General features: G+C 48.4%; 2 protein-coding genes and 1 pseudogene across 2 annotated transcripts; 1 reads left to right on the forward strand and 2 right to left on the reverse strand.

Moving 5' to 3' along the window:
- Positions 1–19,864: 19,864 nt before the first annotated feature.
- LOC148594890 (olfactory receptor 6T1-like) lies at positions 19,865–20,797 on the reverse strand. Its single transcript, XM_088523495.1, has one exon. It carries the CDS (start codon positions 20,795–20,797, stop codon positions 19,865–19,867), a length of 933 nt encoding a protein of 310 aa, XP_088379621.1.
- Positions 20,798–26,487: 5,690 nt separating this feature from the next.
- Positions 26,488–28,363, reverse strand: LOC148594891 (olfactory receptor 14A16-like; annotated as a pseudogene).
- A 25,453-nt stretch (positions 28,364–53,816) lies between these two features.
- LOC148594892 (olfactory receptor 6M1-like) lies at positions 53,817–54,767 on the forward strand. The gene has a single exon (XM_088523497.1). It carries the CDS (start codon positions 53,817–53,819, stop codon positions 54,765–54,767), a length of 951 nt encoding a protein of 316 aa, XP_088379623.1.
- Positions 54,768–71,169: the final 16,402 nt, after the last annotated feature.

A 71,169-nucleotide genomic window follows, 5' to 3' on the forward strand; every position in this document is an offset into this window, starting at 1 on the left:
TCAGCCTGTCGACTGACCCAGGAGTTACGATGGTTTCTTCCCCCCCTCATTCCTTAGTCTCCTCAGGCAGCGTCCTGACCTGAGGGGAGGGAATGGGGATCAGCGTGTCAACTGACCCAGGAGTTACGATGGTTTCTTCCCCCGCTTCTTTCATCTTTAGTTCACCTTTTATACTTTTCTTTACATTCAGGTGGAGCTTGAGTGACTAGAGTCATACTTATATTATTAATTGATTGGTGAAAAAGTGTCTCGCTTTCATTTAAAGGTACAGTCACACGAAAATCTAGAATGCATGCTCAGTGAGGGGTGGTCGTACCTCGGAGGCGGGTAACTTTTGGGATGGAGGTGTGGTTTTCACATTATAATGACCAAAGTTCAAGCAAAGTTCATCTGAAAGGAGTGATTTGCCACCTTTGCTGGCTCAGCACCGGACATGTTATCGTATATCTCCCATTAGACAGCCACTGTGCAGCTTATCAGCAGCCCAGTACAGGGATTGCAACAGCGTTTGGCCACGGTGTCTTCACTCTGCTCCAACCTCTGTTACTCCCCTTTGCAGCTGCTAGGAGGGCAGATTGTGTTGCTTAGGGGACTATGGAGGAGCAGAGTCCGTGTGCACCAGCCATCCTGGAAGTGACAACTGTGTATCACCCCAAGAAAACTTCTGTAATGCCAAAACTTCAGTTAGGCCCTAGGTTTCCTCTCAGTTCCAGCTTTCAAACAATTCTTCCACAAACAATTCTTCCACATTATCCACCCCGTGACTATAGTCACTCAAGCTTCACATAAACTTGTTTAGGTGTTAATAGTACATGCCCTAAACATGATGCAGTTAAGTGAGTGATTGCACATTGGTACATTAGACGGGAAGTTACAGAAAAGACAGGGAGTCTAGTTCTACAAGAATATATATACAGAAAATATTGCAGTTACAATAGTAAGTAATGATTATAACAAACTTTGTATCCACCCCGTGACTCCAGTTACCATTGTATATTGAAATTTAGTCTCAAATTAGAGTCTTAGTACTTGGGACATCAATTGGGTCATCCACCTGTAAAGGGGTATAAGCGGTGAACTGAATCATCTTTATGTTAATAGCTTTCATTATAGTAGCTTTTACACAAGATATTGCTATACTTAGGATAATTATCATCACAGTGAACATCACCACATATTCTATTAAATTTTGGATCCAACCAGTGACACCAAATCCAAACCAACTAAACACCTTCGCCAGCCATCTAGTGTTCATTGATTCCTGGAGTTCATGGGTGTCTTTCGCCACCTGTCGTATCTTCTCTAATTGGATATCGAGGTCCTGTGTAACATTAGGGATATAAATGCAGCAGTCAGTATTGGAGAGGTTTAGGTAGCCACAAAGTCCATTTTGGTGTAACACCATCAAGTCCAGTGCCATCTGGTTCTGAAGAGTCAGTTTTGATGTGGCTTGTGATTGATGATTGAGCGACTGTATACTAGTATTGGTGGCATTAGCTGTTTTTTCTACTTGATAGGCTAGCTTACTTACTTAACCATAATCGCATTTGCAAGACCAAATCCAAAAAAAAAAAAATAAGTCCTTCCATCTAAGACGGATCCTGGGAAAAGCCTCAAAACTAAGCTGTGGTTTCTTCTTTCTTATGTTCCACAGAGTCTTTTTTTTTTTTTCCCTCAAACTCAAACCTTGTTCTTTTCTCTTTGATCCCAATACATCTCCCCCCAAACATCTTTTAACATGCACATACCTTCTCCAACATTCTGTAACACATCTAACCATACCTGTGCTAAATATTTAGCCCTCATTTATTATTTACTGTGTGCAAACTGGAGCTCCCAGGATCCCAGTCATGATGGGAAGACCCTGGTTTCTTCTCAGTCCTGACAGTTCTATTTTTGCCCGTTTTGCTCGAGCCATCCAGTGGGGTCAGAGGAGTCCTCCTCCACCTGGGGCACAATGTTGGAAGGCCCAAGGTACACTGGTGTTCAGGTAATCCAGCCCATGAGGAGGTATACCTATTGCCGGCACTGCAGGCACAGGTCAAACCAGCCAGAGCATCACCAGAAGCTATACGGCAATCATTACGAGGCACAAAGCCTTCACTTAATGATTTATATTTTATGCTGCGATTATGGCACAGAAAGCCTATTTTTAGGGAAATGTAAACTGGCCAATAGTGTCTGACCCAATTGTGTTGTTCCTAATTAGAGCAATTTATCACATTTTAGCAATACCACAACACTGGCTTGTTTGATATTGAACCGAAAGAAAATCCTGGTCCAAATGGTGTAAAACCTGTGAAGTCCTGAAATTCCCCAAACCAAGAGCAATTTAAGCTATGATTATTTTGAAGGGGGACAATCCTACTCTCTATTCTTCTGATGGGAGTAAGGAAATAGGCATATTTTATTTAAAAGTAGTGGTGTTAAAGCAGTGCAGAAGATAAGAATGGAGAGCTACTAAACAGAGTATGTTAATAAGAAGAGATAATATGCTGGAACAGGCTGTTATTTTTGAACTACGATTTGAGCCAACACACTAAAATTACTACGAGAAATGCAATCACAATAATAACAAAAGCACATGCTAGAGAGACTTCAGCACAGCAGCTCAGACACAGCGTTTTTGTTTGCCATCTCGAGGATCACTGTAAGAGAAAACAAGAGAAACAATGCATGTGACCCTGTGCCCCGTGTTCTGGGTGTCACTGCTCAGCAGGGGGGTTGTACTAGATGATCTCTAGAGGTCCCATCCAACCTCACCGTTCTGTGATTCTGTGCTCTGTAAGAGGCAAGGAACCATCAGAAATGCAGCTTGTGGTCTATAAGGAAGACACAGTCTTCTTAAAGTCCCACTTGGAGGCCCACACTATCCATCTCTGCCCATTTTTCCTCCCATTGTAACACCCTTTTAACAGACTTATCTCTGCCCACATAGAGTTGAAGGGGAAGGTCAGCGACACCATCTGAACAGGCCATGATGCCTCCATTCATAGCAACTCTCTGGCTTCCGCTCTGCTCTGCAGTGGCTGAGTGGACGCTGAGGAGCCAGGGGCTCTACCCATAGGCTGCAGAGCGCTTAGTCCTGCTGTACAGTGGTGGGAAGGAGGGAATAGACTAGCTCTCACATACAGAATTTCTGTCAGGTGAAATGAACTGCTCATTCAGAAGGCCTTTTCAGCATCTTCATCTCCAGTTTAATGAGATTTTGAGGAACAGAGTAAAAGCTTTAGGGATTTATATATATGAGTACATAGTTACATATTTATATATATGTGTGTGTGTGTATATATATGTTCATACATACACACACAAAGACATTTATATGCATCTTTTTTTCTTGTGGATATAAATGTACTTGCTGAGAGGAAAGGATTCCAGGACCCTTGGTGCAGGGTGAGGACAGCTAGTCTGTCTGTTAGCTTTGGACAAAGCAAACTACAAGAAAGAGAGAGGCCAAGGGAGCATCCCAAAATGTGCTTAGAGGCTTCTGGGGTGCCCTGAGACGTGCTTGGAGGCATCTTTGGACACAAACTGGTGCAACCTGATTGGCCAGCAGCAGGCAGGTAGGCGGGTGGGCATCGTGATGTCATTGAGGGCAGCAGAAAGGCCCAGTGGAGAGGAGAGCTCCTGGAGAGGGGAGAGGCAGAGGCAGGTAAGGTGGCCTGGCTGGGAGATGGTTGCTGAGGTCACCTCCTTTGCAGCCGTCTGATTGGGCAGCAGGCAGGCAGGCACTGTGAGGTCATGAAGTGGATCAGAAAAGCTTCCCCATGGAGAGGAGAGCTCAAGGGGAGGGGAGAGGTGGGCTACAGCGACATGTTGGGGATGTAGATTGTGAGGTGAGTTCCTTCCATCAGCCAGATGGGCCCTTAGCAGCTGGGAGCATTGTGAATTGATCAAGAGCATCAGGCTCTGAACGGATTACAGAGGACTTCAGGCCAGCTGGATTGTCAGAGTTCACTGAAACATCTTTTGACAGAGACTGCCATCATCAGCTGGACAGCAACCAATTGCCCTAAGTAAAAGATGCCAAATAAAAAGTTCCCAAAAAAGTCCAGATTTTAAAATGACACTCTGTGCCTGAACAGCTGTGAAGCAAGTGGATTCTTTGAACCACCCCCTTCCGCTTATAGAGCCAGCAACTCCTGTTATTAACTCTGTTTGGAGCTTCAGAGCAGGCACATTGTTTCCCTCTGCCAAGAACAGACATGTGGCTCCAGAGGGGGAGGTCTGGTCTTGGGCCTGGCAAACGCCTGGAGATCCCAAACATCTGTCTGCATTTTGTCACTCTTTGCCCATGTATGGCCTGTGTCCATGTGTGTGAGCGTGATCAAAGCCCAGCAAAGGGAAGAGCCCTGTCATGGGAGCCATATTTCTGCAGGCTCTGGCCGTGGAATGGGAAGGCTGCTCTGGGGTGGATGGTGCCAGCACAAAGGTGCCTCCTGAAAAGCCCTGTGGCCACAGTCTCTGGCCTGCCCACGTGAGTGTGGTCTCCTCCTGAGCAGACCATCCTCTGACAGGGGGCTCATGCTGGCTGCTTCCCTGCTGCTGGGCTCTGACCCATGCTGCGCTGATGGAGAAGAGTAAAGTGCCTGTCATGTGCCCCCTCCCTGCCAGCTCTGCTTCCTGCATGTCTTGTGTTTTTCCCTTCCCTCCTTTTCCTAGCATCACATGACAGCAAGTTTCTCCTTGGGGAGATGTGGCATTCTTCATTCCTAAGATAATGTGGAAGCTTTGGGAAGAGTTGAGGAAAGCTATGGCAAATGGAGGCAGTCCAGGAGGGATACTGGGAGAGATTTAGCAAACATGCAGTTCTGTCTATGAGAGGAGCGGGTCCAGGGAGCCTGAGAGGCAGTGGTTGAACCAGAGAGTGCAGATAGCTTGTCTGCAGGTTGTGGGGAATCTGCACAAGGCAGCTCTGCACTGGGATGAGGGGCAAAGCCAAGCGTTTGCGAGGAACTGTGAGGAACAGGGACAAACTCACAGATGTTCATTTCCAAGCAAATGAGTTCCATATTTGCAATAGGAGCTTCTCAGGTGCACTCCCTCCATGACTGGAGAGGAAAATGGGCAGCAGCAGAGGCTGAAGGACTCCCTGGTTATTAATGAGAGGAACTTGCAGGTTTCTGTCATGAAAGAGCTATTGCAATGTCTTTCCCATCCTGGGAGGACCTGTCGGAGAACAGAGCCCCACAGGGCTGCCAACAGAGGCTCAGCACGGGGGACAAGGGAACCTGCAATGGATCCAGATGTCCATAACCCTGTGATAGCATTCCACTGCAAATCTCTTTCCTTAAAAAAGACCACACACAAAATCTCCTCCAAAGACCACCAACAACAAAAGAAATAAACATAATTAAGGAGGGCTATAAAAGCAAAGAATGGTCAAGAGTGAAGAGGGTTGACTAACCACCTCCTTCTTGACATCCTTTTCAAAGTTTATTTCTTATTTCATTTTGATTGACATTTTTTCATATTCAGGTCCACACCATTACAAAAGATATACTTGTATGTCTTGTACAGAGTTAAGTGGCCCAAAGCCCCTGGGACAGCAATTGCTCGCTCAATTTTCAGAGCCATTCCTGCTAGGAGATGCTGAGCTCTCTTGCCTGCTCTCTCTTGCCCCGCTCAGTTCCCATCCACCCCAGACACCAGGATGCTGCAGTGATGAGGTCCAAAAGGCGTCTGCAGGATGGCCATGGAGGAACAGAGGTTCCTGCAGGTTTTGTGGCTGAGGAACTCTCAAGGGAAGGAGCTGTTGGTTGCCACAGCGAGAAGAGCGTTGTGGTGGCTACCAAGAAGCAGCTGGATGATTTGGTGGGCTCAGTGGTTAGCGCTCCCTCCCGCGCTGGCAGAAGCCACCTGCACTGTGTGGCTATGGGGTGAGTGTAGCGTGATTCTCGTTGCCCTCCCTGGCAGCCGTGGCCATGTGAGCGCAGTCGCAGTGCCCAGCGAGAACAAGACCCAAGGGGGTTAATCCCTGTGGCACAATCTGCATGGGGCAGCCCCTGAGTGCCCCATGCAGCCCTTGCCAACTGCAGGGCCAGCCCTGGCATGGCCCGTGGTGAGGAGGGTCAGACCCCTCTGTGACACGGGCTGTGCTCACAGGGGACATCCCGTGTCACAGGCACAGCAGTCAGAGCGCACGCTGCGACCTTTCCTCACACGTCGCGACGAGCCTGGGAGAGCCCACGCGCTGGGACTGCTCTCGGCTCTGCTCTGCTACAAAGAGCCCACGACCCTGAGCGGGAACCAGCGAGGGGCAGCCAGAGTAGCACAGGGCTGAGGTGACGTGTACAGGAGGAGCAGGAGAGGAGCTGTTTCCTCATCACCTCCTGTTTGCTCTTTATCCAGAGCAAATGAGCAAAGAGACTAGGATGGAGCTCTGGGACCCTGGCCTTGGCAGGTCTCATGGGCAGCGATTGCTAGTGCTGCCAGCACAGGGTAAGGCCTCTGGGAGCTCTATCTCGGGAAATCTCACAGAGATTATGAACTGTGAACATGGCTGTGGATAGCCTGGGGCTGGAGGAGCGTGGCTGGGGCTGGGACTGCTGCCAGAGCCCAGGCTCATGGTCCCCTCTGCCTCAGTTGGCAGTGTGGCTGCCAGGACTCCTGGCTCCCAACCCTCATGCTATCCCCACTGTCCCGGGACACCCTACTCAAAAGTCCGTGCCACAGGGGTCTACCTGTGAGAAGGAGAAGGCCTACCTGAGCTGCCAGGGCTCCCCATTAATGTCATCTCAATCTCAGCTGCTGAGACCCTCTCAGGGTTGGGCTCAGTTTGCTCATTGAGTACGACTGCAGGCGTCACCTCCTTTGTTAACCATGTGCTGCACGTTTGTGAGCGGGGCCACACAGAGCCTGATGTGTCTTCCACTTCTTTTCCAGAGACCCTTACTATCTGGGAAGGAGTCTCCAACTACATTCTAGAGCAGCTGATGCTGAATAAGGTGGGTCTGCCATCCTGCATCTCCCCCAGAAGCCCTTCTCCTGCACTGGAGGTATTTGAGGGATGAGTTCTCTAGGTTTCTTTGCATTTTTTGAGAGCATGAAGAAGAGGGGGAATGAAAACACCTCAAGTGCTCTTCTAAAGGCATTCTCCAAGGGTTCTCCAAGGCTTTCCCCACTCCTCCATTCATCCCCTGTGCACAGTAGGATTGAGCAGGACACCAGGCTCCATCTTCATGCAGCTGACCAGTTAGAGGCCTCTTCACCTAGCACTCGAATAATGCTTTTCTTCCTTCCTCTTTGCAGGGAGTCAGAGTTGTTCGGCTTGGCACCTTTGGTGTGGTGACTGAGCAAGTTGCTGTTAGGAAATACGGCCTTGTGACTGTTCACAGACCCGTGTTCCATCTTTCAAAGAGTATTGCGGAGATTCACGGCCTCACCTATGATAAGGCCTATGCTCCTGGTAAGAAGACATGCTAAAACTTTGGCCTCCACTTTGCTGGGACATCTTTGGGTTGGGCATTAGCCCTGTCTAGCAGTAACTGTTAAAGCTCCAGACTTCTGTCACCACGTTATAAAAACAATTTCAATTTGTAGATCTCAGGACCTCATCATGGCAATTACCATTGTATTCCCTCTCTCCCTGTATTGATTTCACAGCAGGCTACAGCTGCAATTCTGTAAAGGCAAATATTGGCATTCATGATGGCTTTTCCCTACTCCTTGCACCTTGAAGTTGGTCACAGTCAGCTGTAAGAGCCCTGAAATGGAGACTGGGATCCTAGTGCATGTGAAAACCCATCAGAGGCAGGTTTTGCTGTGATTGCTAGTGATCCTTGTGAACACTACAGCTGTCTCGTGCACTTCAGAGGGTGCTGGATGGATTGGAGGATTAAGAGGAGTGCAGTGCATTCTTTTTTTTTTTTTCTTTCTTTCCCTTCTTTCTTTCATTTATGTAACATGGCTCTGTGAAATCTTTCCCAGTGTGGAATGGGCTGAGCTTGGCCCAAGTTCTTTGACCTGGCACCCATGAAAGAAACTCATCATTTCCTCCTCTCCTTGTCCTGCTGTCGAGCCTCACATTCGTAGAAGATGGTTGTGGCCTTTTCTTTCAGACACTGTAGGGAAGAAAGCATTGCACATCTGCTTGCAGTGCTTTGAACATCTTCCCACATGATTTGTCCCAGAAGGTCAAGAAAGGGAGTTCTGTAAGAGCTGCTTGCTTGAAGACCACAAAGCTGTTGATGCTGTGTTTTTGTGTGTTCTACTAGTGCCTTTTTCCTCTTGGTCTGCTTCCTAGGTCATAAGCTTTGTGAGCCCCTGAAATGTGCTCACATAGCCGAGGACATCTCTCTTCCCCGCAAAACAGTGGAGGCTGGCATAGAGAAGACCCTGCGTCTTTTCCGACGCTGCCTCGAGAGCGGCAGAAATGTTGTCTTTGTGTTGAAGAACATTGGCATGCTTATAATTGAAGGGGCAGGTGTGAAAATGAGATTTTACAAAGAATTCCTGAAAAGACTTAATGGGACCGAGCAGATGCTCATGGCTCTTCTTGCGGTAAGTTCTCCAATTCTCTGCTGCTCCCTGTCATCTTTTTGAATTCCCAAGGGAATGCAATTCTACTAGCCTGCCATGACCTGTTGAAGGACATGGACAGTCCTGCCTGAGAGGAATGCCAGCTACCTGGACAGTTTGTCTTGGGCATTCAGAGGACTTGGCAATGAAGTTGAACCTGTGCAGAAGTGTACTGGGTCCACTCAAAGATTCATACAACCCAGGAGACAGTTTCCACATTCTCAGCAAAGAAGGCCAAGACAAGAGGAGGCCTTGTGTGTTTTTTTCCCCACTAGACTTCCCTCCTTGCAAAAAGCCATGCTTTCATGCCCCTTTTTGTGAGCATGGCCTCAGAAGCCATGTTTCCCCTAGAACATGTCTGGCATGGTAAGGCAGCAAGTTCAGCCCTTTCCCTTAAGGTTCTGAAAATTATTTTTATGAGTCCCTTTGGAAGCTCAGCCTGATCTCCTTATGGATACAATTGCCTAGGCCAGTGGGAATGTCACACAACTCTGTCAACTGTCTATTGACCTCATTTCTCTCTCTTTGAAGCATTAGGTCCAGACAGCAGGGAAAACAGTGCGGTCCAGCTGGTGAAATGCCTTCTCATGTGCTTGCCTCCCTTGATTTCTGCATTAGAAGAGACCTGAGCTAACCGCGTCTCTGAATCCTGAGCCTTGTAAAAGGCATGACCATGTTCCTCCCCTTTCTCCTTTATTTCTCTCCAGTTGTTATGGTGCATAACTGGAGGGACTGCTGATGGGAATAGAATAATTGAATGTTTCAGAGGCAGCTCTTTCTCTAAGCAGTAGAAGAGTTTTTTCCCCTGGGAACACTTAGATAATTCTCTTGGCATCATGTCCCATGTGTTTCTCTCCTTTGCAGATGCCGGAGATGAGGAATTTGGTGCTCTCAGGCACCGAAACTGCTCTTTCCCAGACTCACTCTCGTCATGTCATTGTCTTTCCCGAGTGAGTATGTTTCCTTCTTGGAAAGGAACCTGGCCAAGCAAGTAACTGCTCATCGCATGTTTTGCAACCTTGTGTTGCCAGTCCTTGTGAACATTGCTCAGAAAGCCATTTATGAGCAACCCTTTGAAATGCACATCAAAATACAGGTCCCTCTTAGTTGCTGCTTTGGGACATTTTTATTTCTTTTGAGAGATCTGTAGGAATGAAATGCATCCTGATCATATTGTCTTGGGCCTTTTTTTTTTTTCTTTTAATGTGGAGACCTATGTAGGCCAAAGTGAACACTGTGGCTAGTGGGATTTTGGAGAGCTTTCTCCTGGCTCCCATGGTGCTCAGTGTTTGGTTCTATTATGTGTGTGGGAGATGCAGGTTCGTCAGAAAGGACGATGAAAGGATTCTGGAAACCTTAAGGGGACTAAAGTGTTCTGCCTGAACATGATCAGGAACAGGAGATGGGTGATGATCCCAAAAGCACACAGGGGATTTGGGTTGAAATTGGTTTGGCAGTTTCACAGGAAGCACAGGGAAGAGTCAGAGGAGAAAGGTCATGTCCCTCCAGGCACTGGAGGTCTTCATGATGCCTCTCACCTTGCTGAGACACTCCTCCAGCATCTGGCCTCTTCTGCCTATTGCGCTTTGAAAAAAGAGGGACTCCCCAGCACCTCCCAAATGCCCCTGTGTCTCTAATATTGACAGAGGTTGCAAAAGTGCTCCCGCTTTAGACTGCCTCCTTTTCTGCTTTCCAGGTACAAGGTGGAGAGTAGAGATCAAAAACTACCTAGGCCACCTGTAAAGCCCAAGCAGGAGGAGGAGAGGAGAGGAGAGGCCAGCACTGCCCAGGAAGGTAATGGAGCTGCTGCTTCTTGGTGGAGGCTTGTGCCTTCTCCTTCTGTGCTCCTGGGTAGGCCATCGGAACCCAAGTGACAGTGTGATGGCTCAGGTAGCATGAGGCGCTAGATGTGATGCTGCTCCCCCAATAGGGCAAATCTCAAGTGAATCCTGAGGGAACAAGACCTCAGCGCAGTGCAACACTCCCACCTGTACTAATATCTCCAAGTTCAACTTTCCTCCATTTCCATGTCCTGGTCTCCTAAACACGCCTCATAAACACCCTGAAAACAACTCATTGGTTTTGATTGTGTCAAAAGAGGACCTCTAGGCATGTGAGATCAGTAGGCAGATCCAAGGATCTGCTCTCTTGCCTTAAATTACTGCCCTCAGACAGACTCTGTTAGGCCAACCATACATCCCAGCGAGTCTCCTCTTTCCTTTTTACACTTCTCCTTTCTCTGAATAGGATAGAGAGTGAGAAAAGCACTACCTCAAGAAAGGATGTTGTAAATTACGAACAATAAGTGAAAGAAAAGGCAGTGTCCAGAATGGCCAAAGCCCACCCAGGAAATGAGGCTTCAAAGGAATCAGTCTGACACCCCTCAGTTTGACCTCAGGCTGACAAGAGCTGCATAACCTTCCCTTTCAAGAGCCCTCTGCAATGCTGTCCTGGATGGTTTTCTTGTCTTCTGCCTACAGGAAATCTTCCTGCTAATCGTCTCCTCTCCAGAAAAAGCATCCCAGAGCCCACACTTGCTGCTCAGAATATACAGAAAGAGCAGAGGAAGAAATCTGAAAGAAAAGAAACTCATGGCAGGTGAGACACTTGCCACCCTCTCCCCAGGAACAGTCATTTTCCATTTCCTAACAAACAGTAGTTGGGACTATCAGGCAGTATTCCATATATTTGCCACGTCTCTTGGAGGCTGCCTTTGTAAAGAACCGTGCTTTGCTCATGTTGCATCAAGAGAGAGCTGGTACTCGGGCATAAGGATCATTCCTGTGGGCACTCCTTGCTGCTCTGGGCATAAAAGCTGGGGGTGAACTTGCTCTCTCTTCATGTGAAAACAGTCAGTTGAGCCCACATCATTCATGGCAACAGCCAAGAGAACTGCCTTGGGCTGCAGAACTTTCTAAGGGCAGGACAGGCACCAAAATTCCCCTGTGCTCACAGCACCTCTCCATAATATCTCTTTTCAGGAAACTTCCAGCCATCCACAAGAGATCCTCACGGAAGGTGAAGAAATCCAGGAGGAAGGGCAGTGTACCCATGCCCCCAGTGGAGAAACTGGTGAGAAGAATAGTGAGGTGGCCAGGAGAGGTATGTGCTACTGCCTGAGAATCTCCTTATGCGGTATGGATTCATGGGAAAGCACAGGTCTGTGAACAGGGAGTGAGAGAGATCTCCTCCTGAGATCATTTGGCCATTGACTGCCATTGTCATGGATTTGCTTGAAAAACTCATGCTCTGATTTTGCAATGCATTTGTCACTACTGCATTCCCAGGAAAGACATGAGAAGGTCCTCCTTGGTTCGAGTGGAATGGTACCTGCTAGGCCTCTCAGGAATAGGGGATGCACAATTTTGGTTTAGCTCAGCTCATCAATTAGATCAAAAAGACAATCTGCAGATGTGCTGACCTATTAGGATTAGCTTAGGGGCATAAGAGAACTGTCAAGAAGGCTCAAGTGAAGGGTCAGAATAGAGGGTGGGAAATGATTTCCAGGCCCTGGAGAAGAACAGATGTTAATCATAATCTTTGTTGTTTCTTTTCTGTGGCCCCACAGGTGGAATATCACTTCAAAATAATGGGAGAAGGACCACTTATCTTTCCTCCAATATAAACGCCTGGGATGATTTCCCTTTCCTTTTTATTTTGCTGAAGAGACCAGGAAGTCAACTGGGAGAGACCAAGAGAGAAGAGCGCTTTTGGGAAACTCATTGGAATAAACACCAGTATTTCCTGAGACATGTTTTCCAGAAGCACCTGTAAGAGGTTAGGAACCAGGAGGAATGGGGCTTGTGGCCCATGTGAAGTCCTGGTATTTTTAAAGGCCCGTGATTTGCCTGTCTGGTCCTGGGGAAGCTCAAATGAGGCCAAGAAGCCTGATGCTGAGAGGAAAAGCTCAAGGGGAGTGCTTTGGGTCATTTGGTCTGATGTGCCAAACCCCCAAACCTCCCAGGAGGGTTTCATTGCACACAGGCTTGTCTTGATCCCGCCCTGTTTTCTTACCAAAACCTCTCACCCATCAGGCTGCTGTGGCCAGCCCAGCTGCAGAAACTTGCAGGCCCCATTCCTGCACAGAGGGAGAAACCCTGCTCCTGCAGCCCCACAAGCCCCTTTGGTCCTCTGGGCAGCTCCTGCTGAACCCCTCTCTCCCATCAGGGGCTCTGCTATGGCTGCAAGCCAGGAATTTCTGCTCTCAGGCTCCCTGCAGCCAACAAGAATAGCCCAAGGATCTTCAGTCCAAGGACAAAGCACAGACACGACAGAGAGGACTGTGCTCTGCTCCAGTGTTGTGGGCACATGAAGGACTCACCCTGGCACAGGGGTCTCTGGCAGAACTGTCTGCACATGAGGCACATGTTTGAACTGATCCCATATCCCCACAGCCACTGCAGTGGAGACTCAGAGGCCCTCCTGCATTGCCCCATAGGTCTATACGTTCCCTTCTCTCCATTCAGTAATGAGAGGAACAGACACAACGACCGGGCAGTGACACACACTATTGCAGCTTCTGTGCTTCCCAGTAGCAAAGGGAATGGAACAACTCAGCTCAGCTCAGTTCAGGTTCAACAGGAAACCTGCATCTTCCGTGCTACTCTCCAGCTTTTCTGGCCATACCACATGCTCCAGAAAGGGTGTCCCATAGCAGCATATATGTCCCAGCCACCAGCAGATGTGCTGTCTCAGAGACAGCTCCCCAGGGATGGACCTCCAGAGAAGTCTGGCTTTTGTTGTGACTGAGCTGAGTGAGAGGAGTGGGCAGAGAAAGGGGCTGCTCACCTAAGGAAGGTGATTTTCTTGCCACCTTTGAGGTGGCAAGCTTGAAAAAGCTTGACTGTAGGAACAGGGACTGCAAGGCTAGAACTGCTCCAAAACAGCCCTTCCAGGTTGGTCTTGAGCTGGTAACAGGAGCATCTTTGATGAGGATGGGGTTCGGGCCCAGAAGCAGAAGTCATTAGCAGTGCATTGTTGTAGCCTCTTGCCAGCCTCGTTGCCAAGCTGCTGTTGTCAGGTGGAATTTTCAGATTTGCACTGAGGCAATCAAGCTATGGGAGGTGCTTCTGGCCTCCTGGTTTTGCTTTCGAACATCCGGGCTGACCTGCAGGGAGATGTCTGACACTGGTGTGTCCTGTGTTCTTGTAGGCAGCACAAAATTAAGCTGCCCTGCATGCTTGCCTCTGGTGTGGGGACAAAAATTTTCCCCTTTCCCTCTCATTTCCCGTTTCAATTGCTGGGAGTTAAAAAGAGCCTTCCCTGTGATCAGGGGAGATGCAGGGATGTTCCCAGAACATCAAGGGTGTGCAGAAAATCTCGCTGTCAAGAACTGAATGTCCAAAAAGGAGACAGAGGAGTCCTAAAACTTTATTCGAATAAAGGGAGAGTCCACCCGGCATATCCCTGTGGGGTCTCTCCAATTGCTGGGGGACGCAGCCCCCCTTTTATCCTAATTTCCAGACCGAGGGACGCCCTCTCCCTTTCCCCATTGGCCAAGGTACTCAGAAGTTACAGCCTTCCCGGCCTGCCTACACCAAACTCCTGCCTCCTGCCATCTGTTCTCACCTGAGCTCGCCAACTCCTTTGTCCCCCTTGCTGAAGAATGTGGGGGAATTGCCCTATTTCCCTCTTTTGTAAAGGCCCCCATCTCCTTTCAGATGGCTCTTTTTGTCCCACTCACTCATGGCTCCGCTCAGTCTCCCCTCCCTTTGTCCTGCTCTTCAGCCAAACTGTGGGGAAATCTCCTTGTTGATGAATACATAAACCTGAACATTCCACTCAATCCCTCCTCTTTTTTTTTTTTTTTTCCTCCCCTCCTTTGGACAATACTTGTTTTTACAAACCAGGTTATTTGCTAACAACCTGCATTCAGTATGTCTAGTACCCAAGGATAGTCTTCATATCCTCCTGGACTCCCACAGACCCAGCAACCCAGCATTTATTTTCCAGACCCACTCCCAGTCAGCGGTACAGATCTACGGAGAGTTAGTCGGGGCTTTCCATCCTCTTCCTTCAACTGACAAGCCCAGATTTCTGGAGTCTTGGAAATCTTAACTCTGGTATGATGAGTCCATCCATGCTCAGCTGTCTTGATTGATGTTTACCAAGACCCAATCCCCTGGCTGGATATCATGGACTGCAAAATCCAAGGGGAGGGTCTGTGCGAGCTGGGCTTCCTGTCGGAGAGACTCCACTAAAGAATGTATTGCTTTAAATATATATCACCTATCTCCACCTCCTTGCCAGGTTGGGTGTTAGTAGGATAGGGAATCCCAAACATTATTTCAAAGGGGGGACAGCTGAATGTCTCCTCTTTGTTTTTCTCTTATTCTTGCTAAAGGTAATGGTAGAAGTCGTGTCCACGGCGTCTTAGTTTCTAACACCAATTTCAAAAGATGCTTTTTAATGTTCCCATCCATCCTTTCCACTCTACCAGAACTCTGAGGATGCCAAGGGGTATGCAAGTCCCATTGAATCCCTAGGGCAGTCATGACACTTTGAAGGACCTTTCCTGTAAAATGAGTGCCTCTGAATCTTTTGCCTCTGCCAACCCATATCTTGGAATTATTTGTTCTAAGAACTCCTTAATTACAGATCCAGTTTTTGCTGAGGCAGTTGGAAATGCCTCGGGCCATCCCGTCAACTGACATAGTATTACCATAGAATCGTAGAATGCTGAAGGTTGGAGGGGACCTCTAGAGGTCATCTAGTCCAAACCCCCTGCACACGCAGTGTCACCTAGAGCACGTGGCATAGAACTGCGTCCAAGCGGGTTTGGAAGATCTCCAGAGAAGGAGACTTCACAACTTCCCTGGGCAGCCTGTTCCAGCGCTCTGTCACCCTCACTGTTAAAAAATTTTCCTTAGGTTCCTGTGGAACTTTTGGTGCTTCAGTTTGTGGCCATTACCTCTAGTTCTGTCATTGGCCACCACTGAAAGAGACCAGCACCATCCTCTGCACTCTCTCCCTTGAGGTACTTATAGACACTGATTAGATCCCCTCTCAGCCTTCTCTTCTCCAAGCTGAACAAGCCCAGTTCCCTCAGCCTCTCCTCATAGGGTAGATGTTCCAGGCCCCTGATCATCCTTGTAGCCCTGCGCTGGACTCTCTCCAGCAGCTCCACATCCCTCTTGTACTGTGGAGCCCAGAACTGGACACAATACTCCAGATGTGGCCTCATCAGGGCTGAGTAGAGGGGCAGGATCACCTCCCTCGACCTGCTGGAGACGCTCTTCTTAATGCACCCAAGGATCCCATTGGCCTTCTTGGCCACAAGGGCACACTGCTGCCTCATGGTCAACTTGTTGTCCACCATGACACCCAGGTCTTTCTCTGAAGAGCTGCTCTCCAGAAGGACAGACCCCAGCCTGTACTGGTGTCTGGGGTTATTCCTCCCCAGCTGCAGAACCTTGCACTTGGCCTTGTTGAATTTCATGAGGTTTTTCACCGCCCAGTTGTCCAATCTGTCCAGGTCCCTCTGGATGGCAGCACGGCCCTCTGGGGTATCGGCTACTCCTCCCAGTTTTGTATCATCAGCAAACTTGCTGAGGGAGCACTCTGTGCCTTCATCCAGGTCATTGATGAATAAATTCAACAGGACTGGACCAAGGACTGACCGCTTGGGGACACCACTAGCTACAGGCCTCCAACTAGACTCGGCACCACTGATCAGCACCCTCTGAGCTCTGCCATCCAGCCAGTTCCTAATCCACCTCACTGTCCACTCATCTATCCCACACCTCTGGAGCTTGCCCAGGAAGATGTTGTGACTGTGTCAAAAGCCTTGGTGAAGCCAGGTAGATGACATCCACCGCTCTCCCCTCATCTATCCAGCTGGTCATTCCATCATAGAAGGCTATCAGGTTAGTCAAGCAAGATTTCCCCTTGGTGAATCCATGCTGACTACTCTTGAGCACCTTCTTGTCCTCCATGTGCCTGGACTCAACGGCCAGTATGAGCTGTTCCATCACTTTTCCGGGGACAGAGGTGAGGCTGACTGGCCTGTAGTTGCCTGGGTCCTCCTTCTTGCCTTTTTTGAAGACTGGTGTGACATTGGCCTTCTTCCAGTCTTCCGGCACCTCCCCTGTTCTCCAGGATCTTTCAAAGATGATGGAGAGCGGCTTAGCTATGACCTCTGCAAGCTCACGCAGCACTCTGGGGTGCATCCCATCAGGGTCCATGGATTTGTGGGTATTGAGTTTCCTTAGGTGCTCTCTGACCCAATTCTCCTCTACCCAGGGCAAGTCTTCCTCTCTCCAGGCTTCTTCTCTTGTCCCTAGGGCCTAGGACTCTAAAGGGAAAGACCTCGTACGCATGTGCCAAAAATGGAAGAGCTGCCATCCATCAGCGGTACTATTCGAGGGCAGAGTCTCTTATCCCTTTCATTTGTCTTCCTGCAAGTGGTGTCTGGTGATCTACTCAGTGCCTAGGATGAGACATAGATTTCCTGCAGCAGCTCCATCTTTAAAAGCCCTCAGCAAGCCCTATTAAACCTCCAAGAAACTTTATTCCTGGATTTCCTTTCACACTGTGTCACTTTCTCCCTGGAGTTTGTAAAATTGTGGCAATCATAATACACTTGTCACTGCCTCCAATCCACAGGGCTGGCTAGTAGGAAAATGAAAAGTTTTATTAAGAACAATGAGCACATGTAATCTGCTTTCATTGGCTTCTCTTGTTTAAGCCTAACAAAGTTACACTAACATGTTTCAAATGAACTTCACAAATGTACACTTTGAGTATACTTTGAGTTACGACCAAACATCCTGACAAAGCCTGGCAAAGGGGTTTGTCTTTTATACTCTTCTAATCAAGATGCTTTGATTGCCACTGATGACAGCATCCCCAACATTTTTTTTGGTCTTCCATATCATGACAGAAAATGTGCCTCTATACATGTATGCATGCATCTGTCTGAATGTGTGTCTTCTGTCCAAGAAAGATGGTCAAGTGATTTGTATGAAGAAGACGTATTAAGATAGACCCCAAAATTGAGCAGATGGTATTCACCTGATCTGAGAAAAAATAAACTGTGTGTCAAAATCTTCCGGTTCTAATGTAGTTTGGACTGAATATTCTGTTTAGGACAGCTGGTAAAGAGATACATGAATGATACTCACAATTACAGCCAAAAAAAAACCTGTCAGATGTCTAATAATGTTTATGGAACTAAAAATATAGTTCTTATAGCATGAAGCGGTAGTTTTGAAAATTTTAATTCCATCTTGCCCTCTCCACATTTGTCCCTACATGATCATTCCCTTGCAAACACCTCACTCTTAAACCTGAGTTCGAAATACACAGCCCAGTTAATGCCTTCCAGGGAGCAGAAAGGAAATCACGGACCAGTGCTTTTAAAAACTGCACCTTATTTGTTTGTTTCATTTTCAATTTTCCTACTAAAACAAATCCATCATTCATCCATATCAGGTGTCAGGCAGGCGGATAGCTATTTAGGGGACCCTTAAACATAGAAGGAAGTAAGTGTGTTATTTACCGTATAGATCCATTACTGGAAGCTCACCCTGGTCCTCAGGCCACACTGGTCATCTTGCTTAACTTCTGGGCCTGCTGGGTGTCTGCTGACCTCCCTTCAGGCCAGAGACACAAGGTACATTAAATCAAGCAAGAGCTGCTGATAACAATTGGCAAAATGAGTATTTTGTTTTGTTCTGCAATGTGACAGCGAAGATACATGCTACATGCCTCATGGCAAGGAGGTCAGTTTGCTTTCTGCCTAGAGTAGAGAAGCAACACCCACCATGGTCTTCTTCATGCTTCTTGTAAGGAGCAGCTGTTGGAATGACCTGTTCCTTCAGGGGAAGAAGAAAATTTCTGAATGAGCCATCCCCACAACTGCACCTGGGCTTTTCCATGGTGTAAATAAACGGAATAGTCTTAGTGCTACAGTGACTTTGAGGAGGATTTTTCACAATAAGGTGTCTAAGGTAGCTAAGCTGTGATTCCAAAGTCTCTCCAGTGAAGATGTGTTGGTGGGATTCTTCGCCAGCTTAAAAGGAATCGGAGTCATCTAACTAACTTCAAAATTTCAGTGATAGGTATTTAAGACTAAATTCCCCTATCCTGGTTTTCTGTACTGTAAGGAGGGAGTAATTTAAATAGTAAAAAAGCTTCTCAGACAGGATGGCAATCTCATATTTTTATTGAAAATGAATAAACAAATCCTGAATTTTGATTCTCATTCCAATACAATATATTTTTCTCGCAAATCACAAGTGAAAATTAATCCATAGAAACTAGAAAAACGCAACACCAAGACAAGAATAAAAAAGGAGGATGGGTTGTTTGGTTTTGAGGATTTTGTAGAGACCTTAGTTCTAGATCTAATTCTTGGGACTGCAATAATGATGGGCCTCATTGAGCTAGAGCCCCTAACCTGTGCAATTTATGAGATATTGCCCAGCATGTGAGTCACTGCACTCAGTATTTCCTGTTTAAAAACGGAGCTTCAAATTCTCTGCTTAGCATTTGTCCTCTGAAGGGCTATAGTCAACTATCATAAGAGAAGATATAGTCCTCTGGACTGTTGATTCTCCCCCACTGGCTACTAAAGGAGGGCAGGCAATGAACTCGGCTTTGGACATTTAAGTTACAAGCGTCTATATGTGGACAAACTAATCCCACTGCATGAATATGTTCTATGAACTGAGGCATGGGCTCTGACAGTACTGTGTCATAAAGACTGGGCATTTATTTGATTAAGCTTGATCTGGGGACAACTACCTTTTTTTTTTTTTTTCCTAGCAATCAAATTAGTAACCAATATCCTGGATTTTGTTGAAGCTTAAAAGAGAGGTGATGTTAGATGGATAATTTAGACTTTAATTTGGCTAACTCCTTGTCCTAACCAGAAGGCTAATGTGGAGAAGCGATGTTTGGTAGAGAAATAAAGCCATTGTTCTCTTTTTGTGTGTGTATTTCACTTGTTTTCTGTCTCTTTCTGAGAACAAAGAGGTTCAGTAATAAAGTCCTGCCACTGAAATAAGCAGGGAAAACAGGTTTTGTGACAACAAGAATTATCCAAAGCTGAGGAAGGTGATCTGTCTTGGGAATTTGGTGTGCTAAAAGTAAGAGGAACTTTTAGTTTTTACACATAGAAAGCACCATCATTAGGGTATTCACTATGGTTTGTGAAGTGCTCTTAGACCATTTGAAAGGCTCCCCTACCTAAGAATTTGCCTTTATCATGGTGTTTATAGGAGAGAAACTGGCACAATTTCATGAAGCTTCACTACTAAGAAAGGTGTAGTTTCAACAAATGAACTGTAATCATCTGTTCCCTCTCCCTCCTTTTTCTCTCCACTTACAAAATTTCTCCTCAGAAAGAAAAGCATTTCCTGGAAATTGTCACACTTCTCTTCAAACCTACCTTAAGAGCATCTTTCATCTGCTGGTTCCTCAGGCTGAAAATGAAGGGGCTCATCAGAGGAGTTACCAATGTGTTGATTAGGGCCACTGCTTTGTTGTAGGAAACATGTTGAATCGAAGGCCGCACATAGAGGAAGATGCAGCTACCATAGCCCAAAATGACAAGGGTGAAGTGAGAGGAGCATGTAGAGAATGCCTTGTTCCGTGATGAAGTAGAGGGCAACCTAAGTATGGTGTTAATGATGTATAGGTAGGATATTGCTGTCATGATCAGCGAGCCAAAGAGGATGATGAAAGAGGTCATAAAAGATACCAGCTCCACAGTCTGTGTTTCTGCACAGGACAACTTGATCAAGAGCATACAATCACAGAAGAAGTGGTCTATACGATTGGCATTGCAGAAGGGCAGCCTGATAAGTAGGACAGTGGGGACAATGGTGAACAGGAAGCCCGCACACCATGACCCCAAGAGGAGCTGAAGGCAAAGGCGACTGTTCATGAGCATGGGGTACTGAAGAGGGTAGCATATGGCTGCGTAACGGTCATAGGACATGACAGCTAGAAGGGCAAACTCGATGCTGCCCAAGAGGTAGTAGAAGTAGCACTGAGTCATGCAAGCTTGGTAGGAGATGGCTTTGCTGCTCATCAACAAGCTTCCTACTGCTTTGGGTATGATGGCTGTAGTGATGAAGATCTCCAAAGAGGAGAGGTTACAGAGGAAAAAGTACATGGGTCTGTGGAGGTCTCGGTCTGAAAAGATGAGAACAATGATCAGCAGGTTTCCAACTAAGATGGCCATGTAGGAAGCCAGGAAAGTGATTGCTATCAGGTACGCCTGATGGTGCAGGGAGGGAAAGCCCAAGAGAAGAAACGTCGTGACCATTGTATGGTTTGACATATGTGCAAAGGAGCTGCAGAGAGTAAGATAAGGTGGTTAGTGGAGGAAATGATTCTTCAGGGCATTGGAAGAAGCGGAGACAGGTAGAGAAATGTAGAAGTATAATAAAAGAGATACATAGGGAGGTACACAAAAAATCTAGAAGGAAAAGAGAAGACAGGAAAGGCATGGAGAAACAACACAGAGCAAGGAGACACCATGCTGAACAGTAATAACAAACTAAGGTTAGAATAGGAGTTCACTATTAATAACATGGAAGCTTGTGCATCTCTTCAAAATGATGTTAAACTTTTGATTACATAAGGAGTGGAGAGAAGGCAGAAGGAGGATGGTGACCATGGAGGAGGTGTATGGGACATAAAGTGAATGAGAGAGTTAGATAAGAATAAAGTTTTATTCCCTGATAATGGTTTTTTTTCAGGTTAAAACAAAGTACAAAAGAGTTAGGACAAACATCCTAAGATAAAAAAACAGTTATTCTTGCATCCAAGAACAAGCTTTTCCATGTAGGACAAAAATCTTTATAAACAGATTTTTTTTCTTCAGTTACAGCAATCCTTCTTGCTGAGAAATAGTTTTGATAAATCATTCTAGCCATTGGAAGGCAAAATAGAAAAGAATGAAAGAAGTAATACAAAAGATAGAGAAGAAAACAAAGAAAATCGAGGAACATAGAAAGATAAGTAAAGAAATTCCTTCAGGTGGGGATAAAAGAAAGTCTTGTCCTATAAAAAGAGCTAACACATAAATTAACTGAAAATTCAAAGATGTGGTGTTTTTCTTTTTCTTTTTTTTTTTTTTTCTGTGAATACTGGGAAAATAAACCTTGATCACAATCAGTTGGTTCTGAATTCATTGTCTGAGATCTTGAATATGTTGAATTCTCAATGCAGTCCTCTCAGCACAGCCTAACTCTGTGCAGACTCTCTCCTTTCCATTCTGCTGCTTTTGCTCACAAAACTTGGATAAGTCTAAAAGAGAGAATGATGCTGCTCTGTGCAGCTCAGCTGGATCCAGCCAACAAGTTAAAGCAGAGGAAGGGGTAGAGACCCAGGAACATAGACACTGATCAGCAAGATCTCATTTGCAGAGAAATATTACACACAAGGTAGGACAATCACTGCAGACTGGAAGGCAATCTAGCAAAGAAGATATCTAGGAACACAACTATAACAGTGAGTGAAAAATTAGGTGAAATTCAACAAAGTACTTAGATACATTAATCTACGTGCAAGAAACACTGTCAAGGGGAAAGAGAAGACCGGCAAAATTTCTGCAAAATATCCTCTCCTTCCTGCTCTTCCACAACATTTGGAGGCAACCTAGTGGGTCTCATTTCAAGGCTATGGTAGAGCCTTTTTGAGCTGACTGCTAACACCATTTGTTCCAACGCGCTGTGACACCTGACAGAAGTAATCTGATTTTTTTCCCTTCAAATATAATCATACAAAGTCCTTTGAGGTTCCCTGAAGAATAATGGTCTTTTGTGCTTTCCTGAGATGTTCCTCAGCAGAGGAGGTCTGAGAGGGTGATAGGACATTAATTAGCATGACAGCTAAATACCCAGGTGACCAAACCCTTGCAGAAATGTAGATCCATTTTGTGGAGCAGTCTAAGAGAGAGAAACACAAAATTTTAAAAGGTACAATCAAGACCTATAATCTGTGAAAGCAGGTTGCATGGAGCTACTGTCATACTCCCTGTCTTGACTTTCTAATGTTGGACATAAATGATAGATTTTAAATCTTAAGGTAGTTGCCTTAGGTTCCCTTAGGTCAGTGGAGTTTAAGATATCATTCAACTTTTCACAAAATGGATTTATGAAGTATGTGAGAGGAAGTGATTCCTCCTCTCTAATCGTAGAGGGAGGCTTGAGATGTCAGACATCTAGGCATCTTCACTGCAGATCTCTGGGAACTTTTCTTGGGTCGTATATTAGCGTCTACGAGGCACCTCACTATATTCTATGCCTCCAAAACAAAGAATACACTTGAGGCTTTCAGTGTTGTAACTGCCAGCATAATGCAGACCTCTCTTACCATTTTAATGAATCTAAATAGGACTAGGCATCTCTGTTTTGACCTCTGAACTGCTCCCCTGCAGTTCAGGGACAGGAATTTCATCTTTGAGGGCACTGAACAAGGCTTTCCCTTCACCTTAGTTCAGGTATGCTCTTAGTCCACCTCCTAGTTCAATTTCTTTGTACTCAGTGTGGACAGCTCCAGCCCTTGTCTAAACTGGGCTCTAGATTACTTGTCATTTCTTTGTTTTCAGGTACATACAAGGAGTGCAAAGTAGTTAGAATCATAGAATCATAGAATCTTTAAGGTTGGAAGGGACCTCTAGAGGTCATCCAGTCCAACCCCGCTGCACACGCAGGATCACCTAGAGCATGTGGCACAGGACTGCGTCCAAGCGGGTTTGGAAGATCTCCAGAGAAGGAGACTCCACAGCCTCTCTGGGCAGTCTGTTCCAGTGCTCTGTCACCCTCACTGTTAAAAAATTTTTCCTTATGTTCCTGTGGAACTTTTGGTGCTTCAGTTTCTGGCTGTTTCCTCTAATTTTGTCAGTGGCCACCACTGAAAAGAGACCAGCACCATCCTCCTCACTGCCTCCCTTGAGGTACTTATAGACACTGATTAGATCCCCTCTCAGCCTTCTCTTCTCCAGGCTGAACAGGCCCAGCTCCCTCAGCCTCTCCTCATAGGGCAGATGTTCCAGGCCCCTGATCATCCTTGCAGCCCTGTGCTGGACTCTCTCCAGCAGCTCCACATCCCTCTTGTACTGTGGAGCCCACAACTGGACACAGTACTCCAGATGCGGCCTCACCAGGGCTGAGTAGAGGGGCACGATCACCTCCCTCGACCTTCTGGAGACGCTCTTCTTAACACACCCCAGGATCCCATTGGCCTTCTTGGCCACAGGGCACACCACTGCTGCCTCATGGTCAACTTGTCATCCACCATGAGACCCAGGTCTTCTCTGCAGAGCATCTCTCCAGAATGTCAGTCCCAAGTCTGTACTGTCGTCTGGGGTTATTCCTCCCCAGGTGCAAGACCTTGCACTTGTTGAATTTCATAAGGTTTCTTACCACCCAATTGTCCATCTGGAGAAAACCACATGATCATAGACATTCCCAGGCCAGAAATGGTTCAGGTTAGCCTCCGACACTTCATGCAAGCACAAGTAGATTTAGGGAAAGCTCAAGGCTCTTGGGAAGGCAATGCACCCCCACAAGCTTCAGACAGCCTCGGCTATTGCCTCGTGCAGACATCATGGGGCACATGCAGGGTCTTTCACTGTGCCAGTCTGGCATCACAAAGGACCAGCAGACTGATACGAGACCCTGGTGCTCTCCCACACCCTGTGCTCTGCAGGGCAGCTGAAGATCTCAGCTCCCCATGGAGCTGCTTCTGGACTAACACAGGGATAAGCAGCAGCGGTGGGGCTGGAAAGGGTCCCCTCTTCTACTTCCAAGCAGGCTCATCTCTCTCCCCAGTGTCTAACGACTCACAGCTTGGGAGGTGGTGGGTCTGTTCTCCCTCAGATGGTTGCAGAATCTTTTCTGTCCCATCTGCATGGCCCTCCTTACCCCACGGCACTGAGCCCACATCATCTGCAGCTCCTTGCTGCCCTGATGTGGCAGGTCCCATCATTGGTTCCTTGAGGGGTCCAGCCCTACCATTCCTTCAAATCCTCTTCAATACTAGAGCTCTCCAGGTGCAACCAGCCCTCGCTGCTCAGAGCCTGGGCCTGAGGCCTGAAAAGTTCCCCAGCTCTCCCAGCATGGGAAACTGGCTCCCATCAGTTCCCAGAAGGGAAGCCAGACTGTTGCACCTTTGCCTGTGCCAAGCCCCGCACTGCTGCCACTGTGCAGTGGTGCCCGGAGGGAGTGTGCCCTCCAAGATGTCCCTTTTGCACCCCTTAGTTAGACCACCCTAACATGCACCTGAGGCTGTCTGAAGCTTACAGGGGTGCATTGCCTTCCCAAGAGCCTTGCGCTTTCCCTGCATCTGCTTGTCCTTGCATGAAGTGTCGGAGGCTAACCTGGACCATTTCTGGCCTGGGAATGTCAATGACCATGTGATTTTCTCCAGTTGTGCCTTTGTAGCGCTCCTCTTCCTCTGGGCCATGGGATAACTGTGCGCAGAGAGAATTGCCAAAACAATGGCTTTGTCTTTTGAAGATAGTACTTCTGAGTGCTTTGGGGTTTTTTTGTTTGTTTTTTTTCACCCTTAGTTAGGTAAAGGACCCATAAAACAGGAATACATCTGTTTTTTGCTTCATACGCTGCCATTCAAAAAGTAGGAGAGACTTGTACTATCAGCATAGCATAGTAATCACCAACTTAATATTTCATTTTTCATTTCTTTTTCACTGAAAAGTGTGTACTCACTATTATACAGCCTTTACAAATACTTTGCAGGGGAAAAACAAACAAACAAAAAGCTTGTTCTTGTTGACTGTTTCCTTTGTGAATTATATTTGAAAAAAAAAGACACAGTGAATTGATATTTTGCTTCTTTGCAGCTTTTGGAATAGATCTGAAGCACAGAGTCATTGTGCTAGATTAATACAAGCATCATGAAGAATGGAAAGTCATTAAACAAAATATCATTTGTTCAGCACACTTCTAGTCAACTGCAACTTACATTTCATTTCTGACTAAGAACAGAGGAGGCTGTTCAAGGGCTTCTTGTCCAGGGTAGGTCTATTGCAAACAGTGTAAGACTACTGACAGACATGTAAAGCCTAATCCTAACCTTAAACCAAGTGAGCACAGAAAGCAAACAAAACCAGGGGTAATGGGGAAAGGGTAAATTGGAGTGGATGTTTGTATAGCAGTGGACCAAGATGATAGAAAGATGTGGAAGCGAAAAAAGAGGGAAAAATGCAATGAACGGTAAAGCAAAATGAAGATCAGGGCTATCTGGGGCTACCTGCCAAACAGCCCTGACTCTGAACCAGTTTGACCAGAGCAGGACAAGAAACATGCAGCTCATCTGAGCATACTTTTGTCTGACTTACTTCCATGGTCATGGGGATGCTGAAGGAGTTCCTGGCAGAACTCAAACAGAAGAAGGAAGTACACAGAATATGGAAAAGATGGCAGGCTCCTTGGGAAGAACATAGGAATGTTGTCAGGGTATGCAGGAATGCGACGAGGAAGGCTAAGAAGCATTTGGAATTAAATGTGGCAAGGAATGTCAAGGACAACAAGAAGGGCTTCTTCAGATACACCAGTAGCAAAGGGAAGGTTAGGGAAAATGTGAGTCTGCTGCTGAATAGGATGGATGCCCTTGTTATAAAAGACACAGAAAAGGCAGAGTTACTGAATGCCTTCTTTGTTTCAGTTTTTACTAAGGCCAACCTTCTGGAATCTTGGACCCTGGAGACAAGAGAGAAAGTCTAGGGAAATGAAGACTTGCCCTTGGCTGAGGAAGATCAGGTTAAACATCACTTAGGCAAACTTGACTTCCACACATTTATGTGCCCTGGGATGCATCCAAGAGTGCTACAGGAGCTGGCAGATATTATTTCTAAGACACTCTCCATCACCTTTGAAAGGTCATGGAGATCAGGAGGGGTGCCTGAGGACTGGAAGAAAGCCAATACCACACCAGTCTTCAGAAAGGGCAAGAAGGAGAACCAAGGCAACTACAGGCCAAGGGGTCTTAGCTCCATCCCTGGAACAGCTCATCCTGGATGTCATCTCTAAGCATGCGGAGGACAAGAAGCTGGTCATGAGGAGTCACCCTTGATTCACCAGTGGGAAATCATGCTTCACGAGCCTGATATCCTCTATGATGGAATGACTGACTGGGTAGATGAGGGGAGAGCAGTGGATGTTGTCTACCTTGACTTTGACACTGTCTCCCTCATAGGGAAGCTCAGGAAGTATGGGCTTGACAAGTGGACAGTGAGGTGGATTGAGAACTAGATAAACTGCAGAGCTCAAAGGGTTGTGATCAGCAGTGCAGAGTGTAGCTGTAGGTCTGTGGCTAGCAGTGTCCCCCAGGATTCAGTACTGGATCTAATCCTGTTCATCAGTGACCTTGATGAAGGGACAGAGTGCACCCTCAGACAGTTTGTTGGTGATACAAAACTAGGAGGAACAACTGATACATCAGAGGGCTGTGCTGCCATTCACAGGGACCTGCACAGGGGCCTGTAATATGTAGCACAGTCTCCAGCAGGTATCACTTGAATGCTCACTCTCTCCGTGAGCACTGGATCCTCAAAAGTAATCACTTAATCTAGCCCCCATTCCCTATCAGATCACTCTACAAGTGTATCCCCCCTAGCCCATGGAGCACCCAAGCAACAGGACCTGAGTGTTAATCCATGGAGCAATCTGGCCTCCAGTTTGAAAAGAAAAGACCAACCTTCTGGCACCTGTATTAGAAAGATGGTAGTTGGAAGGCTGCTCTGACATAGTGATAGGCACATTTAGAGAAGGCCTCTGGGTCAGGTCAATGGGCTTTGTGCCTCTGGAGAAAAGACATGAAACCAAACCTTTCTGTACAAACAAGATTGTCACAGATGGAACAAGAAAAGCACAAGAATGTCCTTAGAAAAACAGGAAAATACTTGTGAGCAGATGTGGGCAGCTTATTGCTGCAGAAATAGTACGGACAGAATCAGTTTCTCCAGTGCATTCTTGAGCTCCTTATTCCTCACACTGTAGATGAAGGGGTTCACCGCTGGAGGCATCACCACATACAGAACAGCCACCACCAGATTCAGGGATGGGGAGGAGATGGAGGGGGGCTTCAAGTAGGCAAAAGTGCCAGTGCTGATGAACAGGGAGACCACAGCCAGGTGAGGGAGGCATGTGGAAAAGGCTTTGTGTCGACCCTGCTCAGAGGGGATCCTCAGCACAGCTCTGAAGATCTGCACATAGGACACCACAATGCAAATGAAACACACCAAGCCCAAGCAGATATTAACCATAATAACCCCAACTTCCCTCAGGTAGGCGAAGTCTGAACAGCAAAGCTTGAGGATCTGGGGGATTTCACAGAAAAACTGCTCCACGACATTGCCCTGGCAGAGTGGTATCGAAAATGTGTTGGCAGTGTGCAGGAGACCACTGAGAAGACCACTGCCCCAGGCAGCTGCTGCCATTTTGGAACAAGCTCTGCTGCTCATTAGGGTCCCATAGTGCAGGGGTCTGCAGATAGCAACAAAACGGTCATAGGTCATGACGGTGAGAAGATAATACTCTGCTGTTATCAGGAAGACAAACATAAAGACCTGGGCAGCACATCCTGAGTAAGAAATGACCCTGGTGTCCCGGAGGAAATTGGCCATGGATTTGGGAACAGTGGTGGAAATGGTGCCAAGGTCCAGGACAGAGAGGTTAAGGAGGAAGAAGTACATTGGGGTGTGGAGGTGGTGGTCGCAGGCTACAGTTGTGATGATGAGGGTGTTGCCCAAGAGGGCAGCCAGGTAGATGGCCAGCAAGAGCAGGAAGTGCAAAAGCTGCAGCTCCCATGTGTCTGAAAATGGCAGGAGAAGGAAGTCATTGAGAGAGCTGCTGTTGGACATTTGCCTCATCTGGACTTGGAAGACTGTTCAAGGAGGAAAAGACATTGACAAGTTAGAACAGGCTTCTCTGAGCCACATCCATTCCATTTCTCACAGAAACACCCACATTCCCTCTGTCCTTTACCTTATTCAGATCCCTTTCTGGAGCTCTGGTTTGCAGTGAGCAAGTGTGCCATGCTTAGCAAGAACCAGTTCTGCTCTGCTCTGGAAGCATAAATGGAAGTGTCAGACAGTCCCAGGTATTCAGAAGCACACCTAGGGGTGGCACTGTGGGCTAAGGGATGGGGACTTGCTCCAATGACCCAGTGGTAGACAAATAAAGCACTCATGCTAGCTGTGCCCTGAAAGAGAAGATCCTTATGAGGGATTCATCTCCCTCAGCATCACCCTGTGGAGTAGAGGTGTCTGCATCTGAATCAGTCTATTCTGAGCAAGACAGAAAAATACGAAGTGAAGACAATAGGTGACTAACCCTTTTCTAGATGTCTTCATTCCAATGAGATAGATCTTTTCCTCACACCAATTTACTATCTGTGCTCTTTCTCCAAGCACTGTAGTGGAAATGGAAGTGGCCTTGGCCAATATCCACCTCTTGTGGAACAGTGATTCAGAATTTTGACACTTACATTCTACAGAAAATGATCTTTGGGTGAAATCTGCTCATGCATTTATTTAATTTTACATGCTTCCGCCCTCCCATGGGAGCATTCTCTTATAGGGTAGAAATATCTGGCATTTCACTTGCTCTCAGCATGAGCATTTGCCTATCACTAGAGATGAAAGTCACAGGCTCACTGTGACTTTGCATAGAGTCACAGAACCTGCTCTGTCAATGAGTTTTCCCCTCACTGCTTGGTGCTTGCAGTTCACTAAGCTAAAGGACAGTTACACTCACAAGTTCCTCCTAAGGTAAGCTGAGAGCAGAAGAGTTCAGCTTCACAAGGAAGCTGACCATGACCTGCCCAAATTCATTTGCCCACAATTCGTTTAGCAGTTTCCTCTCATTCCCTGCCCATGTCTGCTGCTTAGAGCTGTTGCAGTAAGATTTGTTTCTCTGTACCCACATCTTTTCACAGTCATTGCTCACAGACCCCTATCCCATCCTGTATGTGATGGTTTCTGCCCTGCAGATGGCAGGACTCCCTCTCCCTATGATGGTGTGGCAAGGGATTCCTACTCTGAGCGTCTGCCTTTCTTCTGCACTGCAGAAGCTGGGAGAGTCCTCCTTCAAAACCCTGTCACTCATGGGATGGGTTTAGAAGACCCTTCCAGGAATCCCAGTACTATTGCTCTACATCCAGAGACTTACCGTGTCAAGGTCTGGGTAGGTTTCTCGCACACTGAAAATTGTCTCCCACTCCAGACTGCTTTTCACTGCTGTACGTCTTGTCTTATCCTCTTCCAGCAAGAGCAGGCAGTACCTTAAGCCCTTCTGCCCTTTGCAAAGGAGCAGTTATTAGACAAAACAGTCTCTCAGCAATGTCACCAAATTGCCATGAGCTCCCCTGTCGCAGGAGGCTGACCCCACTCAGGAGCTGAGGCCCAGCTGAAGGTGTGGACCATCCCTTGTGATACTTTCTCTTGGGAAATGTTTACTGAAGTAGACTAAAATAATCATCCATAATCCCCCTCTAAATCTCTTCAGAAGGCAGTTATCTAACTGAGGTGGAAATGTCCCACTGTGGAAACCCATAATTCCAGCCCTTAGCTGGACAGAAGAACTAGATGGGCAGAAGAGGAGAGACAGAGGTGGTCCAAGACCAGTGTCTGCTTGCTCTGATGGAGCAATTGTGAGACCTACACCCTTTAGAATATCAGGTGAGGAGGGCAAGGTGGGGAAATTCCTTGGGCATCTGAAATGATGCCTCCTGGATGCTACTATTACTAATTACTACTAGATGCCTACGACCGTTGACTGTGAAGGTGAGACACATGCCAATCTCTACATTGCAAGCTGCTAATGTAATTCTATGTGGACATTTGATTTAATGACATAAAATCATGCTTGCAGGGCCATGTCACATATTTGGGGTGTCCTGCACAGCCAGATGTTTCTAGCAGATGCATCTTGGCACCTGCAGGAAAACCATGCTCTTTGGGAGAGGTTGCTGGACAAAGGCCCCTGGGCATTCAGAGTTTTCTATCTGTGCCCAGTCTGAAGCCCACCTCTGCCTTTGGACAAAGTCTGTAGCATCTACATCCAACCTTGCTGTATGAATGGGAGAGACACATGATACCAAGGTCTTCATTCCACCTGCGCAATTACCTCTCCCTACTCCTAGATCATATGAACAGGGATTGTGGTAATGATGTCAACAGGGTGGCTGAATTGGAGGCTGCCCAGGACCAAGTGACAGTCTCTGTGGCACCTAGTCCTTCCTGGTGATTGTTTCACCTCTATCATAGACCCCAAAGTGCTGCAGAGGCCTCTCCTGCCCTTCCTGCACAGTCCAACTACTTCCCAGGTTCCTTGGTCTTGTGTCCTGCAGGGCAATCTTAGTGGGAACTTTGTTTCATTGCATTGTTACCTGCCATCTGTGCCAGCAGGTCTCTACTCTGTAGTGGGGTCATTGCACAGAAGATGTCATTGGCCCTTGGGAATGGGTCAATAATCATGATGCTTTTTTTGCATCATTTGGAAATTGCAAATAATGAGGAAGAGATCAGGGATGGGATAGTTAGGGTCAGGCTTGCCTATGGTGACCATAAAAAAGTGGATTTCCAGAATGTGGTGGGAATGAGGAAGGACACAGACCCCGGCTCTCAGTAGAACAGACTTCACCTTGATCAGTAGACTGGTGGAGGATGCCATGGGAGTCAGTTCTGAAGGGCGCGGGATCTCAGGAAAGCCAGCAGATCTTTCAGGACAGCATCTGACAAGCACAAGGATAGCCCATGCTGATAATCAGAAAAACTAGTAGACATTTCAGAAGATCAGCTTGGCTAAACAGCCTCCAGACTAAACTCCAGTGCAATAAGGCATCATACGAGAAGGTCAAGGATGGAGGGGCTGGAAAGGAGGAATGTAGAAATATTGCCCAGTGAGGAAGGGATAGTATTAGGGAAGCCAAAGCTCCTCTGTGATAGACAATTCCATGTTTCTATACACATGTCCCAGCACGTCATGGGAATAATGAAGAGTTGCTACTGCTTCAGTTACCATAAAAATAAGGAATAAGGAAACTGTGATGTCACTGCTGAGTGGGGCTGGGAATCTAGTACTAGCAGGTGCAGGGAGGTGTGAAGAAATAAATGGCTGTTTTCTTTAGTCCTCAACAGACAGTTCTCCTGGGCTGCTGTGCCTAAAATCGGGGTGGACAACCAGATGGCTGAAGAGCTGGTTGGAGAATCATGTTCAGAGAGCAGGGGTCAATGGGTAGCACTCTTCCAGGAGGCCAAGGTGAAGTAGAGCACACAGGGTCTCTCCAGGAACCTGTCCTATCTAATATCTTTACTGGCAACATGGAAGTAGATACTGCAGCTGGGATGAACCAACACTCTGTAACAGGCTGGAGGACTGGCAAGTGGCTCTGAGGGAAAAGACCTCAGGGTCCTGGCAGGCGGGAGGCAAAATATGAGCCAGCAGTGTGCCGTGGCTGCAAAGCAGGCCAAAATCAGCCAGGGCTTTATGAACAGGAGTACAGCGAGGAGATCAAGGAAAGTGATTATCCTCCTCTTCTTGGTATTCATTAGACCGTGTTTACATTTCCCGGATGTATGGTGTCAAGATTGTGTTGTGGTGACACATGACCCAAAGGAAGTCTGTGGTGAGCCCATGACTTTGTGTGTAAAGGACCTGCAAGAATAGGGAGACACTGGTAAAGGCGGGGAGACGCCAAGGTGAGAGTGAAGTAGGGAAGCAGATTGGGTGTCTACAGGCTATGGGGAAACAGGCCCAGGTGGGGCCTTGCTGCTTCATCATCTCTAGAGAGACCAGGAGATGCTGTACTGTTGTCCAGCACTCAGGGTTGCATAACTCGACCTCTACGTTGCCCTCAAGGAAGAGCCCTGAACTAAATGTGAGGGAAAGGATCACCCTAACCAGGGCCTGCTTGGCACATCTGCTTGACTAACCCATCAACTTTTCCTTGCCATCAGAGACACCTGCACATTGCCTTTAGCTACCAGCAATCAGTGCCTCCAGCTTCTCACTCTAATCAGTCCCTGGAGAAGCTCTGTTGGTAATGGCCCTCAGTGCGACCCATTAATGCTCCAAGAAACTTTGACATTCGATTCTGATTTTAACTTCTTGAGAAGTTTGTTCAGCCTCGTCTCCGTAGCTGAGGTTCATGGACTCAGCAACAAATACATCAGAGGCATCATTAGAATGACAAAAGCCTTAACAACCCATGTTACTCCCACAATTTTCTTCAGTTCTTCTGTGGCTAATTTGAGAAGTCTCCAGAGTGTATTTAAAAGAAAGATTTCATTGAGCATGTAAAAAAAATAGTATTTCTGCTTCTTAAGTTTGATTTATTTTTCAGCTTACAGAAGAAGTTATATCAATATTCTCCAGTTCATATTGTTTTAGAGTGTCTCCAAAGAAATCCTGATGTGCCGGAAAAGCACAATATCAAAGTATTTTTGATATGAGTTATGTATGGACAACCTTGCTCCTCACCTCCCCAACCCCACAATTTCTCTCATCAGCCACTGGGGACTTACATCATTCTTGTTAAAACTTAAACTTTTCTTTCCACTTGAGTCTGTAGCTGAATGTTACAGCTCATACGAGCCAACTCCCACCTGCTTTCCTTAAGGAAGTAGCTGCCAATTGATACAGAAGGATTTTGATCAATTCAGGATTTTTGATCAAACCCAAATAAAGCAAGACAGAGTAATTAAAATAAATTACAGTTGTATTATATGTACAGTTATTTTTCACATATTTCCTACTGTCATTCAGAATGGAGAAATTTTCTTCTGAGGAGCTACTATATTTAAATTCAGACATTTCTTCTCTGTTCATGCTCTATATGAATGGAGACCTGTGGACATCATCTCGTCCAACCCCATTCTCAAAGCAGAAGAAGCTGGATGAAACTGCTTGGGGAATCACCCAATTATAAGTTGTCCAGAAACATGTTCAGAGTGTGCTCCATCCTGCCATCCAGGCCAGCAAAACAGTGTTGCCCCACTCTTTAAGAACCATTATCTGGGACCATGAGACTTCCTCCAGCTGCCTAGAGAAGTTTTCAGGTACCGCCTCTTTGGCCTCAGGCAGCCTGTAAAAAATGCACACCACAGCATGATGGTACTGGTATTCCTTCTTACCCTTACTAAAAGCTGTTGACTGGCATGTGACCTGCTCCAAGGCAAAGATCTGTGCACTCCAGCCACATAATTCCACAAAGCCCTCTCTACTTCCTTGCTGTCCTAGCCTGCCTTCCTCAGGAGTCTAGTTCCATCCTGCTGCCTGACTTGACCCTCTCCATTTGTGCAATCCCACTGGTGGAAAAGAGAGAGATGATCTCGAAGGGCAGGGCTCTGGAGCGGACGCTCGTCCCGGAGCTCCTTGTCTAGAGGCGAACAACAGAGTGAGAAGCAGCCCCAGCACCGACCCCCGTGTGGGCAGTGCTGAGCTCCCAGCCTGAGGCGGCTCTGACTCAGTGGGGGCGGAGCCGGCAGGGCAGGCGGGAATTCAAAAGCTGCCCCCAGGGAGCGCAAGCGACCAGGAGCGCCTGGAGCGCCAGTTAGCGCGGCAGTTTGTGCAGGCAGGGGTCAGGGAGTCTCCCCCCAGGTGTGGATAAGAATCTTTTCCCTGGACTCTTCCAGCAGTGGGAGATTAGGTAAAGACATGGTCTCCACTCGGCAGAGAGCTTCCACTAGGAAGGCTGTGGCGACACAGACTGAACCACCACAGAAACATGCTGCGGTCCAGGTTTCTGGCTGTGGGGAATGCCTGAGCCTCTCCATGTTACCGCGGAGTGGCAAAAACACAGCCTGCCTTAGGTGTGAGCAGGTGGACGACCTGCTCAGCCGGGTGGCGGAGCTAAAGGAGGAGGTAGAATGGCTGAGGGCCATCAGGGAATGTGAAAAAAGAAATAGACTTGTGGAGCTGCGTTCTGCAGTCTTCCCAGGAAAGCCATTTAGAGAACCCCCCGATTCAGTCAGAAAATCCAGTACCCTCTTGCCATAGGACAGAGGGGGCAGAATTAGCAGTATCCAGGGACGATCAACAATGGAAACAGGTCCCCACTCGAGGTGGCAGAAGATCCCTTCCATGGCCCACCTCACCTACACCTGTGACCACATCCAACAGGTACGAGGCCCTGGAACTTGGGATCAGATAGAGGAGGCCTTGAACCAAGGCCCATCTAGGGGGTTGTCTACAGAGAGGCAGTCTGGTCCATGCTGCAAGGCTGCTCCCCCTAAGGAGAAAAGGAGCACCCGGAAGAAGCGTCGGGTGATCGTCGTGGATGACTCCACGCTATAGGGCACGGAGGCACCGATATGTAGACCGGACCCCTCATCCAGAGAGGTCTGCTGCTTGCCAGGGGCCCAAATAAAGGATGTCACAGAAAGGCTCCCAAGGCTTGTTCAGGAGTCTGACTATTACCCTCTGGTACTGTTCCATGTGGGCGCTAATGATGCCATGGGGAAACTGAGGGATATCAAGCAAGACTTCAGAGCCCTAGGGATGACCATCAAAGGTACGGGAGCCCAGGTAGTGTTCTCCTCTATCCTGTCAATGAGGGGAATGGATTCAAGGAGGAAAAGGTGGTTATGGCAGATTAACAACTGGCTGCGCCGCTGGACTTGGCAACAGAGTTTTGGCTTCTATGACCATGAGACTCTGTTTTATAACCACCAGCTAGTGGGAAATGATGGGATCCATCTCAGCAAGAGGGGCACATGTCTCTGCCAAAAGGCTGGCCAACTTGGTTAGGAGGGCTTTAAACTAGACAAGAAGGGGGAAGGGGAGTGTCACACAGACACGGTGAACAGTAGCACGCAGCCTAGGTCAGATGGCGTCCAGCGGGACTATGGTAGTGGAAAATTGTGGATAGGAAATAATCACAGAGGATCCTCTTTCACCCCTCCTGGGAAACCTGCGGGCTTGGTTACTTCCCTGAAATGCCTGTACACCAATGTGCGAAGCATGGGGAATAAGCAGGACAAACTGGAGATCTGTGTGCGGTCCCAGCGTCATGATCTCATTGGAATCACAGAGATATGGTGGGATAGCTCACACGACTGGAGCGCTGCCATGGAAGGCTATGTGCTCTTTAGGAAGGACAGGCTGGGAAGGCGAGGTGGTGGAGTTACTCTTTATGTGAGAGAGCAACTGGAATGCATGGAGCTCAACCTGGGAGTGGAGGATGAGCGAGTTGAGAGCTTGTGGGTAAGAATTAGAGGGCAGGCTAATGTGGGAGACACTGTGGTGGGTGTCTGCTACAGGCCACCTGACCAAGATGAGGAGGTTGATGAGGCCTTCTGTAGTCAGCTGGTTATTGCCTCACAGTCACAGGCCCTAGTTCTCATGGGGAACTTCAGCTACCCCGACATCAACTGGAAGGACAACACAGCTAGGCACAAACAGTCCTGGAGGTTCCTGCAGAGCGTCAACGATAACTTTTTGACGCAGGTTGTGGAGGAGCCAACGAGGAGAGGTAGGCTACTGGACCTCATGCTATCAAATAGGGAGGGACTTGTAGGAGATGTTAAGGTGGGGGGTAGCCTCGGCTGCAGTGACCATGAGTTGGTGGAGTTCAGGATCCAACGAGGAGGTAGCAGGGCTGTAAGTAGACTTTCAACAATGGACTTCAGGAGGGCCAACTTTAGCCTCTTCAGGGACCTCCTCGGAAGAATCCCATGGGCTATAGCTCTAGAAGGTAGGGGGGCCCAAGAGAGCTGGTTAGTTTTCAAGTGGCACTTCCTCCACGCCCAGCAACAGTGCATCACTGTGTATAAGAAGTCAGGCAGAGGGGGCAGGAGACCTGCATGGATGAGCAAGGAGCTTGTGGCAATGCTCAAGCAGAAGGCGATGATATACAGAATGTGGAAAAAAGGACGGGCCCCCTGGGAGAAGTACAGGAACGTAGTCAGGGAATGCAGAGATGTGACAAAGAAAGCTAAGGCGCGGCTGGAACGCAATCTGGCAAGGGACGTTAAAAATAACAAGAAAAACTTCTTCAAATACATGAACAGCAAAAGGAAGATCAGGGAAAACGTGGGTGCGCTGGCAAATGAGATGGGCACCCTGGTTACAAATAACACAGAAAAAGCAGAGCTGCTGAATGCCTTCTTTGCTTTGGTGTTTACCAAGGGCAGCCCTTTAGAGCCGCAGGCCCTAGGGACAAGAGAAGAAGCCGGGGGAGAGGAAGACTTGCCCTGGGTAGTTGAAGATTGGGTCAGAGAGCACCTAAGGAAACTCAATACCCACAAATCCATGGGCCCTGATGGGATGCACCCCAGAGTGCTGCGGGAGCTGGTGGATGTCATAGCTAAGCCGCTCTCCATCATCTTTGAAAGATCCTGGAGAACGAGGGACGTGCTGAAAGACTGGAAGAAGGCCAATGTCATGCCAGTCTTCAAAAAAGGCAAGAAGGAGGACCCAGGCAACTACAGGCCAGTCAGCCCCACCTCCGTCCCTGGAAAAGTGATGGAACGGCTCATACTGGCTGTTGTCTCCAGGCACATGGAGGACAAGAAGGTCTTAAGGGTAGTCAGCATGGATTCACCAAGGGGAAATCTTGCTTGACTAACCTGATAGCCTTCTATGATGAAATGACCGGCTGTATAGATGAGGGGAGAGCAGTGGATAACGTCTATCTCGACTTCACCAAGGCTTTTGACACCGTCCCTCACAACATCCTCTTGGGCAATCTCTGGAACTGTGGGATAGAAGAGTGCACAGTGAGGTGGATTAGGAACTGGCTGGACAGCAGAGCTCAGAGGGTGGTGATCAGCATTGCAGAGTCTAGTTGGAGGCCTATAGCTAGCGGGGTCCCCCAGGGGTCAGTCCTTGGTCCAGTCCTGTTCAATTTATTCATCAATGACCTGGATGAAGGCACAGAGTGCTCCCTCAGCAGGTTTGCTGATGACACGAAACTGGGAGGAGTAGCTGATTCCCCAGAGGGCTGCGCTGCCATCCAGAGGGACCTGGACAGACTGGACAACTGGGCGGTGAGAAACCTCATGACATTCAACAAGGCCAAGTGCAAGGTTCTGCACCTGGGGAGGAACAACCCCAGACACCAGTACAGACTGGGGATCCACCTTTTGGAGGGCAGCTCTGCAGAAAGGGACCTGGGTGTCATGGTGGACAACAAGGTGACCATGAGGCAGCAGTGTGCTCTTGTGGCCAAGAAGGCCAATGGGATCCTTGGGTGCATTAAGAAGAGCGTCTCCAGCAGGTCGAGGGAGGTGATCCTGCCCCCCTACTCAGCCCTGGTGAGGCTGCATCTGGAGTACTGTGTCCAGTTCTGGGCTTCACAGTACAAGAGGGATGTGGAGCTGCTGGAGAGAGTCCAGCGCAGGTCTACAGGGATCATCAGGGGCCTGGAACATCTGCCCTATGAGGAGAGGCTGAGGGAGCTGGGCCTGTTCAGCCTGGAGATGAGAAGGCTGAGAGGGGATCTAATCAGTGTATATACGTACCTCAAGGGAGGGAGTGAAGAGGATGGTGCTGGTCTCTTTTCCCTGGTGGCCATCGACAGAACTAGAGGTAATGGCCACAAACTGAAGCACCAAAAGTTCCACATGAACTTAAGGAAAAACTTTTTAACAGTGAGGGTGACAGAGCACTGGAACAGACTGCCCAGAGAGGTTGTGGAGTCTCCTTCTCTGGAGATCTTCCAAACCCGCTTGGATGCAGTCCTGTGCCATGTGCTCTAGGTGACCCTGCGTGTACACGGGGGTTGGACTAGATGACCTCTAGAGGTCCCTTCCAACCTTAAGCATTCTATGATTCTATGGTAATTGTATGTCAGTTGATGGGATGGCGAAAGGCATTTCCAACTGCCTCAGCAACAACTGGATCTGTAATTAAGGTGTTCTTAGAACAAATAATTCGAAGATATGGGTTGGTAGAGGCAATAGATTCAGACAGAGGCACTCATTTTACAGGAAAGGTCCTTCAAAGTGTCATGACTACCCTAGGGATTCAATGGGACTTGCATACCCCTTGGCATCCTCAGAGTTCTGATAGAGTGGAAAGGATGGATGGGAACATTAAAAAGCATCTTTTGAAATTGGTGTTAGAAACTAAGATGCCGTGGACATGACTTCTACAATTATCTTTAGCAAGAATAAGAGCAAAACAAAGGGGAGACATTCAGCTGTCCCCCCTTTGAAATAATGTTTGGGATTCCCTATCCTGCTAACACCCAACCTGGCAAGGAGGTGGAGATAGGTGATATATATTTGAAGCAATACATTCTTTAGTGGAGTCTCTCCGACAGGAAGCCCAGCTCGCACAGACCCTCCCCTTGGATTTTGCAGTCCATGATATCCAGCCAGGGGATTGGGTCTTGGTAAACAGCAATCAAGACAGCTGAGCACGAATGGACTCATCATACCAGAGTTAAGATTTCCAAGACTCCAGAAATCTGGGCTTGTCAGTTGAAGGAAGAGGATGGAAAGCCCCGGCTAACTCTCTGTAGATCTGTACTGCTGGCTGGGAGTGGGTCTGGAAAATAAATGCTGGGTTGCTGGGTCTGTGGGAGTCCAGGAGGATATGAAGAGTACCCATGGGTACTAGATATACTGAATGCAGGTTGTTAGCAAATAACCTGGTTTGTAAAAACAAGTATTGTCCAAAGGAGGGGAGAAAAAAAAAAAAAAAAAAGAGGAGGGATTGAGTGGAATGCTCAGGTTTATGTATTCATCAATAAGGAGATTTCCCCACAGTTTGGCTGAAGAGCAGGACAAAGGGAGGGGAGACTGAGCGGAGCCATGAGTGAGTGGGACAAAAAGAGCCATCTGAAAGGAGATGGGGGCCTTTACAAAGGAGGGAAATAGGGCAATTCCCCCACATTCTTCAGCAAGGGGGACAAAGGAGTTGGCGAGCTCAGGTGAGAACAGATGGCAGGAGGCAGGAGTTCGGTGTAGGTGGGCCGGGAAGGCTGTAACTTCTGAGTACCTTGGCCAATGGGGAAAGGGAGAGGGCGTCCCTCGGTCTGGAAATTAGGATAAAAGGGGGGCTGCGTCCCCCAGCAATTGGAGAGACCCCACAGGGATATGCCGGGTGGACTCTCCCTTTATTCGAATAAAGTTTTAGGACTCCTCTGTCTCCTTTTTGGATATTCAGTTCTTGACAGCGAGATTTTCTGCACACCCTTGATGTTCTGGGAACATCCCTGCATCTCCCCTGATCACAGGGAAGGCTCTTTTTAACTCCCAGCAATTGAAACGGGAAATGAGAGGGAAAGGGGAAAATTTTTGTCCCCACACCAGAGGCAAGCATGCAGGGCAGCTTAATTTTGTGCTGCCTACAAGAACACAGGACACACCTGTGTCAGATACCTCCCTGCAGGTCAGCCCTGATGTTCGAAAGCAAAAGGAGGACGCCAGAAGCACCTCCCATAGCTTGATTGCCTCAGTGCAAATCTGAAAATTAAAAACTGACAACAGCAGCATGGCAACGAGGCTGGCAAGAGGCTACAACGATGCACTGCTAATGACTTCTGCTTCTGGGCCCAAACCTCATCCTCATCAAAGATGCTCCTGTTACCAGCTCAAGACCAACCTGGAAGGGCTGTTTTGGAGCAGTTCTAGCCTTGCAGTCCCTGTTCCTACAGTCAAGCTTTTTCAAGCTTGCCACCTCAAAGGTGGCAAGAAAATCACCTTCCTTAGGTGAGCAGCCCCTTTCTCTGCCCACTCCTCTCACTCAGCTCAGTCACAACAAAAGCCAGACTTCTCTGGAGGTCCATCCCTGGGGAGCTGTCTCTGAGACAGCACATCTGCTGGTGGCTGGGACATATATGCTGCTATGGGACACCCTTTCTGGAGCATGTGGTATGGCCAGAAAAGCTGGAGAGTAGCACGGAAGATGCAGGTTTCCTGTTGAACCTGAACTGAGCTGAGCTGAGTTGTTCCATTCCCTTTGCTACTGGGAAGCACAGAAGCTGCAATAGTGTGTGTCACTGCCCGGTCGTTGTGTCTGTTCCTCTCATTACTGAATGGAGAGAAGGGAACGTATAGACCTATGGGGCAATGCAGGAGGGCCTCTGAGTCTCCACTGCAGTGGCTGTGGGGATATGGGATCAGTTCAAACATGTGCCTCATGTGCAGACAGTTCTGCCAGAGACCCCTGTGCCAGGGTGAGTCCTTCATGTGCCCACAACACTGGAGCAGAGCACAGTCCTCTCTGTCGTGTCTGTGCTTTGTCCTTGGACTGAAGATCCTTGGGCTATTCTTGTTGGCTGGAGGGAGCCTGAGAGCAGAAATTCCTGGCTTGCAGCCATAGCAGAGCCCCTGATGGGAGAGAGGGGTTCAGCAGGAGCTGCCCAGAGGACCAAAGGGGCTTGTGGGGCTGCAGGAGCAGGGTTTCTCCCTCTGTGCAGGAATGGGGCCTGCAAGTTGCTGCAGCTGGGCTGGCCACAGCAGCCTGATGGGTGAGAGGTTTTGGTAAGAAAACAGGGTGGGATCAAGACAAGCCTGTGTGCGATGAAACCCTCCTGGGAGGTTTGGGGGTTTGGCACATCAGACCAAATGACCCAAAGCACTCCCATTGAGCTTTTCCTCTCAGCATCAGGCTTCTTGGCCTCATTTGAGCTTCCCCAGGACCAGACAGCCAAATCACGGGCCTTTAAAAATATCAGGACTTCACATGGGCCACAAGCCCCATTCCTCCTGGTTCCTAAGGTCTTACAGGTGCTTCTGGAAAACATGTCTCAGGAAATACTGGTGTTTATTCCAATGAGTTTCCCAAAAGCGCTCTTCTCTCTTGGTCTCTCCCAGTTGACTTCCTTGTCTCTTCAGCAAAATAAAAAGGAAAGGGAAATCATCCCAGGCGTTTATATTGGAGGAAAGATAAGAGGTCCTTCTCCCATTATTTTGAAGTGATATTCCACCTGTGGGGCCACAGAAAAGAAACAACAAAGATTATGATTAACATCTGTTCTTCTCCAGGGCCTGGAAATCATTTCCCACCCTCTATTCTGACCCTTCACTTGAGCCTTCTTGACAGTTCTCTTATGCCCCTAAGCTAATCCTAATAGGTCAGCACATCTGCAGATTGTGTTTTTGATCTAATTGATGAGCTGAGCTAAACCAAAATTGTGCATCCCCTGTTCCTGAGAGGCCTAGCAGGTACCATTCCACTCGAACCAAGGAGGGCCTTCTCATGTCTTTCCTGGGAATGCAGTAGTGACAAATGCATTGCAAAATCAGAGCATGAGTTTTTCAAGCAAATCCATGACAATGGCAGTCAATGGCCAAATGATCTCAGGAGGAGATCTCTCTCACTCCCTGTTCACAGACCTGTGCTTTCCCATGAATCTATACCGCATAAGGAGGTTCTCAGGCAGTAGCACATACCTCTCCTGGCCACCTCACTATTCTTCTCACCAGTTTCTCCACTGGGGGCATGGGTACACTGCCCTTCCTCCTGGATTTCTTCACCTTCCGTGAGGATCTCTTGTGGATGGCTGGAAGTTTCCTGAAAAGAGATATTATGGAGAGGTGCTGTGAGCACAGGGGAATTTTGGTGTCTGTCCTGCCCTTAGAAAGTTCTGCAGCACAAGGCAGTTCTCTTGGCTGTTGCCATGAATGATGTGGGCTCAATTGACTGTTTTCACATGAAGAGAGAGCACGTTCACCCCCAGCTTTTATGCCCAGAGCAGCAAGGAGTGCCCACAGGAATGATCCTTATGCCCGAGTACCAGCTCTCTCTTGATGCAACATGAGCAAAGCACGGTTCTTTACAAAGGCAGCCTCCAAGAGACGTGGCAAATATATGGAATACTGCCTGGTAGTCCCAACTACTGTTTGTTAGGAAATGGAAAATGACTGTTCCTGGAGAGCCGGAGTCCAAGAAGGAGAGTGGCAAGTGTCTCACCTGCCATGAGTTTCTTTTCTTTCAGATTTTTTCCTCTGCTCTTTCTGTATATTCTGAGCAGCAAGTGTGGGCTCTGGGATGCTTTTTCTGGAGAGGAGACGATTAGCAGGAAGATTTCCTGTAGGCAGAAGACAAGAAAACCATCCAGGACAGCATTGCAGAGGGCTCTTGAAAGGGAAGGTTATGCAGCTCTTCTCAGCCTGAGGTCAAACTGAGGGGTGTCAGACTGATTCCTTTGAAGCCTCATTTCCTCGGTGGGCTTTCCCCATTCTGGACACTGCCTTTTCTCTCACTTATTGTTTGTACTTTACAACATCCTTTCTTGAGGTAGTGCTTTTCTCACTCTCTATCCTATTCAGAGAAAGGAGAAGTGTAAAAAGGAAAGAGGAGACTCGCTGGGATGTATGGGTGGCCTAACAGAGTCTCTCTGAGGGCAGTAATTTAAGGCAGGAGAGCAGATCCTTGGATCTGCCTACTGATCTCACATGCCTAGAGGTCCTCTTTTGACACAATCAAAACCAATGAGTTGTTTTCAGGGTGTATATGCGGCATGTTTAGGAGAGCAGGACATGGAAATGGAGGAAAGTTGAACTTGGAGGATCCTGTCCAGGTGAGAGTGTTGTGCTGCGCTGAGGCCTTGTTCCCTCAGGACTCACTTGAGATTTGCCCTATTGGGGGAGCAGCGTCAACTCTAGCGCCTCATGCTACCTGAGCCATCACACTGTCACTTGGCTTCCGAAGGCCTACCCAGGAGCACAGAAGGAGAAGGCACAAGCCTCCACCAAGAATCAGCAGCTCCATTACCTTCCTGGACAGTGCTGGCCTCTCCTCTCCTCTCCTCCTCCTGCTTGGGCTTTACAGGTGGCCTAGGTAATTTTTGATCTCTACTCTCCACCTTGTACCTGGAAAGCAGAAAAGGAGGCAGTCTAAAGCGGGAGCACTTTTGCAACCTCTGTCAATAATAGAGACACAGGGGCATTTGGGAGGTGCTGGGAAGTCCCTCGTTTTTTAAAGCGCAATAGGCAGAAGAGGCCAGATGCTGGAGGAGCGTCTCAGCAAGGTGAGAGGCATCATGAAGACCTCCAGTGCCTGGAGGGGCATGACCTTTCTCCTCTGACTCTTCCCTGTGCTTCCTGTGAAACTGCCAAAGCAATTTCAACCCAAATCCTCTGTGTGCTTTTGGGATCATCACCCATCTCCTGTTCCTGCTCATGTTCAGGCAGAACACTTTAGTCCCCTTAAGCTTTCCAGAATCCTTTCATCGTCCTTTCTGACAAACCTGCATCTCCCACACACATAATAGAACCAAACACTGAGCACCATGGGAGCCAGGAGAAAGCTCTCCAAAATCCCACTAGCCACAGTGTTCACTTTGGCCTACATAAGTCTCCACATTAAAAAATAAAAATGGCCCAAGACAATATGATCAGGACGCATTTCATTCCTACAGATCTCTCAAAAGAAATAAAAATGTCCCAAAGCAGCAACTAAGAGGGACCTGTACTTTGATGTGCATTTCAAAGGGTTGCTCATAAATGGCTTTCTGAGCAACGTTCACAAGGACTGGCAACACAAGGTTGCAAAACATGCCATGAGCAGTTACTTGCTTGGCCAGGTTCCTTTCCAAGAAGGAAACATACTCACTCAGGAAAGACAATGACATGACGAGAATGAGTCTGGGAAAGAGCAGTTTCGGTGCCTGAGAGCACCGAATTCCTCATCTCCGGCATCTGCAAAGGAGAGAAACACATGGGACATGATGCCAAGAGAATTATCTAAGTGCTCACAGGGGAAACAAATTCTTCTACTGCTTAGAGAAAGAGCTGCCTCCGAAACATTCAATTATTCTATTCCCATCAGCAGTCCCTCCAGTGATGCACCGTAACAAGTGGAGAGAAATAAAGGGGAAAGGGGAGGAACATGGTCATGCCTTTTACAAGGCTCAGGATTCAGAGACTCGGTTAGCTCAGGTCTCTTCTAATGCAGAAATCAAGGGAGGCAAGCATATGAGAAGGCATTTCACCAGCTGGACCGCACTGTTTTCCCTGCTGTCTGGACCTAATGCTTCAAAGAGAGAGAAATGAGGTCAGTAGACAGTTGACAGAGTTGTGTGACATTCTCACTGGCCTAGGCAATTGTATCCATAAGGAGATCAGGCTGAGCTTCCAAAGGGACTCATAAAAATAATTTTCAGAACCTTAAGGGAAATGGCTGATCTTGCTGCCTTACCATGCCAGACATGTTCTAGGGGTAACATGGCTTCTGAGGCCATCCTCACAAAAAGGGGCATGAAAGCATGGCTTTTTGCAAGGAGGGAAGTCTAGTGGGGAAAAAAACACACAAGGCCTCCTCTTGTCTTGGCCTTCTTTGCTGAGAATGTGGAAACTGTCTCCAGGATTGTATGAATCTTTGAGTGGACCCAGTACACTTCTGCACAGGTTCAACTTCATTGCCAAGTCCTCTGAATGCCAAAGACAAACTGTCCAGGTAGCTGGCATTCCTCTCAGCCAGGACTGTCCATGTCCTTCAACAGGTCATGGCAGGCTAATAGAATTGCATTCCCTTGGGAATTCAAAAAGATGACAGGGAGCACTGGAGAATTGGAGAACTTACCGTAAGAAGGGCCGCTACCATCTGCTCGGTCCCATTAAGTCTTTTCAGGAATTCTTTGTAAAATCTCATTTTCACATCTGCCCCTTCAATTATAAGCATGCCAATGTTCTTCAACACAAAGACAACATTTCTCCCGCTCTCGAGGCAGCGGCGGAAAAGACGCAGGGTCTTCTCTATGCCAGCCTCCACTGTTTTGCGGGGAAGAGAGAGGTCCTCGGCTATGTGAGCACATTTGAGGGGCTCACAAAGCTTATGACCTAGGAAGCAGACCAAGAGGAAAAAGGCACTAGTAGAACACACAAAAACACAGCATCAACAGCTTTGTGGTCTTCAAGCAAGCAGCTCTTACAGAACTCCCTTTCTTGACCTTCTGGGACAAATCATGTGGGAAGATGTTCAAAGCACTGCAAGCAGATGTGCCAAGTGGATTAGCAATACTTTCTTCCCTACAGTGTTTGAAAGAAAAGGCCACAACCATCTTCTACGAATGTGAGCCTCGACGGCAGGACGAGGAGAGGAGGAAATGATGAGTTTCTTTCGTGGGTGCCAGGTCAAAGAACTTGGGCCAAGCTTAGCCCATTCCACACTGGGAAAGATTTCACAGAGCCATGTTACATAAATGAAAGAAAGAAGGGAAAGAAAGAAAAAAAAATGAATGCACTATACTCCTCTTAATCCTCCAATCCATCCAGCACCCTCTGAAGTGCACAAAACAGCTGTAGTGTTCACAAGGATGACTAGCAATCACAGCAAAACCTGCCTCTGATGGGTTTTCACATGCACTAGGATCCCAGTCTCCATTTCAGGGCTCTTACAGCTGACTGTGACCGACTTCAAGGTGCAAGGAATAGGGAAAAGCCATCATGAATGCCAATATTTGCCTTTACAGAATTGCAGCTGTAGCCTGCTGTGAAATCAATACAGGGAGAGAGGGAATACAATGGTAATTGCCATGATGAGGTCCTGAAATCTACAAATTGAAATTGTTTTTATAACGTGGTGACAGAAGTCTGGAGCTTTAACAGTTACTGCTAGACAGGGCTAATGCCCAACCCAAAGATGTCCCAGAAAAGTGGAGGCCAAAGTTTTAGCATGTCTTCTTACCAGGAGCATAGGCCTTATCATAGGTGAGGCGGTGAACCTCCGCAATACTCTTTGAAAGATGGAACACGGGTCTGTGAACAGTCACAAGGCCGTATTTCCTAACAGCAACTTGCTCCGTCACCACACAAAAGGTGCCAAGCCGAATAACTCTGACTCCCTGCAAAGAGGAAGGAAGAAAAGCATTACTCGAGTGCCAGGTGAAGAGGCTTCTAACTGGTCAGTTGCATGAAGATGGAGCTTGGTGTCCTGCTCAATCCTGCTGTGCAAAGGGGATGAATGGAGGAGTGGGGAAAGCCTTGGAGAACCCTTGGAGAATGTCTTTAGAAGAGCACTTGAGGTGTTTTCATTCCCCCTCTTCTTCATGCTCTCAAAAAATGCAAGGAAACGTAGAGAACTCATCCCTCAAATACCTCCAGTGCAGAAGAAGGGCTTCTGGGGAGATGTAGGATGGCAGACCCACCTTATTCAGCATTAGCTGCTCTAGAATGTAGTTGGAGACTCCTTCCCAGATAGTAAGGGTCTCTGGAAAAGAAGTGGAAGATACATCAGGCTCTGTGTGGCCCCGCTCACAAATGTGCAGCACATGGTTAACCAAGGAGGTGACACCTGCAGTCGTACTCAATGAGCAAACTGAGCCCAACCCTGAGAGGGTCTCAGCAGCTGAGATTGAGATGGCATTAATGGGGAGCCCTGGCAGCTCAGGTAGGCCTTCTCCACTGGGAAGCACCTGTGGCAGGGACTTCTGAGTGGGGTGTCCCAGGACAGTGGGGATAGCATGAGGGTTGGGAGCCAGGAGTCCTGACAGCCACACTGCCAACTGAGGCAGAGGGGACCATGAGCCTGGGCTCTGGCAGCAGTTCCAGCCCCAGCCACGCTCCTCCAGCCCCAGGCTTTCCACAGCCATGTTCGCAGTTCATGATCTCTGTGAGACTTCCCGAGATAGAGCTCCCAGAGGCCTTACCGTGTGCTGGCAGCACTGGTAATCGGTGCCCATGAGACCTGCCAAGGCCAGGGTCCCAGAGCTCCATCCTAGTTTCTTTGCTCATTTGCTCTGGATGAAGAGCAAACAGGAGGTGATGAGGAAACAGCTCCTCTCCTGCTCCTCCTGTACACGTCACCTCAGTCCTGTGCTACTCTGGCCGCCCCTCGCTGGTTCCCGCTCAGGGTCGTGGGCTCCTCGCAGCAGAGCAGAGCCGAGAGCAGTCCCAGCGCGTGGGCTCTCCCAGGCTCGTCGCGACGTGTGAGGAAAGGTCGCAGCGTGCGCTCTGACTGCTGTGCCTGTGACACGGGATGTCCCCTGTGAGCACAGCCCATGTCACAGAGGGCTCTGGCCCTCCTCACCGCGGGCCAAGCTAGGGCTGGCCCTGCAGTGGAGAGGGACTGCATGGGGCGCGCAGAGGCTGCCCTTGAGCTACACAGACTGTGAGACAAGAATGAATCCTCCTCCCACCGTGGGTCTTGGCCTCGCTGGGAACTGTGACTGCGCTCACATGGCCACAGCTGCGCACACAAAACCTGGCTCTCAGGGAGGGCAACGAGCTTCACGCCACACTCACCCCACAGCCGCTTAGTGCAGGTGGCTGCTGCCACCGCGGGAGGGAGCGCTAACCACTGAGCCCACCAAATCATCCAGCTGCTCCTTGGCAGCCACCACAACACTCTTCTCGCTGCTCCCACTAACGGCTCCTTCCCTTGACAGTTCCTCAGCCACAAAACCTGCAGGAACCTCTGTTCATCCACAGCCAACCTGCAGACGCCTTTTGGACCTCATCACTGCAGCATCCTGGTGTCTGGAGTAGAGGGGAACTGAGCAGGGCAAGAGAGAGCAGGCAAGAGAACTCAGCATCTCCTAGCAGGAATGGCTCTGAGCAAAGAGGGAGCAATTACTGTCCCAGCTGGTTTGGGCCTCTATACTCTGTGCAGGACCTAAAAATACCTTTTCTATTGGTGTGGATCTGAATATGAAAAAATACTGTACATCAAAATTGCAAACAAAAAGATGTTTAGTGAACCCTTTTCAATATCTACCATTTTATAGCCCTCCTTCATTATGTTTAGTTCTTTTCCTGGTGGTGGTGTATCTTTTGAATTACTGGTCTTTGGAGGAGACTTTGTGTGTGATCTGTTTTAAGGAAAGTGAATTGGAGTGGAATGCCATCAGAGGGTCATGGACATCTGGTGCCACTGCAGGTGCCCTTGTTCCCCCCTGCTGATCCTCTGTCTGCAGCCCTGAGGGGCTCCGATCTCCCACTGGTCCCTGCAGGATGGGCAAGAGCTGCAATAGCTCTTTCATGACAGAAACTCTGCAAGTTAGTATAACGTGCAACCAGGGAGTCCTTCAGCCTCTGCTGCTGCCCTTTTTCCTCTCCAGTCATGGAGGGAGTGCACCTGAGAAGCTCCTATTGCAAATATGGAGCTCAATTGCTTGGAAATGAACATCTGTGGGTTTGCCTCAGTTCCTCATAGATCCTTACAAACCCTCGGCTTTGCCCATCATCCTAGTGCAAAGCTGCCTTTTATTTCCCCTCAACCCCTCAACCTGCAGACAACCTATCGGCACTCTCTGGTTCAGCCGCTGCCTCTTGGGCTCCCTTGTCCCACTCCTCTCATAGACAGCCCTGCATGTTTGCTAAATCACTGCCAGGATCCCTCCTGGACTGCCTCCATTTGCCTGTGCTCCCACACATCCCCAAGATGTACCCAAAAGCAGGACTGCTCTCATTGACATTAGGCCTTGGAGTTTATGCCATAATTTACACCCCTTGGCAGGACCTATCTCTGCACACCCAGGTGTGAAGGGGACTATCAGTGGTACCAGCCCCACCCGGGATGATAGTTCCATTCACAGGAGCCCTGGTTCAGGAGACAGGTCCTTCCCTGAGCAATTCACAGGTCCTTCCCTTCAGCCTGTTTCAGGGCCATAGGCCTATCATAGTTTTTTTTCTCCACTACTTCCTGCTGAGCATGAGCAAAAGCCAGGGTGCCAGGCAGAAGGTCCCTTTCCCAGGCATCCTACCAAGGGTTCACCATCCATGACTGGGCTTGAATCACTAACCTTTCAGTTCACAGGCAAACTGAGTCTCCCACGGTGGCACAGAGTCCTGCCTGGGGCTCTCCTGCACAGCTCTGGCATCATGAGAGATGCCTGTGCTGCGGGAATGGGAACATCCCTGAGCCGAGCCATGCCCCAGCCCCAAGGAAGGGGATGCTGCCCTCTGTCCATTGCTGGCTGCTGGTGGGCAGTACGGTGCGGGGGGAATGCCTGGTGCCCAGGGAGGGGCTGTGGTCACCTCCCTGACCAGGATCAGCTCTTCCTGCTCTCCATGGCCCCTCTACCACACAGCCTGGGGGCAATTAGAACTGTGGGGACATCACCCAGAGAAGGGGCACTTCCTCACCCCACTCACTCCTGCTGCTGGCATCAGGGACAGCTGTGACGCATACACAAGTGCTGCATGCAGGGGCAGACATGGCTCAGGGAAGGGCTTTGCTCCTCTCCATCCACACTCCCCCTGGGAGGGCAAGAGCATGGGAGCAGCACGTACAGTGAGAGTCTCCTCCTGCCCCAACAACTACAGAGATGTCGAAGGGACAGTGCTCTGTGGTTTGGCCCTGGTCCCGATCCAGTCTCACAGGGCACCAGGAGACTGCTCTTTTCTGCACTATTGGGAGGGAGTGATCAAGTAGTAAAGAAGTCTTTCAGACAGAATGACAACTTCATATTTTTTTATTGAAAATGCATAAACAAATCCTTCTTTTGATTCTTGTTCCAGAACAACATAGTTTTCTTGCAAGTCATGAGTGAAAATTAATTCATGAAAATTACTAAATGGCAACATCAGGACAAGGGGGATCAGACTTCCCATCCCAGGCTTCCTTCCCAGGGCAGGGGTGGACTTTGCAGCTTAGGGAACAGCTTCCTCACACATCTCAACCCCTTTATCTGCCTGCAGTATGCGAGTCCCATCTTGGTGGATGGCGTTTGCCACTGGTGCACATGGCTGACTCCTGCTTCTTCCCCAAGAGCCCCAGGTCATCTTTTAGAAAACTCTTCTTTCACCAATCGGCCCCAAATCTACCTTTTGCAGGGGGCCTTTGGGTTTCCTCCACCCCAGGTGAAGGACTCTGGAGCCCTTTCCGTGGCTGAATTCCAGAAGGCTCCTGGTTAGCATGAGTAAAATGCGTAGTAACCCTGAATAAAATGCATAACAACAACCCAGTCCTTCAGCATTTGGGTAACAGAGACCAGAGCTCTTGGATCACTGATTGATGGGCATTGAGTTTATTACTATTTCTACTGCCTCTCTGCAGAGGGACAAGTACTACTGTGCAAACAGTCACAAGGAGAGAAAATTATCTGAGGTTTCCTGGGAAAGAGCAAATTCCTTGTGGGATATTGAAACAGATATGTGAGACTGTGTAGAATTTGTTGAGGACATTTTATAGGTATTGTGGGACTGAACAAAGCTTATGCTGGAATGTTGCAGTGATGGGTCAAAGGCAGGAAGGAGATCCAAGTGTTCCTGCTCAAAGACAGGGAGAAATTGCTCAAGAGTTTCATCAAGTCCTGTCTATGAAGGATGAAAACCACACAGCCTCTCTGGACTGCCTCTTGAGAGCTTTCTTGTTTCAGTTTATGTCCATTGCCATTCCTCCTCCCACCATACACCACTGTGAAGAGCCTTACTTTGTCTTCTCAAAAATGTCCCTATTGGTATTGAAAGGCTGCTCTGAGATTCACCAGAATCTTCCTTTCTCCACACTGAATGAGTCCCATTTCCTCCACCTCTCTTCCCCGGGCTCAAAATTCCTGAACACTTTGGTGAATATTCAATGAACTCCCTCCTGTTTATCCACGTCTTCCCTGGACTGAGGGTGCCAAAACTGGAGGTAGAATTGCATATGTAGTCTAATGAGTGCAGACAGAGTGGGATGATCCCTTGGCCATCCTTGTTGCCAGGACACACCTGTGCCAGGGCACATGGCACTGTTGCCAGGGCACATGTTCGCTTCAGGTCCATCTGGATCTTCCACTGAGCCTTCCCCACAGAGCTGCTCCCAGCCAGGTATCCATAGCCTGGATCACAGCAGGGGGCTGTTCCTTCCAAGGGCAGGAGTTTGCATTTGTCCCTGTTTGAACTCATATGGATTCTGTTGGCCCATTCCTCCAGCCTGTCAAGGTCCCTTTGGATAGCATCTATGCCCTCGAACTTACCTACAATCCCCTCTCCTCAAAGACATTTGCCAACATGATGGCAGCACTCTGCCACCTCTGATATGATAAAATTAACAGGATCATCCAGACCAAAACTAAGAGAACCATTCAGACCATGACACCCTAACACGGATACAAAATGATTGTTGGACGTCATGTCAAATCCCTTCTTCAAGTAAACAGAAAATGACTTACAGTGCTTGATCTCCTCCACAAATCTAGTCTTTGCATCATGTAAGACACATAGGTCCAGCAGGCAGGAAAGCCAGATGGGTAGGATGTAACCTTGGTCACTCCACGCTGCCTGTTCTTCCTTTATTTGCCCAGAAATATCTTCCAGGAGGACTCCAAGAATTTCCTAGGCACCACACTGAGCTTAATTGAGCTTTAGTTCGCACATCATCCTTATAGTCATTTTTGACGGTGGGTGCAAATTTTGCTTTCCTCCCATCATCTCAGTTCTCCTCTAATCTCCAAGCATTATAAAGACAATAGACATAGATGACAGATGCCTTGAAAGGATGTTGGACACGTCTCTTAGCACCTTCTGATGTAGTGTTTTTAGCCTCCTCTTTACCGCACTAAAAAAGATCTGATGCCCCAATATTGCCTCAATGGAGTTTTGCAGTTGGCACCTTACCATTTCCTGTTGGATTCTCCAAAGTTTCCCTCATCCTTCCTGGTCTGGAAGCCCATAACTGGGATCAGTATTCAAAATGGGGCCTTGCCATCTGTGAGTCTGAGGCAGTAGCAACTCCCCTTGACGTGCTGGCCACTACCTTTCTCCAGGCCTCTGTCTGGAATAGGACCCCTCAGAGGGAAAAGATGAGCACATTGCCAAGTAAGTGTCCCAGGATGCACTCCAGTTGTATAGGCTGTTGTCACATAGGAGAGTTCTGTGAGACCTCCCCAACAAATTCACACTCTCAAATGTCCCTAGAGGCTGTCATACAGCAAGCTGGGACATACAGCCTCAGCCTTAACAGCATCAAAACAGAGACCTTTTCCTATTGATGAGGGAAGCACAACAAAGATACATACAAAAAAAAATATGTTGTTTGTGTCCAAGAGCACAGGAGGACTGCCCAGGAGACCACCATATGCCATTAAGGATATCTGCTTCTAGTGTTAATCGGAGTGAATGTGAAAAGCGTCAACATACGAGTCCTCAGCTAGCCGCATTCTAGCCTCAAATAGATAAACCATATCTTGGAAAAGCCCATGGTGGGATCCTTCCATATTAGCTCCATTAGGTGAGATGATTCTCCTCATTACTATGGTGTCTCTGAAAGACAAGACCCTTGAAGTGATCGTTTTTTCATCAGAAATACTGGACAATGCTGTTGTTCTCTACAAAGAAGAAAAGTTTTCTACTTTTGCAAACTTCAGGTGAGACTTGTCTGCCTGAATCCCCTGAGTCAGAAATTGCCAGCTTTCAAGGTTCAAATGTTTCTAAGGGAGACAATTATCATCTCTATGTCATTTCTAAGACTGTCTATCAGGTATAATTGGCTCACTCTGAAATGTGCTGTCTTCACTAAAAATAAATAATTCATTAAAAAAGAAAATAAAAACACACGTAAGAAGAAGACTTCCGCCTTCCTCCTGAACTTTATCTTCTGGACAACATGCTTTGGGTGGTTTCAAAGTTATAAACTGCTTCAGTTTTCTCAAGATGACTAGGTTCTCTCCCGTAGGTTTTAGCAGCTAGAGCTTGCACAAACTACAGAATGTGTGTTTCAGTTCTCATGCTATGGTGTTCAGATTATCAGAGCCCACATATAACAGCTCTGCTTATACCATCAGCAGGGGTGAAAAATGTTTTTTACTCTAATACTCTGAGTCTTGTGGCTTACTATATCATGGGATTGCTCCTTTGTATTTGTCCTTCTCTGGGCCATGCTGTAACTCTGTTAGAAAGTGAGTTCCTCTGCTGTTACAAAATAAACTGGGAATGTAGGATGCATCCAATTCTATTCTGTATCTCTCCACAATTTGCTGGAACAGAAGAATGCTGCAACTCCACAGGTTCCTGAAACTGCAGAGCTCTTTGGGAGCTTGGACACAGATAGCTTCAGCAAGTTATCAAATGTAAATATATGGGACGTTCTTTGTGCAGAAGGTAAGTGCAAAAGCACAAGCATAAGAGGAGAATATTTTCCTTGCAGCTGTTTTTGCTGCTTTGTGCATGCATGACCTGCAAATAGGGAAGTTGGAAATGTAGCATGAAAAGAATGCATTGCATATTGTGATTTGATGGCAATTTTGACTGGTTGTTACAGAGGTGGAAGGACCTTGGCAGCAAAGACCTGCAACTTACATTTATCCATCTCTCTTCCCGCGCCTTTTTTTTTTTGAAGGAAAGAACAACAACAAATATTTGAAGAATGGGGAGGAATGGAGAAATGGAGATATAAGTAGTGAGGAAAGATTTCTTTTTGAATGAATGAATGAATTGAATATTCAAAGAAACTGTGTTGCTCTCTTCCTCTCACCATGACAGAAAGCACATTTGGATGGGGAATATCACGCCTGTGACTGAGTTTGTTCTCGTGGGATTTCCAAACCGCTATGAAGTGGAGATCATCTTCTTTGTGGTGTTCCTGCTCGTTTATTTAGTGACTGTCTTGGGAAATGCTCTTGTCATTGTACTGGTCTATACAGACTGCCATCTCCATTCTCCCATGTATTACTTCCTCAGCAATTTGTCCTTCATTGAGATGTCCATGACTTCCTCTGTTGTTCCAAAAATGCTGGCAAACTTCCTGTCAGAGAAGAAGACTATTTCCTTTGCTGGCTGCTTTAGCCAACTCTACTTATATTTCTCCCTGGCTGCAACAGAGTTCATCCTCTTAGCCATCATGTCCTATGACCGCTACGTGGCAATATGCCACCCCCTGAGATATCCCACCATCATGACGGAAAGGATGTGTGGCCAGCTTCTCCTGGGTGTGTGGGTGGGTGGCGTGGTCTTGATCTTGCCATTAGCAGTCCTGAAAGCCAAGCTGCCATACTGTGGTCCCAATGTCATTGACCACTACTTCTGTGACAGTGCACCTCTCCTGCACCTCGCTTGCGCGGACATCTGGGTTGCTGAGCTGAGGGGTTTTGTGGTGTCCATTCTCCTGCTCCTCGGCTCCTTGGCACTGACTGTGTTCTCCTACACCTGGATCATTTTGACCATAGTCCGTATCCCATCTGCCCAGGGCAGGCAGAAAACCTTTGCCACTTGTGCTTCTCATTTCACTGTTGTTTCCCTGGGTTTTGGCATCTCCATCTTCATCTGTGTCAGGCCTTCCCACGTGAACCCTGGACACCTCAACAAAATCCTCTCTGTTCTCTCCAGCATTGTGACTCCTCTTTTAAATCCCTTCATATTCAGCCTAAGGAATCAGCAAATGAAAGAAGCCTGGAAAAATGCTTGGCACCATTGCCTGGGGATGGCTGAGGAGGCCAGAAAGCCATGAGAATCATTGTGGCTTGTAGGAAGTCAGTCCTTGACAAATCTCAACAGGATCTCAGCATTCATGGTGTCTTCCGTCAGAATGTGGCCTGTTACAGCCAATGTTGAGGAATAGCACGTCTCAAAGGTCAGCTTCACGGCAGCACTGTTGTGTCAGGCCCCACCAATATTCTCCTGCACTTTAGGCAGTGATGGATGTCTGTGTGGTGCTATTTGGTTGCTGGGCACAAAACAGTCTCCTAATCAGAACAAAAAGCTTTAAGACTGAAAGGAACAGAAAGACTACTCAAAATGGAGTGGTAAAGTGAAAATAAATTGCTGTCAATTTTTATTACTAGTTTTACTAAATTTTCATCATATAGTCATGTTTTCAAATGAAGTTTTCAAGTTTCAAATAAAGTGTTCTGCTGGAGAGTAACATCAGTTAATGCTTCTTCTTTGAAGTACAAGCTATAGCTGATAGAAATAAGATGGGAGGCTCTCAAAAATTAGATGCAGAAAGAGAAGAAATGCTGAGGAGTGCCAGAAAGAGAGGGAGAAACTGAACAGTGAGACGGAAGAATTCAAAATCAGATCTGTGCCCGTAATAGAAAGATTCTCTTTTAAGGAAAGGATGGGAACAATGAGTAAAAATTCAAATCTTCCTACTCATTCATATGCATAGGTAGGTAGATTAAGAATCAGATGCTGACCACTTTCCCCTCCTAAAATCCTATTTTTATCTCAGAGATTTGGCATAGCACTCCAAAATTTGGCATTTGGCATAGAACTCCAAAAATAAACCTAAAAGAAAAAAAAAAAAAGTAAGTATGCCAGGAAAACAAACAAAGAAATATTAAAACTTTGTGTGTTTGTGAATTCAAGTCTTCTCTTAGGAAAACTACCCTGTGGTTTTCACTTGGATAATGTGAATGCTTTTGTAAGCGTATATCATAAACAGCTGTTCTCGTCCTGGTTTCATCAGAGTTTAAGGCTATCTGCTACATATCAGTCACTTGGCTAGAAATGATGTTGGATTTTCTGGCAGAAGCTGGCAAGTTCTCCTTCCTTGACTGTGCTGCCCAGGTGCATTTTATGGTTTTACTGAGCAACATCAAAAGCCTTCTCCTGGCTGCCATGTCCTGGGATCGCTGTGTGGCCAAAAATGACTCCCTGCATCATTTTCTCATCATGAGTAGAGGTCTCTGTGTCAGTCTGGTGCTCAAGCCATGGCTGAGTGTCCTACCAAAGCTGGTAGGACAGACCTATCAGGTGTTCCCTTTGACTTCCTTGCATCCCATGTGTGCCAAATGGGCTCAGGATTTGGCAATCCAAGGACAAAAAGTAGACTTAATAACAATGATGCCTTTAATTAACACAACATAGATACAAGTACAAACGAATAAGAATTGGTTAGTACATGTGAATACGAAAAAGTTACTGACTGAATAATACTTGCCAGCAGAATTACGAGACCACGCATCTCTCCAAGGTAGCAGTGTGGAGGGGCTGGCAGGCTCTCAATCATAGCGGGCGTCCCCGCAGAAGACAACATTGGCCTCAATATTGGGAGTCTCCGTCCCCCAAATCTGACCTTCGTATTTTATCCCCTGGGGCGTCCGGTCACTTAGGGCCAGTACATGCCAGGAGACCACCCAGGGGTGGGTAAATCTCCCTCTTTCTGTTATATCATCCTTCTAGGACTGCGCCTGCGCAAACTCCAGAGCGGGGGATCTCATCCCTCAATTTGGTGGTCTCACTTCCCTTATCCTTCTCGTTCTCACAGTGACTTTGGCCTTCATACTTCCTTAGGCAGCAGTTTGTAGTCAGGCTGGCTGCAAACCACCCTGAACAGCTCAGTGGGCTGGTGGGCTCAGTGGTTAGCACTCCCTCCCGTGGTGGCAGCAGCCACCTGCACTATGCAGCTGTGGGGTGAGTGTGGCGTGAAGCTCGTTGTCCTCCCTGGCAGACAGGTTTTGCGCGCGGAGCCATGGCCATGTGCGTGCAGTTGCAGTGCCCGACTAAGCCAAGACCCACGGTGAAAGGAGGATTCATCTTTGTTTCACAGTCTGTGTAGCGCAAGGGCAGCCCCTGAGCACCCCATGCAGTCCCTCTCCACCGCAGGGCCAGCCCTAGCTTGGCCCGTGGTGAGGAGGGTCAGACCCCTCTGTGACATGGGCTGTGCTCACAGGGGACATCCCGTGTCACAGGCACAGCAGTCAGAGCGCACGCTGCGACCTTTCCTCACACGTCGCGACGAGCCTGGGAGAGCCCACGTGCTGGGACTGCTCTCGGCTCTGCTCTGCTGCGAGGAGCCCACGACCCTGAGCGGGAACCAGCGAGGGGCAGCCAGAGTAGCACAGGGCTGAGGTGACGTGTACAGGAGGAGCAGGAGAGGAGCTGTTTCCTCATCACCTCCTGTTTGCTCTTCATCCAGAACAAAGAAACTAGGATGGAGCTCTGGGACCCTGGCCATGGCAGGTCCCATGGGCAGCCATTGCCAGTGCTGCCAGCACACGGTAAGGCCTCTGGGAGCTCTATCTCGGGAAGTCTCACGGAGATCATGAACTGTGAACATGGCTGTGGAAAGCCTGGGGCTGGAGGAGCGTGGATGGGGCTGGAACTGCTGCCAGAGCCCAGGCTCATGGTCCCCTCTGCCTCACTTGGCAGTGTGGCTGCCAGGATTCCTGGCTCCCAACCCTCATGCTATCCCCACTGTCCCAGGACACCCCACTCAGGAGTCCCTGCCACAGGGGTCTCCCAGTGGGGAAGGCCTACCTGAGCTGCCAGGCCTCCCCATTAATGCCATCTCGATCTCAGCTGCTGAGACCCTCTCAGGGTTGGACTCAGTTTGCTCATTGAGTACGACTGCACGTGTCACCTCCTTGGTTAACCATGTGCTGCACCTTTGTGAGCGGGGCCACACAGAGCCTGATGTGTCTTCCACTTCTTTTCCAGAGACCCTTGCTATCTGGGAAGGAGTCTCCGAGTACATTCGAGATCAGCTGATGTTAAACAAGGTGGGTCTGCCATTATGCATCTCCCCAGAAGCCCTTCTTCTGCACTGGAGGTATTTGAGGGATGAGTTCTCTATGTTTCCTAGCATTTTTTGAGAGCATGGAGAAGAAGGGGAATGAAAACACCTCAGGTGCTCTTCTAAAGACATTCTCCAAGGGTTCTCCAAGGCTTTCCCCACTCCTCCATTCATCCCCTTTGCACAGCAGGATTGAGCAGGACACTAAGCTCCATCCTCATGCAGCTGACCAGTCAGAAGCCTCTTCACCTAGCACTCGAATAATGCTTTTCTTCCTTCTTCTTTGCAGGGAGTCAGAGTTATTCGGCTTGGCACCTTTGGTGTGGTGACGGAGCAAGTCGCTGTTAGGAAATACGGCCTTGTGACTGTTCACAGACCCGTGTTCAATCTTTCAAAGAGTATTGCGGAGGTTCACAGCCGCACCTATGATAAGTCCTATGCCCCTGGTAAGAGGACATGCTGAAACTTGGGCTTCCCTTTTTTTGGGACATCTTTGAGCAGGGCATAAATTCTATTCAGCAGTGACTGTTAGAGCTCCAGACTTCCATCACCACGTTCTCCAAACAGCTTCCATTTGTAGCTCTCAGGACCTCAGCATGGCGATTACCATTCTACTCCCTCTCTCCCTGACCTCATTTTAGCTGACATTCTGTAAAGGCAAATAGCAGCATTCATGCTGCTTTTTCCCTTCCCCTTGCACCTTGTAGTAGGCCAAAGTCAGCTTTACAGAGCCCTCAAATAGAGAATGGGACACCAGTGAGTGTTTTTTTTTTTCCTTCTTTCTATCATCCATGTGACATGGGCCAGTGAAATCTTTCTCAATGTGGAAAGGACAGAGTTTGGCCCAAGTCCTGTGAGCTGGCACCCATTAAGGCAACTTGCTCCCTTCCTCCTCTCCTTGTCCTGCCATCGAGCCTCACATTCGTAGGAGATGATTGTATCCATTTCTTTCCTACTCTGTAGTAGGGGAGAAGGCATTGCTGTCCGCTTGGCACATCTGCTTGCAGAGTGCTTTGAGCATCTTCCCGCATGATTTTTCCCAGAAAGTGCAAGAAGTTCTTGAGCAGCTGCTTGCTTGAAGACCACAAAGCTGTTGGTGCTGTGTTTCAGTGTGCTCTGCTAGTGACTTTGTTTCTCTTGGTCTGCTTCCTAGGTCATAAGCTTTGTGAGCCCCTGAAATTTGCTCACATAGCTGCATACGTCCTTCTTCCCCGTGAAACGGTGGAGGCTGGCATAAAGGAGACCCTGCGTCTTTTCCGCCACTGCATCAAGAGTGGGAAGAATGTTGTGTTTGTACTCAAGAACATTGGCATGCTTATAATTGAAGGGGCAGATGTGAAAATGCAATTTTACAAAGAGTTCCTGGAAAGACTTAATGGGACCGAACAGGTGCTCACGGCTCTTCTTGCGGTAAGTTCTCCAGTTCTCCAGTGCTCCCCATTACCGTTTTGAATTCCCAAGGCAATGCAGTTCTATTAGCCTGCCATAAACTGTGGAAGGACATGGACAGTCCTGGCTGAGAGGAATGCCAGCTACCCGGACAGTTTGACTTGGGCATTCAGAGGACTTGGCAATGAAGTTGAACCTGTGCAGAAGTGTACTGGGTCCACCCAAGATTCATACAACCCAGGAGCCAATTTCAGCAATCTCAGGAAAAAAGTCCAAGACAACAGGAGGCTTTGTGGGGTTTTTTTTTGTCCCACCAGACTTTGCTCCTTGCAAAAAGCCTTCCTTTCATGCCCCTTTTTGTGAGGATGTCCTCGGAAACTATTTTTCTCTAGAACATGTCTGGTATGGTAAGGCAGCAAGCTCAGCTGATTCCCCTTAAGCTGTTGAAAACTGTTCCTCTGGGTCCCCCCCGGAAGCTCGGCCTGGTATCCTCATGGGATAAAGTTGCCAGGGCAAATGGAGATGTCAGACCTCTCTGTCAACTTTGTGTTGACCTCATTCCCCTCTCTTTGACGTTGGAGGGCCTGAGTGTGTCTGGGATAAATTGCTCCCAATATTGGATCCTCATGGTCCTCTTGCTCTGTAGCATTCCTAGTTCAGCGTGTAAATCAGTGATGAGTGCTTACCCCACTCTCTGGGCAGGAAGCAGAGGCACAGAACGAGCAAGGCCCAGAGGGAGAGAATGTTGGGAGAGACTGTGGGGTTAACCCCACATCTGACCCCTTCTTCATCAGCTGAGGAGGCATCAGGTCTAGACAGCAGGAAAAACACAGTGGCCCACTTAGTGAAATGCCTTCTCATGTGCTTGCCTCCTTTGATTTCTGCATTTGGAAAGACTTAAGCTAACTGACTCTCTGAATGCTGACCCTTGCCAAAGGCCTGAGTATGTTCCTCCCCCTTCTCCTTTTTTTCTCTCCACTTGTTATGGTGCATAACTGAGGGGCTGCTGATGGGAATAGAACAATCGAAAGTTTCAAAACCAGCTTCTTCTCTAAGCAGTAGAAGAGTTTGTTTCCCCTGTGAGCACTTGGATAATATTCTTGGTACCATGTCCCAGATGTCTGTCTCGTTTGCAGATGCCGCAGATGAGGAATTCGGTGCTGTCGGGCTCTGAAACTGCACTTTCGCAGACCCGCTCTGGTCATGTCATTGTCTTTCCCGAGTGAGTATGTTTCCTTCTTAGCCCTTGGCTGGCCAAGCAAGCAGCTGCTCATGGCATGTTTTGTAACCTTGTGTTTCCAAGCCTTGTGAAGGCTACTCGGAAAGCCATTCATGAGCATGAACCCTTTCAAATGTGCATCACAGTAAAGGTTCCTGGCAGTTGCTACCTTGGGACATTTTCAAGTCTTCTGTTCTTCTGTGACATCTGCATGAATGAAATGCTTCACAATGGTGTTTTCAAATATTCACTTGAGTCATCTCTTTCTTTTTCTTTTTTTTTTTTTTTTTTGGCGGAGGGGCAGAGACCTATGTAGGCCAAAGTAAAGCCTGTACTAGTCAAGTAAAAAGTTTTCTCCTGGCTCACATGATGCTAAGTGTTTTGTTCCATTACGTGTCTGGGAGATACAGGTTCTTTTTTACACATGCATGGAGATGTTCTTGGGAAGGCTTGCAAGTGATCTGGAGGGTGAGACAGGAATTAGAAAGGATGCTGGAAAGGAGTAGGAAAGAGGACTAAAGTGTTCTGCCTGAACAGGAGCAGGGACAGGAGATGGGTGATGATCCCAAAAGCACACAGGGGATTTGGGTTGAAATTGGTTTGGCAGTTTCACAGGAAGCACAGGGAAGAGTCAGAGAAGAAAGGTCATCCCCTCCAGGCGTTGCAGGTCTTCATGATGCCTCTCACCTTGCTGAGAGACTCCTCCAGCATCTGGCCTCTTCTGCCTATTGCGCTTTGAGAAAAGAGGGACTTCCCAGCACCTCCCAAATGCTCCTGTGTCCCCACTATTCACACCAGGTGCAAAGGAAGTGCAGTGCCCCCTCGCGTTTAGCGTGATGCCTTTTCTGCTTTCCAGGTACAAGCTGGAGAGTAGAGATCGAAATCCACCTGGCGCACCTGTAAAGGCCAGGCAGGAGGAGGAGAGGAGAGGAGAGGCCAGCACTGTCCAGGAAGGTAATGGAGCTGCTGCTTCTTGGTGGAGGCTTTTGCCTTCTCCTTCTGTGCTCCTGGGTAGGCCATTGGAACCCAAGTGACAGTGTGATGGCTCAGGTAGCATGAGGCGCTAGATGTGATGCTGCTCCCCCAATAGGGCAAATCTCAAGTGAGTCCTGAGGGAACAAGACCTCAGTGCAGCACAACGCTCCCAACTGTACAAATATCTCCAAGTTCAACTTTCCTCCATTTCCATGTCCTGCTCTCCTAAACATGCCTCATAAACACCCCCAAAGCAACTCATTGGTTTTGATTGTGTCAACAGAGGAACTCTAGGCATGTGAGATCAGTACGCACATCCAAGGATCTGCTCCCTTGCCTTAAATTACCGCCCTCAGAGACACTCTGTTAGGCCACCCATACATCCCAGCAAGTCTCCTTTTTCACAACGGGACAGAGAGTGAGAAAAGCGCTAGTCCAAGAAATGATGTTGTAAAGTACAAATGAAAAGGCAGAGAGAAGGCAGTGTCCAGAATGGCCAAAGTCCAGCCAGGAATAAAGGCTTCAGAGGAATCAGCCTGACACCTCACAATTTGACCTCAGGCTGAGAAGAACTGCATAGCCTTCCTTTTCAAGAGCCCTCTGCAATGCTGTCCTGAAGGGTTTTCTTGTCTTCTGCCTACAGGAAATGTTCCTGCCAATCGTCTCCTCTCCAGAAAAAGTGGCGCGCCACCGACACTTGCAAACAGAAATATGCCAGGAGAACAGGGGACGAAACCTGAGAGAAAAGGAACTTATGGCAGGTGAGACACTTGGAGGAACGGATGAGGGTGACCCTGTAGCCGTGTGCTTGTGTGAGTGAGATGCTTCCTAGGTGCAACAGGTTCCAGGCAGCTCTAAGAGTTTTGGATCCCATGAAGGAGCTGGGACTTTCAGACAGCGTTCAATATGTTTGCCAGGATGGGGGATCTGTGTCCCTTAGAGGCTCCATCTGTAATGAAACCTGCTCTTCTCCTTGCTGCATCAAGAGAGAGCCTGTATCTGGGCATACGGAGCATTCCTGTGGTCACATCTTGCAGCTCTGGGCATTTCAGCGGGGGGTGATCTCTGTCTCTGTTCATGTGAACACAGTCAGTTGAGCCCACATCATTCATGGCAACAGCCAACAGAACTGCCTTCAGCTGCAGATTCCTGTGAGGACAGGACGGAGAGCAAAGTCCCTCTGTGCTCACAGCACCTCTCTATATTGTCTCTTTTCAGCGTATTTCCAGCCATCCCCGGGACATCCTCCCAGAAGCCAAGGAAGGGCAGGAGGAAGGGCCGTCCTGCAGCCATGCCCCCAGTTCAGAAAGTTAACAATCGAGTGGGGAAGTGGGTGGAAGAGGTATGTGCTACTGACTGAGAAAATCCATATGCCCTGTGGATTTGTGGGAAAGCAAACTCACTTCTCTGGGCAGTGAGTGTGAAAGATGCCTTCCTGAGGCTTCATTTGGCCCCATTGGCTGACATTGTCCTGGCTTTGCTATAAAGGGTGAAGGTCATACTATATGCAATACATATGTTATACAAATTGCAATACATATGTTACTACTGCGTTCCCAGAAAGACATGAGAAGGCCCTCTTTGGTTCTCGTGGGAAGGTACCTGCTAGGTCTTTCAGAGTTAGGGCATGCACAGTTTTGGTTTAGCTCAGCTCATCAGTCATGTCCATAAGACAATGCATACCTGTGCTGACCTGCTAGGATTACCTTAGGGGCATTAGAGGGCTGTGAGGAAGGCTCAAGTGAAGGGACAGAAGAGGGGGTGAGAAGTGATCTTCATGCACTGAAAAAGAACACAGGCCAGTCCTAATCTTTCTTATTTCTCTTCTGTGTCCCCACAGGCCTGGCAATATCACTTCAGAGTAAGAGGGAAAGGGACTCACGGCTTTCCTCCAATCTGAAGCCCTGGGACGATTTCCCTTTCCTTTGCCTTTTGCTGAAGAGACAAGGAAGGAAACTGACAGAAATGAGAGAGAAGCATGCTTTTGGGAAACTCCTTGGAATAAACGCCACTGTTTCCTGAGACATATTTTCCAGAAATATCCCTTAGTGGTTGAGCTGCTAAAAAACCCTTTTGTGGAGAGGGATTTGGGAGTCCTGGTGGGTAACAAGGTAAGCGTGAGGCAGCAATGATGTGCCCTCTTAGCCAAGAAGGCCAATGGGATCCTGGCCTGCATTCAGGAGTGTTGCCAGCAGGTTGAGGGAGCTCATCCTGCCCCTCTTCTCAGCTCTGGTGTGGCCACACTTGCAGTACTGTGTACAGTTCTGGACAGCCTAGTACAAAAGGAATGTGGAGCTTCTAGAGGGGTCCAGCGTAGAGCAGTGAACATGATTAAGGGACTTTGGCATCTATCGTATGAGGAAAAATTAAGCGACCTGGGCCTCTTTAGCCTGGAGAAGAGAAGACTGAGAGGGGACCTTATCCATATGTCCAAATACCTGAGGGGAGAATGTAAAGGGGATGGGGCTAAACTCTTCTTGTTGGTGGCTGGTGACAGAACAAGGGGTTAGAGGAACACATTGAAACATAGGAAGTTTCATGTCCAGGTGAGGAAGAACTTCTTTCCTGTGAGGGTGACAGAGCCCCAGGACAGACTGCCCAGAGAGACTGTGGAGTCTCCTTCTTTGGAGATACTCAGAACCTGCCCGGATGTGATCTCGAAGGGAAGGGCTCTGGAGCAGACGCTCGTGCCGGAGCTCCTTGTCTAGAGGCGAACAACAGAGTGAGACGCAGCCCCAGCGCTGACCCCCGTGCGGGCAGTGCTGAGCTCCCGGCCAGAGGCGGCTCTGACTCAGCGGGGGCGGGGCCAGCAGGGCAGACAGGGTTTTCAAAAGCTGCCCCCAGGGAGCGCAAGCGACCAGGAGCGCAGGGCATCAGGCAGGGCGTGGTGCCGCAGTTGGTGCAGGCAGGGGTCAGGGAGTCTCCTCCCAGGTGTGGAAAAGAATCCTCTCCCCAGACTCTTCCAGCAGCGGGAGATTAGGTAAAGCCATGGTCTCCACTTGGCGGAGAGATTCCACCAGGAAGACTGTGGCGACACAGACTGAACCGCCACAGAAACATGCAGCGGTCCAGGGGATTGGAGAAAACACAGCCTGCCTTAGCTCCTTGATCAGCAGCCACCTCCTCAGCCTGGTGGCGGAGCTAAAGGAGGAGGTAGAACGGCTGAGGGCCATCAGGGAATGTGAAAAAGAAATAGACTGGTGGAGCTGCGTTCTGCAGTCTTCCCAGGAAAGCCACTCAGAGAACCCCTCGATACCCCATAGGGCAGAGGGGGCAGAATTAACAGTATCGAGGGATGATCAATAATGGAAACAGGTTCCCACTCGAGGTGGCAGAAGATCCCTTCCATGGCCCACCTCACCTACACCTGTGACCACATCCAACAGGTACGAGGCCCTGGAACTTGGGGATCAGATAGAGGAGGCCTTGAACCAAGGCCCATCTAGGGGGCTGTCTACAGAGAGGCAGTCTGGTCCATGCTGCAAGGCTGCTCCCCCTAAGAGAGAAAAGGAGCACCCGGAAGAAGCAGCGGATAATCGTCGTGGGTGACTCCCTGCTGCAGGGCACGGAGGCGCCGATGTGTAGACCGGACCCCTCATCCAGAGAGGTCTGCTGCTTGCCAGGGGCCCAAATAAAGGATGTCACAGAAAGGCTCCCAAGGCTTGTTCAGGAGTCTGACTATTACCCTCCGGTACTGTTTCATGTGGGCGCTAATGATGCCATGGGGAAAATGAGGGATATCAAGCAAGACTTCAGAGCCCTAGGGATGGCCATCAAAGGTACGGAGCCCAGGTAGTGTGCTCCTCTATCCTGTCAACGAGGGGAATGGATTCAAGGAGGAGAAGGCGGATATGGCAGATTAACAACTGGCTGTGCCGCTGGCCTTGGCAACAGGGTTTTGGCTTCTATGACCATGAGACTCTGTTTTATGACCACCAGCTAGTGGGAAATGATGGTATCCATCTCAGCAAGAGGGGCACACGTCTCTTTGCCAAAAGGCTGGCCAACCTGGTTAGGAGGGCTTTAAACTAGACAAGAAGGGGGAAGGCGAGTGTCACACAGACACGGCGAACAGTACCGCGCAGCCTAGGTCAGATGGCATCCAGCAGGAGTATGGTAGTGGGGAAGTGTGGTTATGAAATGATCACGGAGGGTCCTCTTTCACCCCTCCTGGGAAACCTACGGGCTTGGTTACTTCCCTGAAATGCCTGTACACCAATGCGCGAAGCATGGGTCATAAGCAGGACGAACTGGAAATTTGTGTGGTCCCAGCGACATCATCTCATTGGAATCACAGAGACGTGGAGGGATAGCTCGCACGACTGGAGCGCTGCCATGGAAGCCTATGTGCTCTTTAGGAAGAACAGGCTGGGAAGGCGAGGTGGTGGAGTTGCTCTTTATGTGAGAGAGCAACTGGAATGCATGGAGCTCAACCTGGGAGTGGAGGATGAGCGAGTTGAGAGCTTGTGGGTAAGGATTAGAGGGCAGGCCAATGTGAGAGACACTGTGGTGGGTGTCTGCTACAGGCCACCTGACCAAGACGAGGAGGTTGATGAGGCCTTCTATAGTCAGCTGGATATTGCCTCACAGTCACAGGCCCTTTAGAGCCGCAGGCCCTAGGGACAAGAGAAGAAGCTGGGGGAGAGGAAGACTTGCCCTGGGAATAGGAGGATTGGATCAGAGAGCACCTAAGGAAACTCCATACCCACAAGTCCATGGGCCCTGATGGGATGCACCCCAGAGTGCTGCATGAGCTGGCAGAGGTCATAGCTAAGCCGCTCTCCATCATCTTTGAAAGATCCTGGAGAACGGGGGAGGTGCCCCAAGACTGGAAGGCCAATGTCACGCCAGTCTTCAAAAAAGGCAAGAAGGAGGACCCAGGCAACTACAGGCCAGTCAGCCTCACCTCTGTCCCCGGAAAAGTGATGGAATGGCTCATACTGGCCATTGTCTCCGGGCACATGGAGGACAAGAAGGTGCTTAAGGGTAGTCAGCATGGATTCACCAAGGGGAAATCATGCTTGACTAATCTGATAGCCTTCTATGATGGAATGACCGGCTGGATAGATGAGGGGAGAGTGGTGGATGTTGTCTATCTTGACTTCACCAAGGCTTTTGACACCATCCCTCACAACATCCTCCTGGGCAAGCTCCAGAAGTGTGGGATAGATGAGTGCACAGTGAGGTGGATTAGGAACTGGCTGGATGGCAGAGCTCAGAGGGTGGTGATCAGCGGTGCCGAGTCTAGTTGGAGGCCTGTAGCTAGCGGGGTCCCCCAGGGGTCAGTCCTTGGTCCAGTCCTGTTCAATTTATTCATCAATGACCTGGATGAATGCACAGAGTGCTCCCTCGGTAAGTTTGCTGATGATACCAAACTGGGAGGAGTAGCTGATACTCCAGAGGGCTGCGCTGCCATCCACAGGGACCTGGAAGGACTGGACGACTGGACGCTGAAAAACCTCATGCAATTCAACAAGGCCAAGTGCAAGGTCCTCCATCTGGGGAGGAATAACCCCAGACACCAGTAAAGGCTGGGGACTGACCTTCTAGAGAATAGCTCTGCAGAGAACGACCTGGCTGTCATGGTGGACGGCAAGTTGACCATGAGGCAGCAGTGTGCTCTTGTGGCCAAGAAGGCCAATGGGATCCTTGGGTGCATTAAGAAGAGCTTCTCCAGCAGGTTGAGGGAGGTGATCGTGCCCCTCTACTCAGCCCTGGTGAGGCCGCATCTGGAGTATTGTGTCAGTTCTGGGCCCCACAGTACAAGAGGGATGTGGAGCTGCTGGAGAGAGTCCAGCACAGGGTCACAAGGATGATCAGGGGCCTGGAACATCTGCCCTATGAGGAGAGGCTGAGGGAGCTGGGCCTGTTCAGCCTGGAGAAGACAAGGCTGAGAAGGGATCTAATCAGTGTCTATAAGTACCTCAAGGGAGGCAGTGAGGAGGATGGTGCTGGCCTCTTTTCCCTGGTGGCCACTGACAGAACTAGAGGTAATGGCCACAAACTGAAGCACCAAAAGTTCCACATGAACTTAAGGAAAAACTTTTTAACAGTGAGGCTGACAGAGCGCTGGAACAGACTGCCCAGAGAGGTTGTGGAGTCTCCTTCTCTGGAGATCTTCAAAACCTGCTTGGATGCAGTCCTGTGCCACATGCTCTAGGTGACCCTGCGTGTGCAGAGGATTTGGACTAGATGACCTCTAGAGGTCCCTTCCAAACTTAAGCATTCTATGATTCTATGATTCTATGGTAGTAGTATGTCAGTTGATGGGATGGCCCGAGGCATTTCCAACTGCCTCAGCAACAACTGGATCTGTAAATAAGGTGTTCTTAGAACAAATAATTCCGAGATATGGGTTGCTAGAGGCAATAGATTCAGACAGAGGCACTCATTTTACAGGAAAGGTCCTTCAAGGTGTCATGACTGCCCTAGGGATTCAATGGGGCTTGCATACCCCTTGGCATCCTCAGATTTCTGGTAGAGTGGAAAGGATGGATGGGAACATTAAGAAGCATCTTTTGAAATTGGTTTTAGAAATTAAGATGCCGTGGACACGACTTCTACCATTAGCTTTAGCAAGAGTAAGAGCAAAACAAAGGGGAGACATTCAGCTGTCCCCCCTTTGAAATAATGTTTGGGATTCCCTATCCTGCTAACACCCAACCTGGCAAGGAGGTGGAGATAGGTGATATATATTTAAAGCAATACATTCTTTAGTGGAGTCTCTCCGACAGGAAGCCCAGCTCGCACAGACCCTCCCCTTGGATTTTGCAGTCCATGATATCCAGCCAGGGGATTGGGTCTTGGTAAACATCAATCAAGACAGCTGAGCATGGATGGACTCATCATACCAGAGTTAAGATTTCCAAGACTCCAGAAATCTGGGCTTGTCAGTTGAAGGAAGAGGATGGAAAGCCCCGGCTAACTCTCCGTAGATCTGTACCGCTGGCTGGGAGTGGGTCTGGAAAATAAATGCTGGGTTGCTGGGTCTGTGGGAGTCCAGGAGGATATGAAGAGTACCCATGGGTACTAGATATACTGAATGCAGGTTGTTAGCAAATAACCTGGTTTGTAAAAACAAGTATTGTCCAAAGGAGGGGAGAAAAAAAAAAAAAAAAAAAGAGGAGGGATTGAGTGGAATGCTCAGGTTTATGTATTCATCAATAAGGAGATTTCCCCACAGTTTGGCTGAAGAGCAGGACAAAGGGAGGGGAGACTGAGCGGAGCCATGAGTGAGTGGGACAAAAAGAGCCATCTGAAAGGAGATGGGGGCCTTTACAAAGGAGGGAAATAGGGCAATTCCCCCACATTCTTCAGCAAGGGGGACAAAGGAGTTGGCGAGCTCAGGTGAGAACAGATGGCAGGAGGCAGGAGTTCGGTGTAGGTGGGCCGGGAAGGCTGTAACTTCTGAGTACCTTGGCCAATGGGGAAAGGGAGAGGGCGTCCCTCGGTCTGGAAATTAGGATAAAAGGGGGGCTGCGTCCCCCAGCAATTGGAGAGACCCCACAGGGATATGCCGGGTGGACTCTCCCTTTATTCGAATAAAGTTTTAGGACTCCTCTGTCTCCTTTTTGGATATTCAGTTCTTGACAGCGAGATTTTCTGCACACCCTTGATGTTCTGGGAACATCCCTGCATCTCCCCTGATCACAGGGAAGGCTCTTTTTAACTCCCAGCAATTGAAACGGGAAATGAGAGGGAAAGGGGAAAATTTTTGTCCCCACACCAGAGGCAAGCATGCAGGGCAGCTTAATTTTGTGCTGCCTACAAGAACACAGGACACACCTGTGTCAGATACCTCCCTGCAGGTCAGCCCTGATGTTCGAAAGCAAAAGGAGGACGCCAGAAGCACCTCCCATAGCTTGATTGCCTCAGTGCAAATCTGAAAATTAAAAACTGACAACAGCAGCATGGCAACGAGGCTGGCAAGAGGCTACAACGATGCACTGCTAATGACTTCTGCTTCTGGGCCCAAACCTCATCCTCATCAAAGATGCTCCTGTTACCAGCTCAAGACCAACCTGGAAGGGCTGTTTTGGAGCAGTTCTAGCCTTGCAGTCCCTGTTCCTACAGTCAAGCTTTTTCAAGCTTGCCACCTCAAAGGTGGCAAGACAATCACCTTCCTTAGGTGAGCAGCCCCTTTCTCTGCCCACTCCTCTCACTCAGCTCAGTCACAACAAAAGCCAGACTTCTCTGGAGGTCCATCCCTGGGGAGCTGTCTCTGAGACAGCACATCTGCTGGTGGCTGGGACATATATGCTGCTATGGGACACCCTTTCTGGAGCATGTGGTATGGCCAGAAAAGCTGGAGAGTAGCACGGAAGATGCAGGTTTCCTGTTGAACCTGAACTGAGCTGAGCTGAGTTGTTCCATTCCCTTTGCTACTGGGAAGCACAGAAGCTGCAATAGTGTGTGTCACTGCCCGGTCGTTGTGTCTGTTCCTCTCATTACTGAATGGAGAGAAGGGAACGTATAGACCTATGGGGCAATGCAGGAGGGCCTCTGAGTCTCCACTGCAGTGGCTGTGGGGATATGGGATCAGTTCAAACATGTGCCTCATGTGCAGACAGTTCTGCCAGAGACCCCTGTGCCAGGGTGAGTCCTTCATGTGCCCACAACACTGGAGCAGAGCACAGTCCTCTCTGTCGTGTCTGTGCTTTGTCCTTGGACTGAAGATCCTTGGGCTATTCTTGTTGGCTGGAGGGAGCCTGAGAGCAGAAATTCCTGGCTTGCAGCCATAGCAGAGCCCCTGATGGGAGAGAGGGGTTCAGCAGGAGCTGCCCAGAGGACCAAAGGGGCTTGTGGGGCTGCAGGAGCAGGGTTTCTCCCTCTGTGCAGGAATGGGGCCTGCAAGTTGCTGCAGCTGGGCTGGCCACAGCAGCCTGATGGGTGAGAGGTTTTGGTAAGAAAACAGGGTGGGATCAAGACAAGCCTGTGTGCAATGAAACCCTCCTGGGAGGTTTGGGGGTTTGGCACATCAGACCAAATGACCCAAAGCACTCCCCTTGAGCTTTTCCTCTCAGCATCAGGCTTCTTGGCCTCATTTGAGCTTCCCCAGGACCAGACAGCCAAATCACGGGCCTTTAAAAATATCAGGACTTCACATGGGCCACAAGCCCCATTCCTCCTGGTTCCTAAGGTCTTACAGGTGCTTCTGGAAAACATGTCTCAGGAAATACTGGTGTTTATTCCAATGAGTTTCCCAAAAGCGCTCTTCTCTCTTGGTCTCTCCCAGTTGACTTCCTTGTCTCTTCAGCAAAATAAAAAGGAAAGGGAAATCATCCCAGGCGTTTATATTGGAGGAAAGATAAGAGGTCCTTCTCCCATTATTTTGAAGTGATATTCCACCTGTGGGGCCACAGAAAAGAAACAACAAAGATTATGATTAACATCTGTTCTTCTCCAGGGCCTGGAAATCATTTCCCACCCTCTATTCTGACCCTTCACTTGAGCCTTCTTGACAGTTCTCTTATGCCCCTAAGCTAATCCTAATAGGTCAGCACATCTGCAGATTGTGTTTTTGATCTAATTGATGAGCTGAGCTAAACCAAAATTGTGCATCCCCTGTTCCTGAGAGGCCTAGCAGGTACCATTCCACTCGAACCAAGGAGGGCCTTCTCATGTCTTTCCTGGGAATGCAGTAGTGACAAATGCATTGCAAAATCAGAGCATGAGTTTTTCAAGCAAATCCATGACAATGGCAGTCAATGGCCAAATGATCTCAGGAGGAGATCTCTCTCACTCCCTGTTCACAGACCTGTGCTTTCCCATGAATCTATACCGCATAAGGAGGTTCTCAGGCAGTAGCAC

The sequence above is a fragment of the Tinamus guttatus genome, unplaced genomic scaffold (assembly GCF_059628265.1).
Source record: "Tinamus guttatus ecotype Peru unplaced genomic scaffold, ASM5962826v1 Tinamus_guttatus_pri_ptg000190l, whole genome shotgun sequence".
Lineage (NCBI taxonomy): Eukaryota > Metazoa > Chordata > Aves > Tinamiformes > Tinamidae > Tinamus > Tinamus guttatus.

Excerpts from the sequence above, each read along its gene's own strand:
- LOC148594892 (XM_088523497.1), top strand. The coding sequence starts at position 53,817 with ATGGGGAATATCACGCCTGTGACTGAGTTTGTTCTCGTGGGATTTCCA.
- LOC148594890 (XM_088523495.1), bottom strand. The coding sequence starts at position 20,797 with ATGGTCACGACGTTTCTTCTCTTGGGCTTTCCCTCCCTGCACCATCAG.